A 72089-nucleotide genomic window follows, 5' to 3' on the forward strand; every position below is an offset into this window, starting at 1 on the left:
TCCTTAATAACTAAGGATGGGTCAAATGCAGAGAAGAATTTACCCACAGGGATTAATAGCGGTTCACCAGCATTGGGAACAAACACTCAAATTCTTTCATTTGTGCTGACCTGTGTGCTGGAACCAGTCTGGATGGCCAATCAACCAGTCCCCAAGATCCTCCATGTGGACTGTAGGTCTTGCCGGTCTCAGGGCCCAACAGTTGTGGAGTTTGTTCAAGCCTTGAATGAACAATGGGATGGATATGCATCTGGACATCTTCCACTGGATCCAGCGGCTTGACACAGCCATACATACGGAGTCTCACTGCAAGAAACCTGCGTTCAAGTCTCCTCTAGCTGGTACAGTGCTGGTCTACAACCACTCAGACCTGGAGCTGCTCATCAAAGCCTGCAGAACCAAGGACCAACACTGAAGTCTGTCTCAGAGGAGGATGTTGTCTACTGCTACATTCCGGCTCATCCACAAGGCCAGAGAGGAGATGAGGTCCCGCTGGGCTGGACGAGAGCAGAGTGAGCCTCCTCAAAACACCTGGTACAAAAAAAACTCATAAGAAAAGGTTATTACATCCATAAGGATAGTGTAGCATACAGTGTGAACATAACACTGTGTGTGTATATTTACAGAAGCTTTTTAAAAAGCTGTACAGAACTCACTGGGGAAACGCCCTCTACTGCCACACAAAGAGGGAGGCTGTTGACGCTGCTGTGGTGCAGAGGCTAAAGACGGCTAAGCGCTACGCACCAGCTCAACACAACAGGCTGATAAACACGCTGCCTTCCTTGTAACAGACACTCCTCACAGGACTCCGATTGGTCAATCAGCCTCCACCACTACCTGTGCTACTCACTAAAATTACACAGAAAAAGTGGGGAAAGGAAATATTTCTGCATTATCTGGAGAAATTTCAGTCTGGTGTTTTTGTAAATTAAAATATATATAGAAAAAATTGAATGCGTTCTGAGAAGAACTACTGGTCTTAAAAAGTTGCCCAAAAGAGCTGCAAGTATGTTTGGTTGATTGTAAATATATTTAAAAAATTCTTTTAAATTCATAATTATGTTTGTTAATACCATTTTAATTGTCTTAACTGTAGTGCTAGTGTCAGAAATATATATTTTTAAACATAGTCAAAGAATGAGCGTTATCTGTAAATACATATTTAAACAGGCATTTTAGATTTAAGTTGTAATGAGTTAGTATTTTTTTTTTAAGTTAGTGCATTGTTTAAAGTTGATTGCTGTGCAGGAGCGCAGTGAGTCCCTAGCATTGGTAACTCATTCCTCTCCACTGAACAGATCTGGTCTCTGTGGATCCTGTTGTGGGGCTCAGAGGAGACCCCCCCACCCTGTTGCTCCTTCCAACCTGCCTCACCCGGAGAGTCAGGCCGCCGCCGCTTTGACCTTTCCCCGTGTGGCTCCGGCTCCTTCGTCCGAATGGGCACAGAGGCGATTCTTCTTTGTGGCTGCGTCCTGGCCGGCCACCTGCAGCCATCCGGATCACAGCCACGGGGGGGATCTGCATGCGCTTCCTTGCCAGCAAGTTTCTGGAGGTCCATATGGTGTCTTTGATGGCGGCTATGATGAGCAAGTGATGGGTTTTCACCTTTGCTTGCCTCATGCAGAACCAGCTGTGCTGTTAAGGACCTCCCTTACCGGCAAGTACGGGAATTATAAGGAGCCGGCCGTTGCCCACTGGTCTACGGCGGCGCTGCACTCCCAGAGAAGATGCTTCATCAACTCAGGCGTACCACAACCCGGTCGGAGCCAGTTGAGTGCCGATTTTACCCCAGGAGTGCATTACGGTCCTGACTGGGAGGATCTCGTGAGCCACCATCCATGACAGGTCCTGGGTCTGTTAGGAGGCGCTGAATGGTTCACATTATGCCAAACAGTTTGCAGAATGTGAGTCTGCACATTGGACTCACTGGTTCCTGCTCCTAATCAATCAGAGCCTTGTTAGTTAAGACTCCTGCTAAAAGTCAAAATGTCTAGATAAAAGAGAAAGCAGGTGGGCGGCTAAAAGACACAGGAATAAGTGTGATGAGTCTCCAATTCTTCACTGCTCCCACTCTCTGTAGTAGTTAGAAAACCAGCAGGCAACACTCTAGTATTATGAACACATTTAAGAGATCAAAAACAAGAATCTGGGTTTTTGGTGAGTCGAATGTGGGTTGTGTTGCCTTGTTTGTTTGTGTTGCGTTTCATGTTTGGGCCCAAAGATCAGTGCTTGGTCCAGACTAAGAAAAAAACTTTTGAAATATCAAAACATTCCTGAATTCAGGATTGTGTTTTTTTTGCTTTATTAGAAGCATACTTTTCTCTTTCTTGACTTTTCTGATTCTCTTTTCTTTGTGGAGATTTTTCTGAGACCAGTAGTCTTCTCTTCATTTTGTTCCTTTGCTGTTTACTATGCTTTGCGAATTTGCAAGAGATTTCCTGTATTACAGTATCAGATACATCACTGGCCACAGTATTTATCATTGAAGAAGAAATGTTTGATTCATTAAGAGGAGCATCATGTGATGGAGGAAACTGATTTCACTTGAGGGTTCTGGTTCATGTTGTCGATCAGGGAAGATGACCTCTTGTTCTCTCACAGATGATATGGACGTGATGTCACTGGACACTCCTGTCAAAATGTTATCGGAGGGATCACTGAGAACATGGTTTATCACTTGAGCAGTCAACTCTGGTTCGCTGTGAGGAGCATCATGTGATGGCAATGAAGTGATGAGGGCCTCTGGTTGTTCCAAAAAAAATTGCATCCAAACGCAGATAGGCTTCAGCTTCACGTGTCTTTGCATTTACTTTGTAGGTTATGTTCATCTACTCAAGCGAAAAATTCGCGGTGCGTCTGGTGTGAACATGACATCATGACGCTAACCCTAAGCTAGCACTAGCATAGCGGCTAACGCTGACCAAGTTAGTTAATTTACCCCACTTGGCTAAAGTCAGCATAGTTACCTAGCTATCTAACTACTTACCTAGCCAGCCAACATAGCCTAACTAAGCCATTTTAACTTGTGTTAATATATAAGACTTATACGTTAACCTAAGAATAGTAACATTACATATTTGACTTTTATTCAGTATACATTCTGTATGAGTTACAAACCTATTTCAATGGATTTTTCCAACGCTAAAACTGTATTTATACCATTTAAATTATTAGCCGTTAACTTATGAGCTCGATGCTACTTACCAAAACAGACTTCAGGACGAACGAGTGCAGCTGCGCAGCAGCGTTGGGTTCAGTCTAATGAGGCGTTCAGGGGCACTCGGAACAACAGGTGTGGAACGCAAAAGAAAATCATGAATGTCTTCTTAGATAGTGCACGGAAAGTGCCACATCAACCACAAAGCTTAATTCAGAGTCAGCCACATTAATTAATTTGTAATAAAAACCACACATATCCTTTAATAATATTAACAGCAATATTTCAGCGTACTATGGAGAACATCTGCGCACTCACTGAGCGATTCTCATCTCACCGCTTTGAACATTTCCCTCCAATGAAAATACGTCACTGACCGGTTGCCACATACAAGACTTCATGATCATGATTGGTTGTTTGAGTTGTCATCTAGCTTTCCCCGTAGAATGTTCTAGAACACAGCAGATGGGAAAAGGCTATTTTTTATGAATATATATTGAAATAAAAAATAAAATAGTTTGCTTGCTTATTTTTTACACACTGTGAATGCATTGAATTATATATCTGAGTCTGACAGTAGGGCGGATCCACCCCGGAGTCGACTGCTATCTGGGTTTCAAATCACTGTCATTATTGAACATTTCCCTCCAATGAAAATACGTCACAGACCGGTTGTTATGAAAATACGTTGCTGACCGGTTGCTATGTCCAAGCCGGGGCGGCCACATACAGGACTTCATGATCGGTTGTTGAACATTTCCCTCCAATGAAAATACGTCACCGACCGGTTACTATGTCCAAGGCCAAGATGAAAAGTCTTTAGTGAGAAATCAGAAGATCAGACTTAAAGTCTTCTGTCGCGCCTGGAAAAATTTGAAGAGAGGCAAGTGCTGTTCTCTGAAATGTGATAATAATTTGAATAATATTAAGAATACTTGACATGAATTATGTTCAGGTTTATATATATATATATATATATATATATATATATATATATATATATATATATATATATATATATATATATATATATATATATATATATATATATATATATCTTTTAAATTACGAAAACCATGAAAATGCTAAATGTTTTAAAATATTGCAAGCAAGATATCTTAGTCAGCAAACGTTATTTCCAAGTAGCGGTCATCGCTCTCTTCTTTTAGGTAAACTGAAAGCACTCTTTAAGGAAGTACTATAGTTTATAATAAGAATATGCTAAATAAGCTAGCCATTGTGAAATATAAAAGAAAAATACAGAATTTATTTTTGAAAACTGGCCTATTCTTTGCCTTATTCTTTAATTAACTTTTTATTTATTCTTTTATTTCAGAATGGCATTACACGCTCTGCTCTGGACCAAGCCTGGACCTGTATATGTTTCTCTCTACAGGAGGTCAACTCGGATGACGTTGTCGGAGCACTCGGCGTGATGGATGTGGAGGGCGAGCCGGGCATCCTTAACATGCTCCTTGACAACGGACGTACAGTCCTTGTCAAGGAGGGATTATGGAAGGAAGTGGAGGGTCAGCTGATTGACCCTCCACTGAAAATTAAAATCAAATTCGAGGGAAACATAGTTTCAATGATTGAAATTATATAAATTAAAAAAGTTAGTTGTTCAAAGTTCAACATTTTCAATTTAAAGTTTAATGTATTCACTATAATCTGTTTCTTTGTATTGTTATGTGTTCACATTGTTTATACTTTTCCATTAAATTTAATATTCAAGTAAGATTCAACCTTTGTAATGGTTTGCATTCTTTCACGTAAACTTACATTTTGATTTGAAATGCTGTGACTTGTTTTCTGTAGAGGTTTATTATGGGTCTGAGTCAAGGCAGTTCTACAGAGCATGTTGGAGAACCAAACGGAGAGTGGGAGATCTGTGAGGTCTGTGCCCACAACAGTGACAGCCTACAACATGCTTTGGGGGACCCTGCTCTCCTCTAAGCCTTTTTTTCTTAATTTAGTTTAATCTAAGGCCCTGTCTCCAAATAGCGGCCACAGGGCGCTGGTCAAAAGCTGTTGTATGACAACAATATCTTGACAACATATCACCACTCTAACCACCGATGTATGTAGACTAGCATCACCCATTGCTTTGTATCATCTATTTGGAATATATTATATTATTTTACATAGTGTCAGCGCTATGAGTCCAATCCAAGAAATGAGAGAGGGAAAAAGTCAGACAGAAGAAAGAAAAAAAGGGGGAGAAACCAGGGCACCGGGTGAAGGGTAGACGAGTGATGTGGTTGTTATGTTTGTGGAGTAAATTTGACCTGAGCAAAGCTGAAGCTGTTTCTCTTGCGTGGCGTTGCTATAGTGATAACTTCAAAGGCTAGACAGTTGCCAGGCTTTACATTGAGTTAAAGCTAAAGGGAACACCTATCTACCTATCCCTACATTTTGATCCATACTTGGTGTAAAAAGAGTGAGAATTGTGGCCGTAGTGACGATATACAAATCTTTTTTGTTTAAGATTCTGAATCCTCTCTCCCCTCTAAGCGATGACGTCACAGCTCTAAGCGTCCTTACACACACACATTGAAAACTCTCAAACGAGCTGAAAAACACAACTAAAACGGGGACAGTTAAATAAGTATAAAAGCTATCAAAAAAAGCTAAATTATAAAGTTATAGCTAACGGTTTTGTCAACATTTAAAAAGTTGAAAATGTTTAAGCGGATTTGAAGTTTTTCTCCATAGGACCCCATGCATTTTTTATTCCATACAAAAATTAATTATTTGAAGATATAAGATAAAAAAATATATGAAAATAGTAACAGTAATAGTTGAAGGTTCTGTCAACATTTTAAAATGTAAATGGTGTCTTTAGCTGTATGTAAGTATGAAGATCTTATAACGTTTTTAAAGTTTAAGACTCCATTGTGATCCCATTTAAAATAAAAACTATAAAAAGATTTATAATATGAATATATATAGTAAGATTCCCGAAGGAGCTGAATATTTTAATATTCGAACGGTTTCTATAGCATGTTGACTGATGGTGCTGAACACATGGATATTACCAGAAAATACTGACTATAAGAGGTCTGATCACCTACAGGAATTTAATATGGAGGAAAGTTATGTGTAATAAGGTTGACAAAGATTATTTACACTTTACTTGAAAAATATTGGTTACATTTCCCATCATGCAATGCTGTATTTCCATATCAAAAGCCAACCTAAAATCACCCCCTGTATCTGTTTAGCAAGTTCAGATGAGACCAATCTAAATTAAACTGCTGTTAAGAGTAGTTTGATCCACATTTCAAATTCAGGGGAAAGAATAAAATTACGTGTTCTCTGCTTCTCTCACATTACAACTGCTTCCTGTTTACTTCTGGTTCGCTACTGACATCTACTGGTCTGGAGTATGAACAACGCTGGTTGTAAAATATTTGAGCTTCGTTGTAAGTATTTCACAGTACGAAGACAATTTATATAACGTTACATCTTTAAAAAGAATTAAACATAATAATTGTTTTTCTTCTGACATCTCAGCAGAAAGCAGAGAGTATAATTACTTTTGGGGAATAAGGAAGCCTAATATTCAGACATTTTAAAACAGTGCATGCAGCACATTTCCATTACAATCTCTCACTTAACAGTTAACGTGTACTAGTTTGATTCACTTCACTGTGACGTGCATTTAACATGTCTCCACTTTGCACATAAGTTTTACTTTAAGCTTCGCGCATTTCTTCCATGTCCACCTTCTGTATTTAACGAGAGCACGTGCTTCAGATTTAACTGCTTGAGGCGCACCGCTCAGTACTGCAATACCGGGTCGATGCGTGGAGAGGACTAATCAGATATTATTTATTTATGGTTTTAATGCAACGTAACTGCATTTAAAGCGGCCCTACACAGTTCCGGTTCTCTGTATACATGCTTGGTTAAGATGCAGTCGGCCCCCAAATGCTGACCTCGAAACTCAGTTAACCTAGCGTTAGCTAGCAGGGAACGGCTTCATTTAGCTAGCCTACTTAACAGAAATGTAAAAGAGCCCAAACACATTTCAACACGCGGTAATACATATTATAAACTCACCCTGTCGATAAAACGCACTAGCATTAATTCCTAATTTGCACACGCTTTCATTCAGACGTCACCTGTTCGGGGAAAAGCTACCCAGAGACACACACCTGAAGGTGAAGCTCAAATCAGGGCCGGGACGCCATTAAACACCACAAAAAAAACACTGACACTGTTTGCACGAGACGCATCTGGCATGAGAAAAAGAGATATTAATTTGTATATGAACTTACCGCAGGCCGTTCTGGGGTCAAAACGGACATTTATACGGATACAACTTGTCTCAAGACGTCGGGTGTTCGTCGTGCTTCTTCTTCTTATTTGATTTTTACGGCGGTTGGCACCCCTATATTTGGTGCATTACCGCCACCTTCTGCTCCGGAGTATGGATCAGACAGGCTTCTCTTTACCCCAGAAACAAAACCACCCCAATATATGTTGCTAATGATTGGCAACAGCATATGAGTGGGAGCTTTCTCAATGAGGACATAAGAGTAATATATTTCCTTTTAAAGTCTGATTCAGTTTCAATTCAATTCAGTTTATAATTGTATAGCCTAATATCACAAATTACATATTTGCCTCAGAGGGCTTTACAATCTGTACACATACGACATCCCTGTCCCAGGACCTCACATCGAATCAGGAAAAACTCCCCAAAAATAACCTTTCACAGGGAAAAAAGGGAAGAAACCTTCAGGAGAGCAACAGAGGAGGATCCCTCTCCCCGGATAGACAGGAGCAATATATGTCATGTGTACAGAATGAACAGCATTTACAAAGTTACATAAACACATTACATGAATATGACAATGTATGAATGGAACTCTAATTCATGAAACAGAAGGAGGTAGAGAGGAGGGGGCGGGGCATCAGCAGGGCCAACACGAGACCGGCTCACCAGGCATCAGACACCTCCAGGTCCAATGGACCCTATGAGACGTGAAGTCACAACGACTCTGGGGAGGAAGCAGAGTTAATAAGGTGCAATGGAGAGATGTAAATTCATCCATAAGGAGAGAGAAGAGGAGATAGGTGCTCAGTGTATCCTAAAACATCCCCCAGCAGCCTATAAGCCTATAGCAGCATATCAAGGGGCTGGACCAGGGAAAACCTGATTCAGCCCTAACTATAAGCACTATCAAACAGGAAAGTCTTAAGTCTATTCTTGAATGAGGTGACTGTGTCTGCCTCCCAGACTGAAAGTGGAAGCTGGTTCCATAAAAGAGGAGCTTGATAACTGAAGGCTCTTGCTCCCATCCTACTTTTTAGGACTCTAGGAACCACAAGTAGCCCCGCATTTAGTGAGCGCAGCTCTCTAGTGGGGAAATATGGTACTACAAGCTCCTTAAGATATGATGGTACATCACCAATCAAGGCTTTGTAGGTGAGGAGAAGAATTTTAAATGTGATTCTTGATTTTACAGGGAGCCAGTGCAGAGCAGCTAATACAGGAGTAATCTGATCTCTTTTCTTAGTTGTTGTGAGTACACGAGCTGCAGCATTCTGGATCAACTGGAGGGATTTAAGAGACTTATTAGAGCAGCCTGATAATAAGGAGTTGCAGTAATCTAGTCTGGAAGTAACAAACGCGTGAACCAGCTTTTCTGTATCTTTTTGAGACAAGATGTGTCTGATTTTTGAAATGTTACATAGATGAAAAAGTGCAATCCTTGAGATTTGCTTAACGCGGGAGTTAAAGGACAAGTCTCGGTCAAAGATAACTAAAGATTCTTTACAGTGGTGTTGGATGCCAGGGCAATGCCATCTACAGAAACCACATCACCAGATAATTGATCTCTGAGGTGTTCAGGGCCCAGTAAAATAACTTCAGTTTTGTCTCAGTTTAACATCAGGAAGTTGCAGGTCATCCATGTTTTTATGTCTTTAAGACATTCTTGAATTTTAGCGAGCTGGTTGGTCTCCTCTGGTTTGATCGATAGATATAATTGAGTATCGTCTGCATAGCAATGAAAGTATAGATATACATTCTGAATATGTACCTGGTGGCTGGTACAGTATAACAAATAGGATTGGCTGTAATGTTTTCCAGGTTGGATGTGAAAGACTAAGAACAAGGCTTTCAAATGAGTTGTAGTTTAATTTAGGTTTAGGATTCAATAATAGGCTTGAGTCAAAGATGGCTGCTACTCCACCTCCTCGGCCAGTGCCTCGAGGAATGTGAGTATTAATATGACTTGGAGGAGTTGATTCATTTAGGCTGACATATTCTTCATGGCTCAGCCAGGTTTCAGTAGGACACAATAAATCAATGTGATTGTCTGATATTAAATCATTTACTAATACAGCTTTAGATGACAGAGATCTAATATTTAGGAGTCCACATTTAATTCTCTTCTTTTGTTGCACTGTGGCAGTAGTGATGTTAACCTTTATGAGGTTATTTTGTATGACTCCTCTTCTGGTTACTTTTGATTTAATTAATTTAAGTGGCCGTGGGACAGACACAGTCTCTATAGAGTTAAGGTTAAGGGAGGGTAACTGCTCGAATGGAAGTGCAGAGAAGGGTGGAAGACTACAACTCTGCTTCTGCTTCCTGATCTGAACTCTGGGTCATGGATTAAGTCTGTTAATCAACTTCGCCATGTTTACAGAAATGAGACGCGCTCCATCCCAAGTGGGATGAATGCCGTCTCGACTCATCAGATCAGGCTTTCCCCAGAAAGTCTGCCAGTTATCTATGTAGCCCACATTGTTTGCTGGGCACCGCCTGGACAACCAGCGGTTGAATGACGACATGCGGCTATACATGTCATCATTGATCAGATTGGGGAGAGGGCCAGAGAAAACTACGGTGTCCGATATAGTCTTGGCATAAGTACACACCGATTCCACATTAATTTTAGTGACCTCCGACCGCTGCAGTCGGGAGTCATTACCGCCGGCGTGTATTATAATCTTACTGTAACTACGCTCATCTTTAGCCAGCAGTTTTAAACAAGATTCAATGTCGCCCGCTCTGGCCCCCGGCATGCATATGACTTTGGTCCCTGGCTTCCCTATATATGGCGCTCGAGTCGAGGGCGGGGCTTAAAAGAATACACATGTGTGATTGGCCGAGAAGGATCACGTGAGATGACTTACAATGCGTGTAATTGGTCGGTGTGTTTCCTGGACCGGAGAACGAGAGCCGGAAAGGCGAGAAAAGCTGCGCCGGGGAAAGAGAAGCGATCCATGAAGATGTGATCACTCAATTATCGGTCGAGGGTCCAGAGACAACGGCGTCTGGGTCCGGACCCGGATCGCGGTCCGCCTATTAGTGACCACTGGTGTAGGGGGTTCCCTCTCCAACAAGCCTGGCAGAACAACACGTCTCTGCCTCCCCAGGTCTACACCCTCTCTGCGCGCAGCAGTAGAGGGCGGAGACCTGTGGAAAGCAGAGGCACCATGCGCGACCAGTATCTTTCTCCTCCGAGAGCCGCCACCTTATCGTGGTGGGGGAGTTTGCGTGGCTGACTAGATAGACCTGAGTCCAGACTCAGAGCGGTTGAAACAAACCAAAAACCTCCAATCGTATATATATGTGTGTGCGCGCGCCAGTAGTGCAAAGTCCACAGTGACTGTAGACAGTTAAGCGTTTTGATTGGTCAGTTCGACTGCGGACTCCCAATCAGATCGCAGGAACTGACTAGACAACCAATCACAGGTCCAACTGCAAGGACATTAATATTAAGTAGGAAGATATCTGAATTTTGATTTGAGAACTCCTGTTGTGACCTTACAGTATTTCTACAATAAACAAGTGTGTAATATCAGGATAAAAGTTAAATCAAATCTCAACTGCTTTACATGCATGCCATGATATTTTCACACGTATCATACTGTATCTACAAGCCTCACAAACAACTATACAACCCATCATATCACTGTGTATGAGGTGGCACCATTGTCATATCTTGCAAAAACATATGTTCAGCTTTGAAAGCTTTATAAGCTATTCCAGCTTAAAGCTGTTTTTTAAATGCCTACATGGTCATGCCCCTCCCTGCTTAATGAATGTGTTACAAGACACCAGCAGAGTGAACACACAAGCCTCAGGAAACGGGAACTGTCGTATTGCTATGCGCAAGACCTCGTTTGGACAATCAGTTTTCTCTGTTCAAGCAGCAAAAGCATGAAACTGTCTACCAACAGAATTGAAAATGGAACACAAATGTTTTTAATAGAGGTATTACATCATGGTTAAAAGAGAAACACCATTGTTCTCACACCCATGTAAACACACTTGTACTTTGTGTATGTATTTTCTTATTTTGTCTTTAAAAAAAGAAAAGCCTCCTGTGGACAGGTGTGTTAAATTAGCGTTTTGCTATAAGCACTTAACACAGTGCATCTAGTTATTGTTCTAATGCCACTGTGATGTCCATATCAAATAAAGTCAAGCCAACTATATGTAAGAAAACAAAAGTCTGTTTTGTATGTTGACATCTTGTTCCAGCCTTTCAAGTTTAAGTAGTTCGTTTCCTTTATCTACTCTGAAAGTGAAAAAAAAATTGAAACTGTAAAAAAAAAAAGATTGAAAGTTGAAAATATAAAATCTGCTACTGAAAAATGAAAATATTGATTTTATTCGAAAAAAAACATAACAATCTAAATTATATTGAAACCAACAAAACTCTTCATACACTTATTTTTATTTCGAATACATAGTTGAATTGTTCAATGTTCAAGACCAGAAGTTACATTTTCAGGTTCAAATCTTTTTTCAAAAGAACAAAACTATTGGCCTGGATTTGGCTCCATACGGAAGAATCTTCCAGAAGAACATGCTATCTACATTTGATCTATATCAGGAATATCTCCAAACCTGGACAATGACAATCAAACCTCTGCTTGCCGTTGACTGTACAATTTATAGCCCAAAACAGTCCTGTCGACATTATTATTCTAACGTTAACTTCTGTTGTGTGGTTGTTTTTCATGGCCATGTAGTTCCATAAAGTTTTAATGTTACAGCAAACAATGATACTTTTGTTTTAATATCACAATGCCCTCGTGCCTGAAAGAGAGGAGTTGAGGCGATGATAGCAGAACGTTAAAGGTGAACTAACCTGTTTAAAGGGGACACATCATGCTCATTTACAGGTTCATAATTAAGGTCTGAACAGCGACAGCGAAGGCCTGTTTGCAACTGTCATGTTTATTATTATTCCTATTCTGCAAATTAATGGCCTTTTTGTGGGATTTGTCATATCCCAAAATTCCCCAAGTTTGACATATCAGGACTGGTGAAACTTTTTATATTTTAGGGTTCTCGTATTTGGGTATAAAGAAATGGCTCTAGAGTTGTTTTTAAGTTTGAAAGACCACACCCGTTTATGACCGATTGACTTGTCCAGTTCCGTCTGCTCTACAAAAAAGTAAACGGGTGTTCTGAATTGCATCCCCGTTTCCCTTTGCGTCTTTTCCTTGCGTCTTAGTCCCTCCCACCAGGGATGCATGGAGAGACGCAAGGAAACCATGCGAGGAGAGAGGAAACAAGGAAATATGTTTTAAAAGAAATGAGACGGCCTTTCCTCAAAAGCGTCGTCGGTTTCTGATCACGGCCGCTGATCACATCTGGATCAGCTCTCGGCTTTAACAGCTGGAGAGATTCATGACGGAGCTCACTGTTGCATACTCTCGGTGCAAAGACAATTATCCTCCATGAAGGTTCAGTTTTTGTCAAAACTGTTTTAGGAACAACACAAATAACAGTTTGAAGCAAAAGCTGAGTATTGGAAGATTCATAAAGGCAGAATTTATAAACAAAGTAGTTTTAGTTGTAACAGACAACAAGCAGTCAGAGTACATTATGACCTGGAATAAATTGTAAGCAGGGAGACTTAAAACAACAGAAAATAGTCCAATTATTTTATTGTTGGATTATTATATATAGAATTACCAGCAAACATGCTATCTATGTTAGCGAGATATAGAATACATAGAACATTTTGACCATATCACCCTGTGTTATAGTTTCAAAAGGAAGATACCTTTAATATCAGATTTTTATCAGCTGTTAGAATTATAATAAAAGTGTATAGTACAAACACACCATTGAGAATATGAAGTTTGCTTTATCCTGCTTTGTAGCAATCCCTCACTCCCTTCTGCACTCCACAGCGTTTCTTTCCTTTGCAGGGTTTGTCCTTACAGGCCACCATCCCACCGCGACACACACAGAAGCGCTGGCAGGCGTTGTCGGCGTAGAACATCTGACCCGACACAACGTACCGGCCGTTGATGTTGCAGCCGCATTCAGCCTGTGGCACGCAGCGATCCTGGAAGGTCAAAGTTCAGTCACTGTTTGCGTTGCCCATTTGAATGTAACTGCTGGGCAGCCAATATTGCCAGGTTTAGGTATTGGCAAATATGACGTTAAAGTCCATTCTCCCCATTTCTCCAATTTCATTTTGACCGCTATGGAATATCATAAGCCGGATTTTAAACTCAAGTTTAGTCACCAAATCTTTGTTGAATTTATAGATTTTCTACAGTAATGTCCCACACCATAACATATTTACACCATCTCCCTAGGCCTTTAATGTCTGGTACAGAAGTGGTTTAGGTTTTCTTCCTATCATTCGCATCTGTGCCAGGACCACAGTTTGCCGAAGTCTCATTATTTTAGGTCAACAGTTTTGCCTCTAATTTATTTCATGCCATCCCAACTGTCCCCAAAAGACTTGGCATATTTAGTTCTCGATGTTAACCTTATTGTAAGGGTGTAATATCCAAAACACAGCTGTCTAGGGAATGGATATTAGGAGAAACTATTCCTTATTCCTTATACCTCTTTTTTTCATAGTTCAAAATAGTACATTGCTTACATTACTCCAATGATAAATTAAACAATAAAAGACATTATCGCCATATATTCTCATGACTGTTGACAGATGCACTAGGGGATAAACAACACATGTAATTGTGATAGTGTCTATGAGAGCTATACTTTTTAGTTTTTGTTAATTTTTGTTGTTTTCAGCCAAGGTTATTAATATTTAGTTAATTTCAATTTTTCTTGGTATATACATGTGTATACATACTGTAGACATTACTTTTATTTTCATACCGTAGATAATTTGCACACTGTATGATAATGAAATTGGAACGATATGACCGCGGTATTAAAGATGGTGGTCATATCGTTCCAACCCTGTTCAAATGAGAACAGAGTAGGAGAAATAACAACAAAGTAATGTTATCAAAGAAAAACAAAAACAAGGGTTAACTTAAGTTAAAAAAAAGGAACAAGTCCAAGGCACTCTTTTGGCTCTTCTGCACTTTTATAAAGTGCTTAATAATAATTATGGTTCAAGGTCTAGAAACCTTTGAACAGAAAGTTCAGGGTGGTGATCTAAATTATTATAGCAGAGAGAAATGTTTTTATGTACCTAATGCAGGCCACAGCTTATCGAGGACTATATGAGGAAAATCATTTCAGTCCTCTTTAAAGGCGTGCTGCTCCTTGTTGCTCGGATGCATGTTGTCTGCTGGAAATGGTTATATATACACATATATATATATATATGATATATCTATAAATATACATATCTTTTTAATATATATATTCTTATACTGTATATATATTTCTTATATATATTCTTATACTGTATATATATCTTATATTTTATATATATATATATATATATTGTAATTTATACATATAAATATATATAATATATATATTCATATATAATTATCTTATATATATATATAAAGATATAATATCTTATATATACTGTATATATCTTTATAAGATATATATCTTTATAAGATATATATATCTTATACATATACAGTATATATTCATATATATATACATCTTATATGTATATATCTTATATATATATCTTATATATTTTATATATATATAAATATATATATACATATCTTATATATCTTATATATATATCTTATATATAAATATCTTATATATTTTTTATATATATATATATATATCTTATATATATACAGAGCCATCTGGTGGTTATGGTTTGCACCCCTGAAGAAAGCTGCTTGTGGTGCCACGAGCTGGTTGTTACTTAGCTCTCATCTGAACGTTGTCTGTGTGTAGCATTTCATAAATGAAACAGCCATCTGATTCAAGGCTTTTCAACGTTTGTGTGCCAGAAGAGAACCTTGTCCCTTCCTTCTTTGATGAAAGTCATGTATATATATATATATATGACTGTATATGAAGAAGGTCGGGCCCGTGTGTAGGATTACCTCACTCAGAAGGTAACCGGGGTTACACACGCAGCCCTCGCCTGGCGGGCTCTCACACTTGGCGGGTGGAGATGGAGAGGTGCAGCTGATCGGACAGCCAGGAGCCGTGACACTGTACACACTGTTGGTGGCACACTGCATCCCTGAGACACACACACACACACACACACAGAATAGCACTCAGATCACGCACGCACAAATACAAGAACAACTGTGCACGGCCACGTCCCAGAGTGCTTACAGCAGAGGCTCCTCGTCCGCCATGACTTCACGCGGCCTCCGTTCCTCTGACACTCCTCCACGTAGCCACTGATGATGTCGCAGGCTGCTCGCTGCTCGCCTTCGCTAAGCACCATGTCGTAGATGCAGTCATCGCGATACTGCTTGGAATCTACTCGCTGTAAGCAGTCCGACATGGGTCCGTCCTTTGCTGTTATGACATCGCAGACTGACGCGTAGGCGGGTGGTTTAAAGTTGGGGGGGAGCGGCTGAGCGCAGTCTTTACCTGGCGGCACAAATCAATCGAGAGACGGCTCACATCACATGCCACTCAAACTGCTGACATCATCTGCCATTGATGAAGTCTGTACGCAGTCAAAGGGATGGTGAGCACCTGAATGATAACTAATAATAACAATGCTTAAATAAATGCTTTTTTAACCGTATAACTGAATCCATTCATTGTGTAAATGGAAGTGCAGATTATAGTGCCCTTTGTTTGTAAAGCATCTCCAATTAGAGATTGACATTGTGACTTATTTAGATATGAGACTGACGTGTAAAATGTGCATATATTTTTATAGAAAGGTGCATGTCTGAAAGTATGACGGCGTTTTAGGGCCATTATAGTTTGTTTGTTTTTGAATTGTTGGGGAAGGGGGTTAATATTCGGTGAAAATAGAACAACAATTACAAGACTAAAGTCATAAAATTAACAAGAAAGATAACATGCGCATTCTCTGAGCTTAATGTGGCAAAACTATAAAGAAATTATAAATTTATGAGAAAAAAACTTCAGTCTGAATTACATGCCTCTGAGCGAGGAGGACCTGAAAGATACATATACTTATTTCTTTCATTAACATAAATAAATACTAACTCTCTACAACTCCCATCTTTGACTCCACCAAGGGTTTCTTTTTTATTTTAGCACCAAGTGTTTTTCTCATAGATCTATGACTTCGCCACTTTAATCCCAGAGAATATCCCATTTCTTTTCTGGTACATTTACGACTTTAATATTGGACATTGTGACATGTTTCTCAGAATATTCCCACCTCTCCCGGCTCCATAATAATATTTTTTGTTTAGCTACCGTGGCCCTTATACGCACTACTGTAAAGATGCAGAGCATACTGGTGTCGATAAATAACACTGCGTCAGCTGCTTACAGTCATGGGAGCAGCCGTCCACGTCCGCCACCCATTGGCTCACTCCAAAGTCATTGGCGCTAGAGGCCGACTTCCCATTGGGCAACGCCAGGTCATCAGCGGGGTCGCCATTGAACTTCCCACAGAGACCGCAGGTTGCGTTGTGATAACTAGACGCCAGCTCCACCCGCACTGAACTCGCAAAGTCAAAGGAGACCTTTAACAATGTGAATAATAGAGTAAAGTTATATCAGAGATTAGCAGGTATCATTAGGAGCACCACTACGCATCACTGGACCAACAGCAGTGAACTGGAGATGCTGTTAAGGAGTTAAACACGGTTCATGTGTATTATACATTCTTAATGCTTGTTTAAAAACTAAAAACTTTCCCTTTAAGCACATAAATGAGCAATTTGAAAATATTTTAGAACTTAGATATTTGACACCATGTAAACACATTAATTGATAAGTCCTCATCATCTATACATTTGGAAATAATCACCTTATTGGCTTTGCTTTTTCACCTTCCTATTATTAAAACGCCTTGTAACGGGATTAGTTGAAACCGATTAAGCCTGCATCCCTGTAGTGAATGCAAAAACATTGCAAAGAATACATATTGTTTATTGTATTTTATATTTAATTCCATTAATCTTTTCTTCCTGGAAAACCAAATGTTTTTTTATAAATTAGTACCAACTAATTTCAACCAATAATATCATGACGTCCATCAATCAACCGACCAAGGAGGTGTGTGTGGAGCCACAGTCCTCTGGAGGTGCACTCTAAGCCTTTTAAACCGTCCAATCAAATGCAAAGGATGTGATCTAGTCCCCTCTTGTGACTGCACACCACCCAATGGTGTTTACTGGCTCATGTGTCACAAGACAGAAGCTAAAGACGTCTCTGACATCCGTTTCACTGGGAATAAGAGAACGTGGCCACGATCCAAAATGTGTTCGTAACTAAATTGCTCTTAACACCAGTGTGTTGACCTCCTGAGGTACTCGCTGTACTTGTAACATGCTTTGATGGCCCTAATCGCATTAAAGTTAAGACAAAGGTTGACTAAAATGTTTGATAGATACTTTATCAATGACGGCGGATGCTTTGGTGTTTATACCTTCAGAAAGTCGGTCTCAAGGACAGCCAGTCTGTTTCTCCGATGTACCTGGACCGATGAATTGGAGAAGGGTAGGGAGTTTTCAACCCCATTAACCTGCATAAAATACACACACACACACACACACACACAAAATACTGATCAGACTTGAACGTTCTTTTTTTTCCATGTGGGCACACAGACACAAAGTTAAAACCAATCGCAAGAGTAACGGCATGCAAAGGTTTGCTCCGCATTTTGTGTGAGCACAGCAATTCACATTCTTCACTCATTTAAACACTATGTATATTTATTATAATATCATTGTGCTCAGCTTCTTCTGCTGCCTTTTAATATAGTAAACAAAATAATTGTAGAGCTACAAGCCTTCACAATAAAAGTCTCCATGAGAAAATCCGATCTCGACTGAGCTGTCCACATTTGATTTCCACAGCACCCCTCAGAGTGTGTGAGTGTGTGTGTGTGTTTGTTTGTTCCTCACCAGTACACGGCCTGGGAAGTCCACTGACAGTGTGTACGTGTTGTCATATACATTAACAGTCACCACTTTAGCATAAGACACTCTCTTGTTGCCGCGGTTGTTATTCTCCAGGTTGACCTGCACCAGAAGAGGAGTGAAGAGGACATGTCGTAGGCAGGAGGGGGAATGGTAAAGGAATAGATGATTTAGTTAGGATATATGACACAAATCTTTCTTCTTTTGACATAGATGTACAGGTACAAGACAGAAGTATTCAGATCTTTTACTAAAGTCAAAGCAGAAACATCACCTGAAACATAAAAGGGAAAGGCCTGTATTTAAAATATCACTTAAAAGTACAAAAGTATCATCATCCAAATGTATTTAAAATATGCACGTTATTGAAGAAGTGTGGTGGACAGCTTCAAGGTGCCCCGTTTGGTGCTCAGCTCACCTCAAAGTGCGTGAGGCCCGTGGCGTCTCCACACACACCGGCCAGCCGGTAGATGCAGTTGCCCTGGAAGTCGAACCTGCGTCCATCGAAGGTCTTGAAGTGCGGATCTCCGTGTGCGATGCACGTCTCAAAGCTGACTAGGTAGCAGCCCTGGACCCCGTTCACGACGCCACACCTCTCTCCATTTCGACAGCCGGCCCGCTCGCATTTCACCTTTTGGGTCGCTGCGTCACACACACACTTCTCCTCACACAGCGAGTTGGTCCAGAAGGTCACACCCGGCAGGTAGTAACGGTCGTCGTGGTTACAGCCGCAGCCCTTCTCCCTGATGACACACCTGACAAAAAAGGAGCAACGGTGGAAACAAAAGGACGTCAGTCTGAGTTAATTATCGAAGACATTAGTCACAACTTGTACTCACTCCTTTCCATTGTGCACATATCCCGGGTCACAGAAACAGCCTTCCACACAGAGCTCAGTGCAAATCTTCGGCTGAGGACCACAGGTGGCGGGACACGCTGTGCCGCACATCTTGTATTGGCTGTGGGCTGGACACGCGGCAGCTGAAAGCACAACAACAACAACAACAACAACAGCGTTTAGGAGACGGGCGGACTGGGAGAGACGAGGGGTGGTGCCCACACGGTGACCTCTGGAGCCCGAAGCACATTTAAAACAACCATTTGAAAATGATTCTATCCCAGTTTTTTGCAGATTTATTTATGCCACGCATTAATCCAGAATTATATGAATTTCTAAATAACTTAAACCAATGGAAAACTTGGAAAGATTGCTCATGAAATAATACAAAATGAATTAAAGAAATCCGCATTTTGGATCCACTTGGGTATCAGTCATATTGGTATTCAGACCAGAGCAGCTATACAATTAGACTAATATATTGATATCTTTTTTGCATTGAGTGCCTTTACATCTGTCTGTAGTATTTCAGTCTACATAAATGCACTTTTATAGAACTCACAGCAGTTGCCCAGGTGTCTCCATGGCAACACAGATGCTCCAGCTTCCTGGCACTTTGCCAGGTAGCTGCTCAGGGCCTCGCACAGTACTTCCTGCCGTCCTTCATTGATGCAGGCGTCATACAAACAGCCCGACAGAACCTCTGCTAAGGGCACGCTACCATGGCAACCAGAGAAAGGCCCCTTCTTGTCGCTCAGGATCCCACAGTACTCTGGACCAGTGTACCTGAGGAGGAGGGGTTTATAGTCAGCTCACTACATGATAATTAGTACATTTACTCAAGTTCTGTACTTAAGTACACTTTTAAGGTACATGTACTTGAGTAAATGTACTACGTTCCATTTGAAAGCTAAACTTCCACTTCACTACATCCATTATCATTTTTCATGGACCACTGTCAGGATATAGTGACATTTTTTTACAAACTTTTTTTATAAAGTTACAAACCAGCTTTAATGTATCACTTATTATAATACAAGAATATCATATGTATATAATTCTGAAAAGGACCATTCTGTACAATGACTAACTTTTGTTACTAAAAGTATATTTTAATGCTAATACTTGCAGGAAGGGACAGGCGCTAAAACTGAGAGTTTTACTGGTATATTCAGTCAGAGAGAATGAGAAAAAAAGGTGTTTCTTGAACATTAAAGCGTGTAAACATGCTCTACTACGGTAGTTTTCAAACGGGGGTCCGTGAGATAAAAAAAATAATCCTTTCAAAATTGTTATTTTAAGAAATATTCATGAACTGAATTTGATATATTCTATTTTAAATCAGACACTGACAAAATTACACATATTAAGTCCCAATAAAACTGAATGTTGCGTAACATTACTTGATGCGGTCCTCCGCCGTGCACTGAGGACACGCCTCCTCACAGTAGTGGTAACAGAATGGGTCGTCGTCTTCGATGCTCCATGTGCCGGCCCACTGCGTCACATTAACAGCTGGGTGGCCGCTGGCTGTTGTCAGATCGTCCCCCTTGTCGCCGTTGTAGTTTCCGCAGAGCCCGGCGACGTTACCATAGTAACTGCTGCTGATGGATATCATGAGAAGGGTGGACCAATCAAAAGTAACCTCGATGCCGATATCACTCTGGAGTATGCCTCTGATTCCAGATTCTGTTATGGAGATGCTGCCTTCATCAAGAATGACAGGAAGCGTCCTCTTTATACCATCCACCTAGAGAGAGAGGGGGGGGGGGGGGGGTTAATGAAATCAAATGTTTATTGTTTGATGATGGTTTAGCGCTGCTGCCACTTGCTAATAATATAAGTCAAAAAAAATAAAGTATTTCATTAATAGAAATATCATCAACAGCAATTTTTGGAATTGGTTGTGAAAGAACTAAAAGAAAGGGGCATTTTACACCTCAAAAAGCGGGCTTAAAATAAATTTACGGCATGTTATTAAACCAATCGCACTATATGGTAGTGAAATATGGTATCCTATTAGACAACGTACATTCTTTAATTAGGGAAAATATGCTTCGAGCTGAAGCAGTCTGTTGGAGAACGTGCTCCGCTGTCACAACTGCAATTAGATTTTATAATAAATCACCTCTGGACAGATCCTCCTTCAATTGAACAACATCAATAACCCTTGCACCGCTTTCACTTTATATACACTTAAATACACATCTGCATCTATCTATCTATCTAGCTATCCATATATCTATCTATCTAACTTCATATATCTATTTATCTATCTCTATCTATCTAACTATTCATATATCTATCTATCTATCTAACTATTCATATATCTATCTATCTATCGATCGATCTATCTATCTATCCATATATCTATATATCTATCTATCTATCCATATATCTATCTATCTATCTATCTATCTATTTATCTATCTATCTATCCATATGTCTATCTATCTATCTATCCATATATCTATCTATCTATCCATATATCTATCTATCTATCTATGTATCTATCTATCTATCCATCTATCTATCTATCCATATATCTATCTATATATATATATATATATCTATCTATCCATATATCCACCTATCTATCCATATATCCATCTATCTATCTATCCATATATCTATCTATCTATCCATATATATATATATCCATATATCTATCTATCCATATATCCATCTATCTATCTATCTATCTATCCATATATCTATCTATCTATCTATCCATATGTCTATCTATCTATCTATCTATCTATCTATCTACCTACCTATCTATCTATCTATCCATATGTCTATCTATCTATCTATCTATCTATCTATCTATCTATCCATATATATATCTATCTATCAATCTATCTATCTATCTATCTATCTATCTATCAATCTATCTATCTATCTATCCATATGTCTATCTATCTATCTATCTATCTATCTATCCATATATCTATATATCTATCTATCTATCTATCTATCTATCTATCCATATATCTATCTATCTATCTATCATCTATCTATCCATATATCTATCTATCTATCTATCTATCTATCTATCTATCTATCCATATATCTATCTATCTATCTATCCATATATCTATCTATCTATCTATCCATATATCTATCTATCTATCTATCCATATATCTATCTATCTATCTATCTATCTATCTATCTATATATCCATATATCTATCTATCTATCTATCTATCTATCTATCTATCTATCCATATATCTCTATCTATCTATCCATATATCTATCTATCTATCTATCTATCTATATATCTATCTATACATATATCTATCTATCTATCTATCTATCCATATATCTATCTATCTATCTATCTATCCATATATCTATCTATCTATCTATCTATCTATCTATCTATCTATCTATATATCCATATATCTATCTATCTATCTATCTATCTATCCATATATCTATCTATCTATCTATCTATCTATCTATCCATATATCTATCTATCTATCTATCTATCTATCCATATATCTATCTATCCATATATCTATCTATCTATCCATATATCTATCTATCTATCTATCTATCCATCTATCCATCTATCCATCTATCTATCTATCTTAAAAAACACTTCTCGTAATTGTGTGATTGAAAAAGATTGAACCAGATAACCAGCGTAACTAAGACTTGTGCATGAAAGGTTGTCGGTGTTCCTGTGTATTGAAGTCAGACCCACCAATATGACGCCTCTGTCTTTGTTTGGGAGGGTGATGAGGTGGCCCAGCATCTCCACCGTGGCTGAACGCACAAAGGAGCCTTCAGATTTCCCACGGAGCTCATTCTTGGTGATCACAGTTACCTCTGGCAGGGTGGGGTCAAGACCTTAGGAAGACCGAAAAATTAACGCTAGCAAGACAGAGTGTCAACTTTATAACAACTGGTTTATGTCACATGCGGTCTTGTAGTTTAGAGTTGTCGGCTGGTTGATTGGACATTTTCATCACATAGCACTACATCAGCATCCCTTCCATCTAGAGGTAAAGAAACTGCTACCTTAACAGATGAACAGGTGCTTGTGCAATTCCTGTTTCCAGCGAATGCATCATATAAATCTCTTCCATAACAAATAACGATCACTGCAGCAATGCTAAATGTTCATTTTGTCGTTCATGTAATTTGAATGCTGTGAAATTACGCATTGCTGGTGCACTGGGCTGCAGGTAGGGGTGTGGCTTTATGCTTGTATTGGCGATAACCGAGACATTTAAAGCTATAAGAGGTACTTTCCTTTTGTGTTGATTTTGGCAGTCCCTGTGGAGAAAAGGGGAAGTGGCTCAGAGCACCAGGGTCCCTTTAGAAAACCTCTCATTTCTCGGTGGATCCATGAGGGGATGTCAATGTCCAAGGTAAAGAGAATGTTTGTGATTTGTAGCAAAACATTTGAAAAAACCTGGTCTGTGGTTGTTTGTAATGAGGCCTTTTGATTTCCTTTAAATGAATAAGTTGCAAATGATATATATATATATATATATATATATATATATATATATATATTGTAATGATACTGTATATACTGAGGACCTGCAATATGATGTATTGAGATGTGTCTGGCAGCACCATCCTTCGCAAGATGCGCTGCACTACTTTGGACATAGAGTTGAATTTTATTGTTTCGTATCTCCATGTTGAGGTAAGAGCGAACCTGTGGTGTTGAGGAGGACGTAGGTGCAGGTTCCCTGAAAGGAGTAGCTCAAGTGGTCGAACGTATTGTAGTGCGGGTCGCCGAAGGTCCAGCATAAGGCCTTGGAGTTAGGAACACACACTCCATGGCCTTCTGACACCTCACAGTGCTCCTTCACCCTGCACTTAACCTCAGCACACGGGTCTGGAACAAACACAGTATCAGCATTGGTACATTATTATTTAGAGTTATTTAGAAAATGTATAATTCAAGTTGAGAGATATATTAGTTATACATTTGAACATACAAAACCAAACAAGTCTAAAAAAAAGAAAAGGTACTTTTTCTCTCTCTCTCTCTCTCTTTCTCTTTCTCTCTCTCTCAAATCAAAAGGTTTGCAGTTATCCCAATTTAAATGACTCATCAAATCTCACCCCTCTGTTTTGGTGCGAGTGTGGAGAGTGTTGGAGATCTCAGCCGTAAAGATGCTGGCCTTCTCTCCAGTGTAAATGTCATTACTCGGCTTGTGGTGTTCAAATAGTATTACAAGCCGAGTAATGTAACTACTGAGGTCAGACATCTCTACTGCCGATAGCTCAAACACCCGGCAACTCGCACTAAAACCATCTACATCGATAAATAGAGGACAAAAATATATTTTAGGCTGAGCTGTCACTTTAACAACAGGCCAAAAACACTGGTTGAGAGTTTGAACTGTGTTGCACCCGTCTCCACAGCCAGTGACGCCACACGGCACTGAGCACCCTAGAAGGCCTTTTGTTTGCCTGACATTGTTAGTCTTGCACTTGACTGGTGATTTCAGTATTATTAATAATTCCCCAAACCAACGTAAGAGTGTGTGGCTCTTCGGTTGAGTGCTAAAACCTTTACCTCATTTGTTTCGTGTTTAAATCGGACATATTTTCCGTAACCGTTAAATTAAATCCTTTTTAACTCCACGAGCCACCTTCAAAATAAAAGCATCTCCTCTCAAAACTGGAAACGAGACACATTTTGCTCAAGGCTGTCAAAAACATGCAACAAAAAAAAAAAACATAATTGATTTACAAACAGTTTCCAAAGCCAAAACACAAATTGGGTTACTTACAGAATCACTCGAATGCAAAAATGCACACGTTTGACAAGCCATATAACATTAAAGCTAAGGTTGATAATCTTGAGAAACCAGCGAGAGGATGCCAGATTATTTTAATCTTCCAACCAAAAATCCCAGCTCAGTGTCGCCAACTCTTTTCTAACGAAAGTAGCAGCAGCACTCCATCCAAAAGATTACAGTCACTCAGCAAGTATTTGACCTGTGGGGTAGCAGCCAACGGCTCCATCCCTGTTGCGACATTCCTCATCCGTGTTGCAGCTTGTGGAGCTGCAGCTGAAGTTTCCAGACTGGCAGACACAGCGCTCCGAACAGTCGCCCAGTAATATAGATTTCCCCATCTGAAAGAAGTCACTTACGCATTAGATAGAATGAATGGCGACCAGTATGCTTAACATAGAAGGTCTTGTCAAGATAAACCTTCATATCAATTACGTGTCATATAACCCGGGATCGTTGAATCTTGTTTTTCTAGTGCTATTTGCTTTCAGAACGCAGAACCTACCCAGTTTCCCACCTCACCACATGCCACTGGCACCCCATAATGGTTAGCTTTAAGAATTTCAGGGATAGCCTTTCAATAATTCATGATATTATATAGAAAATTACTTTTTAAATATTTAATTCAATCGCCCAAATATTAGACCCGCACCCAGGTATGTTGTGCCACTGAATTCCGGAGCGCCTTTGGCCAGGACCAACAACAGACTGGTAAGTTACCATATTGTGCTTAATACGCATTACAATGAAGAAGCTGACGTGGACGATAGTGATTACCCCGTAATATTGTCCATGCACCACGCAGCCACATTTCTCTATGGGAACACAGCGGACTCCATCAGACAGGAGGCCGTCGTCACACTGGCAGCCCTCCTGACACACGGGGCAGGGCTCCGACTTCTGCAGAGAGGAGCAGGTGGAGCAGGAGGAGGAGGAGCACAGCTCATAGTGACTTCCTGCTGGACATCTCACAGCTGCAAGACAAAAAGAGCAAGGCCCGGAGGCTCAGTATTGAGGAGGTTTGTTTGGATTTCTGTTGCCTGAAATTCATGAATTGTTCCAGTTTTTAATAATCCACAGGTTGAAGGTTTTTATTTGGCACATTTAAATTATGTTGTGCGTATTAGATTAGCAAAAGATGAACAAAAGATCTCCTGTCCATCATAATATACAACATGGGAGAATAAACACATCCAAACAATACGATAAGCCACATTTAGCAACAGCGAGCATCAGCCAATCGGATGAGACTTACGACAGAAGCTGTCGCTCCTCCATTTGCTTATCTTGGTGCCAGCAAGTTGACAGGCGGTGACATAATTCTGGATGTGACGACACATGATGTCGGCGCCCCTTTTGCCTGTGGACATCTCCCTGTAAATCAAACCTTCATCTAATTACAGCAAACACCAGAAACGGTCATATTACAGAAACCCCTGGTTGGTGAAGGCATTCTGGTTCTGGATCTTATTTTTGCAGTTTTGTCTCCCATTTCTATTATAATAATAACCCTAACCGCAAAAGTTCTCGCAGGGGTTAAGAAACAAACGCCGTCATAGGATCAGACAGCAAATAGCTTATCCAGATTAACTAAACCACTGATTACAGGTAAAACATGTACATCAGTGCTCCTGAAATCTTGTTAAAAATCCCACATCCTTATAGGAAAACAGTGTGGTACATTAGGTTAAGTTTTTAAGTGGAAGCTATGGAATTCAGTATTCAATAATTCTCGGTGGCCTGGCCAGCTGATTGGCCCAGAGTGTCCGGCCGGTGTTAAGACTGCAATATGAAATGTGCAAATATAAGCAAAAACAATACATGGATGCTACAGTCAGATTACTGTTGCTGCATTGAAAAGGGGCTTAGAGACCGGGACTATAAGACAAGGACATCCTACTTCACAATCAAGCTGGAAAAACAGTTGAGGCCTTCACACATCAGTGGCGTGGCAAATACACGAAAATGCTAAATACAAATGCAAATACTTTGCATTAACACTATTCATAATAGTGATTGGTTGATGCCTTTATTTGTGGTGGGAAAGCTCTGGAAAATCCCCCTCGCCTTGGAAAAAAAGGTCCGCTTTTTTTACACCTAATATTCATGGTCTGTCGGAATATATTTAAGAAAAAAAAAAAAATATGTTGAAGTTTGAATTAATCTCATAAAAAAACAAAAAACGCTTCCGTTGTGTAATGCAACACTTCGACATTAGAGATAATTCCTTGCCTGACACAAGCGTCGTAGTCGGCAGTTGGGGACACTGTTGAGTGGCAACCTGCGAATGGGCCCCCCTGGGCTCTGATGATGTCACAGGCCGTTTTAGCCTTATGGCCCATCTGTTCATCCGGCACGGGGCAAGCGCCGGCACCGGCGCCGCAGCTCGTGTCACACACAGTGTCGTCCTCCGTCACGACCCAAGCTGCCGCTGCGGATGCCTGGTTGTCAGACGGCTCTCCGGTGTAGTTGCCGCAGAGGCCGCGTGGCGAGTGGCGATAGGTTGAAGGGATTTGTAGGAACACTCCCGCAACACTGTCGTAGATCAGCTTCAGACCAAAGTCGGTTTCAATGATGATGTGGAGGCCATTTTGATGTGCTCGCACTTGTCCGTCAGGCAGTGACACAGGAAGGGAGACTCTGACGTCATCGACCTGAGACATAGAGGGGTACAACGTATTTCATCACATGAGCTCTGTCTCACCTGAGAAGACGCTGCACATTATGAAGGTGTGTCTGCTCCTGAAGTCTGCTGCCTGGAGCCTCACAGAAATCAAACGTAACCTATTGAGATGTTCAGCGAACGCAGTGTGGTTGACGGTTTCATAACTAGTTCCTTGAAGTAATTTGTATATAAATATTTGATAAAGCCAGCAGAGAAGTGTAACACAGTTCACCCATTAAGAGTTCAAAGGGCTGGTGATTTGAAATCCTTAGAAAAGATCTACATTTAAACCAAATGGACAATAATATCAAGACGTAGCTGTTTTTCCACAAGACCAGAAAACAATGTTCACAAAGTTACCAGATGTGTTTGACATGGCCAACACAACATGTCAGTCGTACCTTGATTTCCCAAACAACCCCGATCTCCATGGTGATTTCCACGTCGTAAACCTTGAGCTCCACACTGCGAGAGACTGTGCCACCCTTACTGGTTTGCTGCTGCACGTGCACAGAGAAGGCTTCCCTCCCTCCTTCCTCCTCCACTTCTGCCAACACGAACAAACAGTTTCCCCACAGAGGAAATGCCTAGAGGATGAAACGGAAGATGTTCAATGTTATGTGAGAACTTGCAGAGTAATTGTTGAAGCTACGAGAGTGGTAAGAGTGAATCGGAGCGGTGACGTTTTGGGGCTGAAACCTCTCTGTGAATCTCTGTGAAGCCGAGGGCAGTTGCACATTCAGTGGATCTGTAGGCTCATCATCACGACAAGCGACACCTGTGTAGCGTTGTTGCTGGTAGCAGATTTAATAAATAATAATTAATTAATATCAAGATATGTAACGATCGTTATTAGTTCATCAAAAAAAAAAAAAAAGACTTAAAGAACATGGAGCCATCAGGCTCATGGTGGTTCATGCTGAGCAAACAGCCCAACAATCTCCTCTCATTGCTCACTGTGTGATCATATGCTACAGTACTGACACCAGATTCATTCATTTTGTTGGGCTTTCGCTTATTCTTTCTTGTTACATCTAAAAGCTGGCAGAGAGGCACATATCCAACAGAATCGGTCTAAAGGCCTCAATCGGAATCCAAGATGGCCGCTTGATGGCAGCCTCGATTTTTTCGCTCGTGTTTTCGCGTTTTTATTTTTGCTCTTGTGTTTTTCACTTCTTTTTGCCTGTTTGTTTAGGTTGCTAGCTCTGTGGTCACAAACACAAGAGTAGCACCTTGAATATATTTAAACACTAACCTCAGAAGAGTAATTAGCCCGCTAGCCCGAAGACTTCCGGGTTTAGTCCAATTGTTGTTTTTGTCCTGCAACTGGAACGGCTGGTCTTCTCACCCCTGGCTGCCACGTCGCTAGCCATCACGAGCCCACCTGTCTACTCTGCCGGGATCTTTCCGTTCCGGTGCGGTGAGCAGACCTGGGTTGGTCTCCGCTAGCCACCACTGCACCAGGTGGACCTCCATTCTCTGGGCAGAATCGTCAGGCTAACGGGCTGGTAGCCCCTCTAGGCTACCACTCTCTCCTCATCGGACTGCTGGCGTCTTCCTGCTGGTATGCTGTGGATCATCTCGCTGATTCTCCTGGGCTGCACATCGCTTCTCATCTCGGGGACGGCGGGCTCTCGGTCACAGGCTGGCGCTAGCTTAATGCTACTACTCCGCCACCGGACCATGCCGCCGCTGTACTCCGCGTCGGAGCTTCGCGGCTTTGATAACCATGTGCGCCCGGACTGTATGGACATTCTGAAACAACATGGAATACTTCGCCAAGGCCATCCTTCACACAGAGGCTCTGGCCGCATGTTCACCTACAACTTCACGTCCCAAAACTCCATCCCATCCCTGTGGTCCTGTCGCAATCGTACTTCCTCGTTACGTCATCACAACAAACCACACGTGAATTGGTCCAATGTCCGTCCTCTTCCTCAGTCCTCACAGCCTATCACAACGCAACGTCACCTGAAACTGGCCTTGCTCAACACCCGCTCACTCAATAACAAAAGCCTCCTTCTGAATGAATTCATAATTGATAGTAATCTTGATTTTCTCTGCCTCACTGAAACATGGCATAAACCCCTGGACTATTTCTCCCTCAACCAGACCACCCCCACAGGATTCACATACACAGATACACCTCGTCCAGAGGGGCGGGGAGGTGGTGTTGCTGCTGTCCACCGGGAGGACATTAAAACAACCACCATTCCCATTCCTGCCATTCATTCTTTTGAACATATTGCCCTCAAACTCTCTGGTCCGACTCCTCTGGTAATTGCTGTTATTTACCGCCCCCCCCAAGCCAAACCCCTCCTTCCTCTCTGACTTCTCTGATTTTCTGACCCAGCTCTGTGCAATTTCACCTGCCGTTCTCCTCCTTGGTGATTTTAACATCCATATTGATGACACGGAATGTAAACCTGCCATAGAATTCCTAGAACTGCTACAATGCTTCAACTTCACACAACATATCAACTTCCCCACTCACAGCCGAGGTCATATCCTGGATTTGGTCTGCTCCACTGGTCTCACAATACTTCAGCTCTCCAGCCTCAACCTCAATATCTCCGACCACCTGGCTATCACCATGGACATCGGCATCCCTATCCCCATCCCAAGAACCAAGCGCAACATATCTTTCAGAAATCTCAAAACTATTTCCCCGACAACTCTTTCAGCCTCTCTTGCCAGTACCATGTCGGCCTCCCCTTTCCCACTGTCTGATAATCCCTCCGATCTCGTAAATTACTACAATAACACACTCTCCTCCTGTCTTGATCAGCTGGCTCCTATTAAAACCCAAACGGTCTCATTCACTCACTCAGCTCCTTGGTATACTCCTGATCTCCACCACATGAAATCCCGTAAGCGCCAGCTTGAAAGACTCTGCAGGAAAACTGGTTTAACAGTCCATCTCCAAGCCCACTCTGACTACCTTCAACAATACAATGACGCTCTCATCTCAGCCCGGACCACCTACTACTCACACCTCATACACGCTGGCTCCTCCAACCCAAAGGCTCTCTTCTCAACAATAAACAAGCTTCTCAAACCCAGGGACAACACCTCCAAATCCTTTACAGTCGACAAGTGCAACTCTTTCCTTTCATTTTTCAATACAAAAATTGATATAATTTACAGCAACCTGAAGACCTCACCCGCACTTTCCATTTCTCCACCCCCTCTCCCCATATTCACCCCTCAGCCCCTTTCTCAGTTCACCCCTGTGTCCCCTTTGGAGCTCTCTTCATTCACAACAGGAATGAGAAGCTCCACCTGTATTCTGGATCCCATACCATCTACTCTCACCAAGGAATGTCTCCCAGCCATTGCTCCACTCATCATAGCAATAATCAACTCCTCCCTCAACTCCGGCTCAGTCCCCGACACACTTAAACTGGCTGCTGTCACCCCCATCCTCAAGAAACCTGGACTCGACCCTGGGACCATGAGCAATTTCCGGCCCATCTCAAATCTTCCCTTCCTGTCAAAAATACTGGAACGTGTCGTCGCTGCACAACTCAAAACCCACCTCATTTCCAACGATCTGTTCGAGCCATTTCAATCTGGTTTCCGCTCACAGCACAGCACCGAAACAGCCCTTCTCAAAGTCACCAATGACCTCCTCCTCTCCTCAGACTCTGGCCACCTCAACATTCTCCTTCTTCTGGATCTCACTGCAGCCTTCGACACCATCAACCACAACATCCTTCTCTCCCGCCTCGAATCGTCCCTCAACATCACCGGAACTGCTCTCTCCTGGCTCAAATCATATCTAACAAACAGACAACAATTTATCAACAACTGCACCTCCTCCACTGCTCCTCTGTCTCAGGGCGTCCCCCAGGGTTCGGTGCTTGGTCCTCTTCTGTTCATCCTCTACCTGCTCCCTCTTGGAAACATCATACGTCATCACGGTCTCCTCTTCCACTGCTACGCTGATGATGTCCAGCTCTACATCTCCACAAAAGCCATTACCACTACTACTCACTCCACTCTGACCAACTGCCTCACTGACATTAAATCATGGATGCAAACCAACTTTCTCAAACTCAACTGTGATAAATCGGATATGATCATCATCGGCCCCAAATCTCTCACCAAAACCAGTCACAACTTCTGCCTCAACCATTGACAACTCCACTCTGTCTCCCTCCCCTCACATCCGCAACCTCGGAGTCATGTTTGACAGCAACCTCTCATTTGAACATCACATCAAACAAATCACCAGAACCTCCTTCTTCCACCTAAAAAACATTGCCCGTCTCCGCCCATCACTTTCCTCATCTGCTGCTGAAACTTTAATCCACGCCTTCATCACCTCCAGAATTGACTATTGCAATAGTATTCTTTATGGCACATCTTCCAAAATCCTAAACAAACTCCAATACATCCAGAACTCTGCTGCTCGCCTGCTCACCCACTCCCGTTCCCGTGATCACATCACCCCTGTTCTCCAGAGCCTTCACTGGCTCCCCGTCCCACAACGGATCCAATACAAAATCCTTCTCCTCACTCACAAAGCCCTCCATAATCAGGCCCCCTCCTACCTCACCAACCTGCTCCACCACCACACTCCATCCCGTCGCGCCGCTACTCTGATGCCAATCTCCTGTCCATCCCACATAGGACCAAGCACCGGACGTGGGGTGACAGAGCCTTCTCCATATCTGCCCCCTCCCTCTGGAACTCTCTTCCCAAACTCATCCGAGACTGCACTGATCTTTCGTTATTCAAATCGCAAATCAAAACCCACCTGTTCAGAACTGCTTTTAATGTGTGATTGTTTGTTTTTTTGTTTTCTTATCAGGGTCCGAGCGACTCAAAGTCCCTATTTATTTGTTTTATTTGTTTTACCTGTATTTTAGATATTCTTATTTATTTATTTTTAGCTTTTAGGATGTTTTAATTATGTGAAGTGTCTTTGAGTATTATGAAAAGCGCTATATAAATTAAATGCATTATTATTATTATCCATCCATCCATTTCCATCCCAACCAGTCGGGTCGCGGTGGCAGCAGAGACCCAGCAGGCCGACCCAGGCTTCTCTCACCAGCAACATTTTCCAGCTCATTCTGGGGGATCCCGAGGCGTTCCCAGGCCAGCTGGGAGATATACCTCCAACGTGCCTCCTGCCGATGCCCCCCCTCCTCTCTTCCTCCTTCTGTTTCATGGATTGTGGAGGTCTGGATCTTGGTCCATGCCTACTACTAATTATTCATACATTTCTGTCATATTCATTGAATGTGTTGTAACTCTGTAACTTTGTTCATCTGTCCACATGACATCGATTGCTTCTGTCCATCCGGGGAGAGGGATCCTCCTCTGTTTCTTCACTTTTTTCCCTGTGAAAGGTTTTTTTTCTATTATTTGGGAGTTTTTCCTGATCCGATGTGAGGTCAAAGGTCAGGGATGTCATATGTGCACAGATTGTAAAGCCCTCTGAGGGGAGTTTGTAATTTGTGATTTTGGGCTATACAAAATAAACTGAATTGAATTGAATTGAACGTGTTCTGGGTCTTCCCCCTAACCCTAACCCTTCTCAGCTGCCTCTTCACCAAGGCGGTCCGGTGCAGCGCCTGTTTTACTGCTGCAGGTCCATCTCCCGCTCCATCTTACCCTCACTCGTGACCAAGACCCCGAGATACTTGAACTACTTCGCTTTCGGTAGGCACTCCGTCCCCACCTGGAGGGAGCAATCCACCGGTTTCCTGCAGAGCACCATGGCCTCAGATTTGGAGGTGCTAACTCTCATAATAATCATCCTAATAGTTAAATTATGATTTATAAAGCCATAAATTAGTATAAAAGAATGATGGTACTCAGCTTACGGCACAAGACACCATTAGTTTAACCAACAGAATTTAACATAAGATTCAATTTAGGACAGCACCCAATTTTGGAAAAATAGGGAAAACGTTTACTTAATTAAATCTTAATCTCATAAAAGATGCATATATGAAAATCCTACCCAATGATTAATATAAAAGAATAGGCCTATTTATTTGTAATGAGTCATAATATGAGTTATAACAAATTTAAATTGACCAAAATAGAAACTAATTTACTGAGAGATGTGGATTATATCACAAGCAGTCATAGAATAGGGAAAGGTCAATTGTATTGGTTAAATTTGTGTTATTGACATTTCAGTTTGATCAGTTTTCTGTGGATGTTCTTCAGCAGCCTTGCAAGTCCTGGCTCACAATGGTGGGGGATATGTATGAATTGCAGTGCATTACTATTTTACGTACAAACAGGGAATGTGAGCACCCTAAATATTGATATATGGCTGCAATAAGCTTATATGAGCAGATATATTCAGATGTGTTATTAATAACATTTTCTATATGTGTTTTTAAAATGATGTGGTACACATTTCTTGTAAAAAAAAACAAAGGAAGTGTCAAAGACAAAACCATAGCTCATTACTGTTAGATTTGGACATATTTATAAACATGACTGACCAACTGTGAGAATGGAGGACCGACATTAAACGTGTACTTACGTTGTTTGTCATTAAATAGATAGTAATGATAAAAGTATAACATGTTTTATCTATAAAATCATCTATTTCATCAATAAAATATTTTTTTTAGAGATTAAATAAATTAGACACATTGTGTAAGTTTGTTCACCTGTCCGTCAAAAGACCTGATGATCCTGACCCCGCTCACGGAGCAGGAACCAATGCTGCTGGGAGAACAGGAGGCCACGCCCCCTTTCACAACACACATCTCATTGGTCGAACAGCGGAATTTCCCATCACACTGTATGTGTCCACCTTCTGAACACACACAACGGGTGTCACATGACCCTTCTGGGTAGAACACCTGAGAATAGAGGAGACATATCATCAGCAATAGTAGTAGCGGTGGCACAAGAAGTAACAACGTCAGTAACAGAAGCCGTCGAGGCGGCACGTGACACCTGCAGGTCGTACCTGTCCGGTTTGATAATACTGTCCTCCCTCCTGACACCCACACTCTGCTAGAGGTACACACTTGTCGTTACTCAGCAGGAAGCCGTCGTCGCACACGCAGCCTTCTGTGCAGTGCGCGTTCTCGTCACAGCCTGCTGGGGATGTCGGGCCGCTGCAGGTCAGCGGGCAGGGGGGCCCACACAGCTCGTAGTGACTGTTGGCGCCGCACAATGGAGCTGGCAGAGAGATGCTCAGTCAGGATGACAGTGATGTGATCATCATGCACCTCACAGACATTACCGACACGCTTGGGACCATTGGGGACGTCTGGCGTCACCACTCAGTCAAACAAGAACATCTCCTTCTGTTTCATGGATTGGAGGTCCATTCATACATTGTCATATTCATTGAATGTGTGTAACTCTGTAATGCTGTTCATTCAGTACACATGACATCTATTGCTTCTGTCCATCCGGGGAGAGGGATCCTCATCTGTTGCTCTCCTGAAGGTTTCTTCCCTTTTTTCCCTGTGAAAGGTTATTTTTGGGGAGTTTTTCCTGATCTGATGTGAGGTCAAAGGTCAAGGATGTCGTATGTGTACAGATTGTAAAGCCCTCTGAGGATAATTTGTAATTTGTGATATTAGGCGATGCGAAATCAACTGATAGTCTGAATTCCGATAAAGTTTCTCTTGGGTGGATGGCTGGGTGGATGGGCAGTGTAATTCTCAAGTGTGTGTGTGTGTGTGTGTGTGTGTGTGTGTGTGTATATGTGTCTTACGACAAAATTCTTTGGTTCTCCAAATCCCCACTTTCGCTGCCGCCCCTTGACAAGAGGTGCTGAAAGCTGATAGGCTGTTGCATAGGGCGGAGACGTGGCCTCGATACACGCACAAATCGAAGACACAGTCTGTGAGGAAGGAGGTGTGGTCCAGTATGCTGTGACACTGTCTGTACGGGCAGAGATGGAGAAGGCCACAGTCTGTATAGACACCATTTAATAAACAACCCTGGGTTTGTCTTCTACTGGACATGGATCACATCTGACCTCACTAGTTTGTCCTTAAAGCCCAACCCAACAGCATGGGGTACCAACCCAACAGCATGCAGTACCTACCCAACAGCATGCGGTACCAACCCAACAGTTGGTACCAACCCAACAGCATGCGGTACCTACCCAATAGCATGCGGTACCTACCCAACAGCATGGGGTACCAACCCAACAGCATGCGGTACCAACCCAACAGCATGCGGTACCAACCCAACAGTTGGTACCAACCCAACAGCATGCAGTACCAACCCAACAGCATGGGGTACCAACCCAACAGCTGGTACCAACCCAACAGCATGGGGTACCAACCCAACAGCATGCGGTACCAACCCAACAGTTGGTACCAACCCAACAGCATGCAGTACCAACCCAACAGCATGCGGTACCAACCCAACAGCATGGGGTACCAACCCAACAGCATGCAGTACCTACCCAACAGCATGCGGTACCAACCCAACAGCATGGGGTACCAACCCAACAGCATGCGGTACCAACCCAACAGCATGGGGTACCAACCCAACAGCATGCGGTACCTACCCAACAGCATGGGGTACCAACCCAACAGTTGGTACCAACCCAACAGCATGCGGTACCAAACCAACAGCTGGTACCAACCCAACAGCATGCAGTACCTACCCAACAACTTGCGGTACCAACCCAACAGCATGCGGTACCTACCCAACAGCATGCAGTACCTACCCAACAGCATGCGGTACCAACCCAACAGCTGGTACCAACCCAACAGCATGCGGTACCTACCCAACAGCATGCAGTACCAACCCAACAGCTAGTACCAACCCAACAGCATGCGGTACCAACCCAACAGCTGGTACCCACCCAACAGCATGCGGTACCAACCCAACAGCATGCGGTACCAAATCAACAGCTGGTACCAACCCAACAGCATGCAGTACCTACCCAACAGCATGCGGTACCAACCCAACAGCATGGGGTACCAACCCAACAGCATGCGGTACCAACCCAACAGCATGGGGTACCAACCCAACAGCATGCGGTACCTACCCAACAGCATGGGGTACCAACCCAACAGTTGGTACCCACCCAACAGCATGCGGTACCAACCCAACAGCATGCGGTACCAAACCAACAGCTGGTACCAACCCAACAGCATGCAGTACCTACCCAACAGCTTGCGGTACCAACCCAACAGCATGCGGTACCTACCCAACAGCATGCAGTACCTACCCAACAGCATGCGGTACCAACCCAACAGCTGGTACCAACCCAACAGCATGCGGTACCTACCCAACAGCATGCAGTACCAACCCAACAGCTAGTACCAACCCAACAGCATGCGGTACCAACCCAACAGCTGGTACCAACCCAACAGCATGCGGTACCTACCCGAACGGGCCCAGCTTGTCAGCGATGAGGCCACAGTAGCGCTGCTGATGGTAACGTGTTATCAGCGCAGGCTCACACTCCGGACATTTACCACCAGGACAGTCACTAGTGCAGCCAGGCTCTCCTCCTGCCTGCATGGGTTCAAAGACATGCACACGTGTTATTAAGCTTTAATATTTGATATTTAAAGGATAGGCTCCCATTTTCCAACTCTGTCTTGAAACAATGCCTATACAGGCCGGATGTGTTTTTAGGATGAATATTCTGAGATGTCTTTCTTCTTTAATTAATTGTTAAAAGCTATTAGTAAGAGGCGGTTAGATTAATTCAGATTGACTTTGCTGTCCTTCCCAGCTACACTATTGGATCTGCTGTATTGAGCTGGAGGAGGAGCCGCTGTTGTGTGGCACCAACTATGCCCGCAACTGTTTTCACTTGTGTAATATCACAAACATCCCCTATCTCACCTTCCAGCTGTCTCCAAAGGCATTCACGTGTTTCGCCTGGGTGCCATCAGGTTTCACTAAGTCATCGCCAGGGTTTCCATTGTAATTTCCACACAAGCCTGATAAAGAGAAACGAGCCACAACCAGAGCAGTCACAGTTACAGCACTGAGAATAGGTAAGAGTTAATAGCTTATAGGTATATTTTAATTTTTTATAGCGGCCTATGGTGCATGGATGGAATACGCATGTAAATGCCTTCAGTATTTAGTATGTTGACCGTTGTTGACCTGCTCCTCTTAAAGCAGATTAATCATGCAGCATAGGCTTCCATGGTGACCTACCATGGGAAAAAAGACTGACCTTGCTTCTTGATACAAATAAACGTATTTGAGTTAACCAAACAACCCCCCAACTTACCGCCTGTAGCAGAAGAGTATGAACTGGGCAAAGTCAAGGTGACGTAGCTGTCCCAGTTGAACCTGAGCGTCAAACCAAAATCTGTCTTAACGTAGCCAGAGTAGCCACAGCGGTACAAGGAGAGCTTGCCGTCTTTTGTGGAGTAAGGCAGGTTCACTGGCTGACTGTTCACCTGAGGACGGAGCACGGACACATTTACAAAACCATGTATCATGTATGTATAATTATATGTATAAAAGATATAAGCTATGTACCGGCTTGTGTTTGTGTGCATAGGTGAATAAGAGCATTTTGTTGTTTTTAAACGTATTTCACTTAAGCAAATTTTTACAGCCCGAAAATTACGAGTTATTGATTGAGAACATGAAAAATGTCATGTCTGAAATTACACACAAACGAGCTGTTTCCTACGCTAAAACAGTATGTGAGATATTTTTTGTTTGTCCAAAGTTTTAGCATAGAAATGGTGTGGGGATACTACATCCATTAAAATATTACAGAACGCCAACACTGGAAACTACACATATTCCAAAATGCAATGCGATAATGAAGAAAACGTTTGCAACAGACAATGGCGGTTGAGTGTTAGCATACGATTTCCCTTTGCTATTTTAAATGAGTTCAGACCTCACAAATCATGGTTTGTTTACATAAGGTTGCCACGGGTTACCATGGTCACAGCTGTCCCCATAGTCGTGGTCTAGGCTGTAAATAGGCTGTAAGAAGCTCGTGAGGAGGACTAGGGGTAAATTCTATAGACCAATCTTACCAGCATTCTCCCCACACTGACGCGACTCATGCTGACCGTGATGTTACCAAATACAGTAAGAGAGACAGATTTGGTGTAGGCAACAGCCTTGTTGCGGCCTCTGTTCTCATTTTGGACCAGCACTTGGAATGGCTCCAGGTCCTGGGATTTGACCGTGGTGAGTTCAGAAAGGGTGTAGGTGCAAGTGCCCTGGAAATCAAACCGCTGTCCGTCAAAGCTTTGGTAGTGGGGGTCTCCAGAGCCCCGGCATGTCGCGTAGGATATTGGGTAGCAGCCTCTGACCCCACCCTTCAAGGCACAGTGCTCAGTCTTCCTACAGGTGACTGGATTGCACTTTAGCAGAATGAGATCAGAACAGAATATCAGGTCACAGAGAAAAAAGACATAAACAAAAACAGCACACAGTAACTGTGATGGCACAGAGGTCTTAAGTAACGGACACACACACAGACACACAAACACACACACACCAACCTTGGCTTTCCCTTTAATGCATTTACACTTGGTGGTGCAGGTGTTATCACCCCAGAACGTGATGTCTGATGGGTAATATCTGCCCTGATACTGACATCCACAGCTTTGCAGAGGAACACATCTGAAAGACACACACACGCACAAACCATTTCTAAATGACCATTACATACACATGAAACCTTGCCTGTGTTCTTGTCTTTTACGGTTTAGTGTTGCTTATTAGCACACTAATTAGCACACATATCAGGCAGGTTATTCTTGTGAGTAGACTAACAAGCTATGTTTTATTGTAACAGTCCTTTTACAGTTTTTAAACGCGATGTGAATAGAAAAAACAACAAAAAAACGCATCACAACTACTTGGTTCGGTAACTTCACGGCTTGACATAAAATAAATAAATACGTACATTACATTATTTAGATTCAGTCCTGTGTCGTAAGATATTAATTTGTGATGTGTATAAAACAAACATAATCGGCAATTGACAAAGAAATGAATTGATAAAGAAATGTAGATGTTATGTGAGTGTAATTTTTCGGATATAACAAACTCCTAATGAAGCCTCAGAATCACGATCTTAGAACATCACGTTGGTGGTTATGAGCGGTAACCTGCTGCTGGATGGTTTGTTTGTTTGTGCATGACGTTAGTCGTAGTAGCATCAAAGCTACGTATGTTACCTGTCTCCACTTAGCACCAGTCCTTTATCACACTGGCACCCCTCCACACAGAGAGCTTTACACACCAAGTCTGGGAACATGCAGGAGGCAGGGCAGGCGGAACCACACGCCTCATAATGGCTCCCTTTGGGACAAGAAAGGACTGGGGGGGGGGTAGAGATCTTTGTTCTTATCTGTGAGAACCATACACTGTGCAAACTAATAAGACAACACCTGACAATCATTAAATAATGTCAATATTTTTATATTAGTTTAACAGATTTACTAATTTACAGAATACTTTAATTATTCAACAGATGAACCGTTCTTTTTAATCCGTGTGCCATATTAACATTTAGGTTGACAATTACGTTTATTTATGACACCACATCAAAATGTTAATCTTCATCCATTCTTTCATCCATATAGGCCAATTTTTTTTTTTTAATCGCTGTGAATATGGTAATTTAAATCTCACTTATTGCTATAGTGTGCAATTGCTATCCTAGGTTTGCCTAGGTGACTGGTCAAGGGACAACAAACACAGCTTATATTAAATCAGCACCACCTTTGCAGTCACCCACTCTTTTTTGCTGTAGCTTTCTACAGCCACACTCCGCCACAACTTCACTGCATGGTTCATGATAAGTCATAGCACCTCAAAGGAATAATATTTCCTTGCCGGCTTACAGCATTTGGTAACCATTCTCCACTGGGGGTTGATTTTCACATCCTCGAACATGCAGGCATCAGCGTAACTCTTCAGGTTATTACAGAGAATCTGTTTAGCACCTGGACGAACACACAGTCACATTATTATCACGTGAACTCTTGAAAAACATAGAACGGCATTGGCTTCAATCAAATTAAATTTTTATACGTCCTATATTTTTGTGTGCATTCTGCCTTGAAAACATCTTCAAATATTTGCTCACCTTTATTGACACAGACATCGTAGACACAGTTCTCCAGGTACGAAAAGGGGTCGACCTTTTTGTGGCAGGCTGAAAATGGCCCATCTGACTTTGTCAGAATGCCACACAGGTTGGGACGGCTGAAGTGGGCCTGCTGCTCCTTCGAACAATGGGCACAGTGACCAGCACAGTTATCGTGACAGAACAGATCGGACGTATCGGTCTTCCACTTCTGGATCATGTTCAGCACAGCAGAGATACTGGAGCCTGCAAGACAACAGAAAGCAACGTGCTGAAAAACTGAGTGAGCAATCACCTTAAACACAAACCTATTTTTTAGGCCTCCGCTCGAAAAATGCATACCTATACTAAAAAGGGTAATATCTCTACAACCACAAGGGCTAGTTTAATAAATAAAGGGAACACTTGTGAGATTTCTCCAGATGTGTAGATATCAGCATATATATGTTACTGGTTAAGAGTAAATGAAGATGGCACACAGCAAAAATGAAAAGGTTTCAGGTTCGCTTAATAAAAGAAGCACTTTGAAGATGATTAACTCTTTGGAATGATGCAGCTGCAGGTTTACATCTCTTGCATATTATAGCACAATATGTGACCAGCCTCTCTGCAAAGTTTGACTTTGATAAAAGTGAAGCAGAAGAAATTAGAGAGGTTTTAAAACAGACAGTTCAGGTGTTTTGGAAATATGTGTGCCATTTTAATGCCATTTTTGTATGTACCAGACTATATATTTCACTTGTATATCACTAATGGTGTTCAATACATCCAAATACAGCAGTAACATACGAGATGCCAAACCAAAATAATGCTCTGGGCCCTGAAATCGCCATGTCCTTGAACTTTAAGTTTTTTCAGTTTATTAAAGCTAATTGTAACATTAAAATTGCCTTATTCAGTGTTCTGTTGTACTTAGCCCCTGTCTTTGCACCGTAGTTGCAAAAAAACCAAGAAGGCAGTGGCCAAAAACCAAGATGGTGCGGCCAGAAACAAAGATGGTGACGTCCAAAAATCAAGAGGACGACAGATTCAGTCAAATAACGTCCCAGTGACTACTTCCCCTTTTTATCTACAGTCTATCCTGACAGCCAGAGTCTCTTGATGCAGTTCCCTCCATCACTACCTCCATGCTACCTGCTCACCAATTCTACACTTTTCGGATGAAAGTGTACTTTCTACCTCTATTGGATATTGGCAATTTCATTTTGCCCACTTTGGACAATTTGTTTCACTCAACCATCTCTCCTCCTACAGTATTATCCCTTTATGTCCCTGTCCTCACCTTTTGGTTCAGGCAGGTCGTCGCTCCTGTCTCCGTTGTAGTTTCCACAGAGGCCTCCGAGGTGTTGATAGTAGGAAGATGGTACTACAATGTACAGCCTCATGTTCCAGTCATACTTCACATTCAGGCCAAAGTCAGTGGTGAGTACAGCGTAGATTCCACTCTGCGTTACAGAGACCTTGCCCCCCAACAAACTGACAGGCAAGTACTGAAGTTCACCTCCATTCACCTAAAGGTCAGAACAATGATTCAAACATACGCACAATGTTGAAAAGAGTAAATAAGGCAGACATAGCTCGGGCCGATATCTTCAAAACTAGGATACTCGCATTAAAACTGTCAAGATTGATAAATATCACTACAAGTAAGAAGAACAATGTGTATTTTTCAGGGGTGAACTGTCTCTTTAAATGTGAAACAATTAAAACATTGTGTAGCAAGTGAAATATACACTAGTCCTGAAGAGGGCTGGACTTTGTGTGTTTAAAATTGCAATTAGAAATAATTATTCAAACAAAAGCATTGTGTTTTAATTCATCTTTTAAATTTCTCGAGCCAGATGTTCACAAGAGCTGATGGAAGTATTTTGCTGGACACACATTCAATAATCTGATTGAGCAAAACTCTTACTAACTACTTAATTAACCTTACATGTGAAAAATCTATAAAAAAATCTACATATGAATATGTAGTTCAGTCTGTTACTCTCATGAATTTGCCTTAATATTTAAACATTGACTATTACATTCACTGCTTGTTACAGTAGATGACAGCAGATCCGTTACCTGTACTTGTCCTCTTTGACTGTCGATGATAATTGTTTGATCGTGAACACTGACAGTTACGGTCCTCACGTATGAAACGCGAGTGTTACCGCGGTGGTTGTTCGTGGTCGTCACGGTGAAAGGCGGAAGGTCAGGCGACGTCTTTGTAACTGTTGTCATAATATAAGTGCAGGTTCCCTGAAAGAAAAGATAAATGTGCTTGGCCAACTGAATCAAAGGTCTAATTATGAACATTTTCGGCACCTCGTTTCACAAAGACACCGGGACATTTTTGTAAAGACGACTTAAAAAAAAAAAAAGGCAATTTGCAATGTGCAGTAAAAAGCAAATTTGAAGGTTTCTTTGAATGTCACACAGTTTGATGTACAATGTAAGTTTTGAGGCATGTCAGATCAAGCAATGGATTGCTATGCCATGACATTAAAGTCTGGCCCTGGAATTGTGCCAATGCAATGCTAATCCATTCAGATGCTCCAGAAATTCTTAACAAATGCCGTGTGATTACAATGCCGGCTCCTCGTTAGGCTCCACAGTTGCCTCGGTGTGTGTGATGTGCTTTTATACACTGTGAAATGGAAAGTAGGGTTGAAGCAATTGAACTCATTTAGCTTGTTAGCTAGCTTGCTAATTCCTCCATGCTTTTGTGCTACACCGGTTACAGAAAAGGAACTCTTTGGTGGCCAGCAGCAGGGACCCCTCTACACGTTGATTTTGGCGTAGGCTATTGTATGGTTCATAATTTTATGCCGTACTATAACTGGTTGGTTTCTAGGTGTGATGTGTGCTTTAGCAGCATTCCCATCTACCAGCCTATAAATCAGCTCACTATGCAACTCCTAAGTGACACTTAAGCAGCCTAATTCAGGTGTGTTTTTGTTTGCTAGTTAAGGAGCTTCTACAGCAGAGTTACAAAGAGGATTGCACATTTTATGAGGATACTCCACGTTGAAGTTCAACCCATGAGAGTTGGTCTGTCTGTCCCTGTCGGCCTCAACAGAATGTAACAGGTAAGAATAGAGATATACTCAATAGTGATTAGTTGGTGATGATTGGTCAAGTTGTCCTAAACCTACCTGGAAGTTAAAGCGTCGGCCATCAAATGTCACATAGTGGGGGTCACCGACTGCACGGCAGGTTGCCGTAGAAACGTGGACGCATTCTCCCTTAACACAAAGTTCCTTTACACGACATTTCACCAGTTCACAGGAATCCGTGGGTGGTTCGGTGGGGGGGGCACCTACAGGAAATACAAACACCTCATATAGAAATACATGCAACACCAAAGCCGATACGTGTTATTATCATTATTAAATGTATTTCACTTCCAGCCATAAATATACGGTAGATTAGTGTATTATGTAAAAAAATGTATTCGATTTTTTAGTTTATGTTTTAGTATTCTTTAAATTCAGAATTCTGACTTTATAAACTTAAGTCAAATACATTTTTTTTTATGTTGCCCTAATCTTCTATTGTATGTGCGTGTGTGTCTGTAAAGGAATCTGTGTACCTTCAGAACAAACTCCAGCAATGCCATATGCATGGCGATGTTTCCCACCGTAAGCGTAGACCGCCATACGGGCGTCCCCTTCCACGGTCACATGACTCTGCTTTTCCCCCACTACTATATTGGACCACACCCACTGCTTATTTGACAGGAGGGTGTTCCACTTAGGTGAGAGGCAGTGTCCCTTAGTCACACACACCTTCACACTGCCAGCCCCCTCCGTTTCTGACAGAATAGCAATAGTGCTGACAAGTCCACCCACTGTCTCCACCGCCCAATCGGTGGCAAGCTTGGAGGTAGGGGTCATCGTTATTAGAAAAGGGTCATGTGGCTTGTTGTTGCTGAGAAGCAACACCATAATTTTCTTGTTGCTCTTGACAAGCAGTGGCTGCTTTGACATCATTTTAGTTAAGGTGACGTCCCCAGCTGTCTTAAGCATCCTGTTGGTGAAGATATGTTTACTTAAGTCAAAACATTGATAGTGTCATTCATAACACATTGATATCACTCTTCTTATATAGCCAGTACAAGATGGAACATATTAAATAACGGACCCTTTTGCGAAGCCACATCCTGCACTGCTGTCAAGCTGTCAGAGCTTGATATATATAAATTGCAACACTTAATTAAGCTCTGTAATGCTATGTTATGATTGGCCAGTCTGCATTCGAGGGCCAGCACTGAGGGAAGGGTAATTTGTTTGACAAATATTAAAGGTCCACTTACTGGAAAATGTGCTGTGACCTTAACCAGTGGATAGAGTTTGCTCAGTTGTCATGGAGTTGACCCAACTATGACATTTTGATCCTGTTGGTCAAATATGCGCTCACCAAACCACAGAACATTTTAAGATGAAGTGATTAATTGAACCATCTTCATGACAACTGAGAGACTACCTCCACCCATGAAAAGACAATAACAAGAAAAGATGCAGTCATTTTTTAAAGCCAACCAAACCCCCCAAAAAGGATTCTGACGACAAAGAAATGATTGAATGATAGCATGATACACAGACCAAACAAACAAAACACAAGCTGAAAAACGTAACTATTTTGGAAACACAGGGACAGTAATCTTCTCCCAGATTACTTGTCTGCTTGACATATCACATATTTGTTTCCAATCATAGTCAACAGAAGTCTGCACTGGCAGGAGGTTGCCGTGGAAAAGATGTTTGGGTCAACACAGGACTCGTGTGAAACAAAAAGTCAATGTTAACTTATTTGAATTTACATCCATAATTTATTTTAAGCCAAATCATATTTTACTAAACCTACTCTAGTATTTATGTTGATGAAACCAAGTTGCTTCCTTCTGAAATTCAAAAGATTAACTACGTGTGTTAAAGTTAAAACCGTGTTTGTAATCAGGATTTTCCCTGAGAATTGATAATGCAGCAATTTTTTAGGAGACTGGATTGGATGGAAAAGTCCACAGAAAGACAGACCATAATATTCTTTGCAGGAGCTTTAACAGTATATTGCAATAATAAACATTCCACTCAACTGTTGACTTGACTGTAGGCCCCTGTGCAGTGTCACATCGGTGTTGTCTTCAACCGCTACAATTACTGCCCAGTTCGTGGCCTTAGAGCTGCCGGTCCTGGGTACCATGTATTCTTGACCCAGCCTTGCCACAGCGGGAAGCTGTTCATACACGTGTTCACACCTACCACCCAGCGACAGACACTGATGGCCTGCCAAGACAGCTACGGGATGCTGAGACTGAATCTGTGTGCCTGTCAAAGTGTTTTGACTTCGTACAAGGTAGGATGCGTAGGGGGCCAGGATAATGGTCACCGCCTTCCCACGCGACCACCTCTCCCTGCCTCTTAGCACCACATCGGCATCAGGTATGATGGTGATCCGGTTCTGTTTATTGCCATTAACAATAGCAAATAGACTGTCCATGCTTTTCCCCTCTGATAAGGGTGTGAACACAAAGTAGTCAGAACCCAGCTCTTTGGTTGGGGAAACCACCGCGCCATCTCCCGTGGCGAAGCGACGGTTGAAGGAGACCACCGAGATGTCAGCACTTGATGAGATTCGGACCGCAGAGTTGGCAGTGACCAATGGCTTCTTCAGCTCGGATTCCCACGGCAGAGAAACCTGGAGGGTTTCACCTGCAGAGAGTTTCAGCTGCTTGTTGAATTTCACTGAAGACACCTGCAGATCAATTTGTCTGGAATGGTTAAACATTCATGAGCCACATTAAAAATGACTGGATCTTGTCTTTCTTTTGGACTGTTGTCCTTCCTTAAAATAACCTGATTCTAACCTGTATGTTAACATTGGCTTCAGAGCCCTGAGCAGTCAGGACCACATAGAGAAGGTGATCTCTGTTAGAACGACCCTGGTAGTTAGGAAGAAATGTCGTGATGAACTCCTTTCCTGTAGAACAACTATGACATACTGGAGAAGAGAAAAGAGATTTTGGATACGTAAAATAAAGCATGACTAAAGAGCGAGACTTAATATTGCTGGCCTCCCTATGGTAATACCTGTCAAGAGTGCAGCACAGACAGCCAAACACACCGTAAGAGGCTTTATTTCCATCGCTGAGAGAGAAAGAGAAACATACACAATGGTGAAAATTCATTTTAAACCAATATAGATAATATTACAGAATGATGACTCACGGTGCAGGAAAACAGAGGACACAAGAGACAAGGACTTCAAAATAAAACAGGAAACAAGACACAAAAACCCAGACTGTGACAAGAGGAATCAGATGTCAAAGCTACCATGGAGCCCACACTGTCACTAATTGCACTCCCTGAAGACATTTCATTTGGAGAGAGAAGCGGACAGGAGGATCTACAATATGCATTTGAAAGATATATGCAGGTTGTCAAACTGATTCAGCAGTGAAAACAGGTCAAACACATAAAGATAGAAGCTAAAGCCCACAGATCACAGTCTAAAAGTGAGCCACCACATCACCGAGCAATCGAGACTGAAGACAATAAAATTAAGGAACAACACTGTTCCTGTAAAACTGGGTAGGTCTGTATTTACTGTTACAATTATTAACAAGCAAAGGCAATATGTGTATGCATTCTGTATACCTTAAGTAGCTAGCGTATTGTTGAAGTACTAACGCTAGTTAATGATGATGGCTGGTTAGAACGAAGGGTCAATTAGAGGAATACCACATTTACATTTTGACAAGACTGTACATTTGCATTATGGTAAATCAGAAATGTAGCTCAAATACTACCTAAAGTAGCATCAGTGCACCAATGGTTTACTGCCAACTCACAGTAATAATGTGAACAAAAACATGCACTAAGATTACCTGATGGAGTCTAGTTTAAAGTGTCTATGAATCTGTAATAAAGTGTGAGATGTCACTACAAGCAATTATTTAAAACACTGCACCTGCATGTGACTGCAGCCTTAACATTACATTATATTAATGTCAGGTATTGGTAAAGTAAGGCTCTGCAGTTAAAATGTGTCTTGAAGGAATGATTGAAAGTTATATTATTTTATCTTGAATACAACTGTAGCTCTCATTGGCTTACAGGCTACTGCAAATAAATACATGCCAGGTCCAGAATACTGCAAATAGATCATGAAACATCGTCCAAAGAAAACAATTATAAAGAATGCTCACAGTTACATTTTCGGACACGCGTATCTACTGCAAAAATTAAATTAAAAAAATTATCTCTTTCTTTTTTTAGATAAACTCCATGTAGTAGATATAATGATGAACTGCATTTCATCACTCACAATCACATTTCTGGGCACTCTTTTATATTTTATATACTATAAACATTTACTTCATAAACCTAAAGATTCTCACTAAATGATCCTATGTCATTCTTTAATCCCCGCTTAAAATATCCCAACCACCACTATTATCACCAGAGGCGTTCATACTGTACCTGCAGCAGACACTGTTCCCATGGAGGCAGGATGAAGGGACATTTATAGCAGTGGGAGTTTGGGTCAGAGACAATCAAAGCACATTAAAAATGAGTGCATTTGTGTTTGTTGTTTGGGATGGTTACTGGAATCATTTCGGGCTTGGGAGTGGCCGTGATTTGTTTGATCACGGCATATAAATGAACAAACCCCATGTCTTCATAATGCCACGTTGTCACGCTAGTCCCACGGTCACATCGCTCCTCCTCGTTGACTCGCAGTTCTTGTTTTACGAAGATGACGTAGAGTTTGATGCATTCAATTTTTGTAAAGCTTATCTTAAAGACAATAAAAGTCAAAATAATTGCTTCATTATTATTCTGCGTTATATATGATATGGTAACAAGATGCAAAAATGTCCGTACTTGGCCACTAACACAGGAATTTACCTTTTTGTATTTCTTATGTCTGTTATTGCACGGCTACGACCTCTCTGCCTTTGGACCAGGCCTTTATTCCGTTTAAGGGAACGTGTTGTCACATATTGTAATGTAGGTGACTCACCAGAGATAAAATGTATCACATGAAACGACTCAAGTCTTTTAGGAAGGATGATGTCTTTAGTTGATATTTTGTCATGTCCATGAAACTGTGAAGTTAATCAGTTTTGTGTTGTGTGTCTGTGTTGTCTTGTGATTGCCCTTGACTAAGGGCTGGGATTCTCCTTTGTATCTCTTTTCTCCTTTGCCCCAGTTTAGATAAGGGCAGTGTGTGCGTTGGGACCGGACGCTCCCTTCTGAGTTCGGCCTTGGGCTCTCGTAACTCGGCGCGAACTTACGTGACCTTAACGCTAGGGTCAATGCTGTGTGTGTTGTTTAGGCTGAAGCAAGCTAGTGTGCAGATTTACCTTAATGCTGTATTCAAATGCTCTATAAATGTGTTGTCTAGGCTGAAGCAAGCTGATGTGCAGATTTACCTTAATGCTGTATTAAAATGCTCTATATCTCACTGGGATTGTCAAAGCTGACGGTAGCCATTCATTGTTCGGTCGTGACAGAACGAACTGGCCCGTATGAACCCAGCCGACTCGGAGCACCTGATGGCAGCCATTCAAGTCCTTTGTTCGGTCGTGACAGAACGAACTGGCCCGTATGAACCCAGCCGACTTGGACCACCTGACGGCAGCCATTCAAGTCCTTTATCGGTCGTGACAGAACGAACTAGCCCGTATGAACCCAGCCGACTTGGACCACCTGACGGCAGCCATTCAAGTCCTTTATCGGTCGTGACAGAACGAACTAGCCCGTATGAACCCAGCCGACTTGGACCACCTGACGGCAGCCATTCAAGTCCTTTGGTCGGTCGTGACAGAACGAACTGGCCCGTATGAACCCAGCCGACTCGGAGCACCTGATGGCAGCCATTCAAGTCCTTTGTTCGGTCGTGACAGAACGAACTGGCCCGTATGAACCCAGCCGACTTGGACCACCTGACGGCAGCCATTCAAGTCCTTTATCGGTCGTGACAGAACGAACTAGCCCGTATGAACCCAGCCGACTTGGACCACCTGACGGCAGCCATTCAAGTCCTTTATCGGTCGTGACAGAACGAACTAGCCCGTATGAACCCAGCCGACTTGGACCACCTGACGGCAGCCATTCAAGTCCTTTGGTCGGTCGTGACAGAACGAACTGGCCCGTATGAACCCAGCCGACTCGGACCACCTGATGGCAGCCATTCAAGTCCTTTGTTCGGTCGTGACAGAACGAACTGGCCCGTATGAACCCAGCCGACTTGGACCACCTGACGGCAGCCATTCAAGTCCTTTGGTCGGTCGTGACAGAACAAACTGGCCCGTATGAACCCAGCCGACTCTGGCTGCCGTCAGGTGGTCAGAGTCGGCTGGGTTCATACGGGCCAGTTCGTTCCGTCACGACGGAACAAAGGACTTGATTGGCTGCCGTCAGGTGGTCAATCAAGTCCTTTGTTCGGTCATGACATGTTTTTGCTTGATATAATCGCCATGCATGACATGAGTTGACTGCTTGTAAAACTAATATGTACTAAAGGTGGAGTTGGGTAAGGCCACATATTGTGTACTCTAGCTAATCCACTTATGTTGAATGTGTAATAGTACAGTTTCAGTATTTTCCTTCACTCCAGCTGCACAAAAGAAGGTGTCGTCGCTGGGATTGTCAAAGCACACGACACCTAGCCAAACACATCCTGAAGTTTACTTACTGACTTCAAGCAAGTCAGGTTGAACTGTCAGGCGTCGGGACCATACTAACAGATGTTTTTTTTGATAGGCAATGGGGTCAATGTACGATAGAGAGCTCTTCATAAGCATACACTTCATATCTGCATCAAATTAAGATAACATTTTTGATAAATAGGATATCGCAACCCACAAAGAGTACAGTCAGACAACTAACTGATGTCATTTTGCACACAAACCCATCGCTGCTGTTAAAACAGGAACACCTCAGCAAATAGCATTCATCAAAGACAAACTTTAGTAAGTTAATTTTGACAAAATAATAAAATAATAGGGCGTGCTTTATTAAGACAACAGTAATAAGGAAGACAAATAGTTGTCTCCTCCGAGGTGTTTCACAGCAGCACGTGTGGGAGTCTTCGGTGGTGGCTGAGTATAAACATTTCCGTGTGATAATGTGTTTTCTTTCAATACCTGTGTGCACATCTACTCGTAGATACTATAGACCGCGGACTCGTTCACACATGCATCAAAATCCCTACTCTCTTATTTATCCCACCCGCTCCACACAGACAGTATGTTTCTGTGTATAGCTAACAGCTAAATAATATTGATGAGAATAGTTGCAGATTAAATAAAGTGCATATATATTAATATAGTGTTTGTGTGAGACCACAGTTATGAGCAGGCGCCGGTGTTGCTGTCACGATCAGAGGGTCACAAGAGGGTCACAAGAGGGTCTCTAGTTCAGAGGTTGATTTGTTTTTGCTTTGAGAAATGAAACAGATAAGGATGATGAATTGAAATTGTAAACCGACTGACAAGATCCAAGTTGGACAGCGAGATGATTTCACATGTCGCAGCCGTCCGAACACAAACTAACCCCGAAGGGCTTTGACCTCAATGTGAAGAACCTCCCGGGGGGGACATAACTTGCGAAGCAGCAAATCTTCAATCAGCTACAGAAAAATGATGTCTGTGTTTCATAATGAGTGCGTGCACAATGTCATCACATTGTGCACATAAGCTACAGCTTGTTGTTCATGTTTAGGAAATGCGCGACAACTTCCAAATAAGCTATATGTCATGAATGCATGTTAACGTTGTGTGAATAAAAGCGCTGTCTGTCTCCTCTGGTGCTGTGATGTTTGTGTAGTTTCATAACGAGACTTCCTTCAAGCAAAAGCAGGTGCCAACTCATTTCGGCTGTACTTCCTCCCGCAGCTCAAAGCGGTGGTGGGCGCAGCTGTATGCAGCCCACCTTAGGAAGAACTGCCACTTCTGAACCCATCACTGCCACACTCAATGTCATCTGCCATTTAAATACTGACGGTACTGTGTTGAGAAAGTGAGAGAAAGGAAGCAGCGGCTTAGAAAGGCCCAAAATAAAAACATTCCTGTTTCAACTTTCAGTATTGACTCTCAGTCTGTCTGTCATACTAAGGACACATGTGGCACATCATTGCAGCTCACAAGGGGGGAGGGGGGGTAGAAAGTAGCCATGATAGCAGAAGTCATGCTGTCAAAAATTCTTGTAAACCACACCCCCCCTACACACTCCCTCACAGGAAGCCCTATGTGTGCTGAAACCCTCAGTACAGCAGAGACACGGAGATGGAGAAACACAGATAGACAACACGGTGAGAAATCAACACAGGAAATCACTTCTGACAAGAGAAGAAGAAGACAGTAGAAACTGGAAACCAAAGCGAGAGAAAAGAGAGGGCGGGACGGGGCAAGTGAAGAGTGTTACAGGGGGAGGAGGAGGAGGGAGGGAGGGAGGGTGGGGTGGCATGTGTTGTCGGCTGACGCTTCACCCTCCCGCTTTCTGATGCAACGCGGCCTCAAGCTTGGAGACAGAGGTGAGATGTTGATTGTCGATTCCTTTAAAAAGATTGAGTTTGAGCTTTTGTGTGAGAGCCTGTAACAGCTGGATGCCTTCAGAGTGGAGTCATGCCTCATAAGGGATCTCGCATTTTTCTCCAACATGAGGAATGTGTTATGTCGAGGGTGTGAGTGTGCGTCTGTAGGCCGGCGTCCCGGTGTTCCTCGAGCTGTCCGTGTATGTGAGGATGGGGATCAGGACTTGTTTTGTTTGTTGGCACGGCACACGTGGAGGGACCCGGGTGCTGGCCACCAACACTTTGGATGCTGATACACGAGGCGAGATATCGTGTCTGAGAGGAAATAGCGATAAGGCGCCAAAAACCCACAGAGGGATGAATCACTGCATGAAATAGTGATTTTTACACTGGGGAGATCTGATGAGTCTTAGAGGAAGGGGTGTCGAACATCAGCGAGGCCCAAAGACGTATGATGATGTCGCATTAAGATGATGTGGAGTTCCTGCACGTCACATAAGGGCCTTGAGAGCTCATCAATGCGCACGCCACGTTACGCCACTGGAAACAAAAAAAAACAGAGATAACACAATGAAGATCGTATGGACAGCCACTGAGAGAAGCATACGGTACGTGCAAACAGATAAATGAAAAAGAAGAATCACACTCAAACAGTTACACAGAGGTCAAAGGTCAGTGAGGCGAAAATAATAACTGGGTAGCTGAGGGTCCACTGGGAGATATTTCTCAGCGCTGTGAATGAGGGTAAAGGGGAGTCAGAGAATAGAGGCCAAAGTTATGTGGAAGAGTTTGTGTCTCTTCAGTTCCTCTGCTCGTTAACATCTTCCCCAGGAAGTAGAATTGTGAGGGCATTTTATTTGACTGTTTCCTGAGAAAAATAACAGTTCGTGTCACAGGCTCTGAAGCAACACGAAGAAAACACAGACAACTACTGAGGCATGAAAATATAAACTGTCACAGTAAGTTAGACTGGCAGCGAGTGTACAGAGGACCGGAGTAGATGCCCTGTGGAGTTGGCCGCTGGGCAGACTGGACAGGTGAGGTGAATGAGCCGTAAGCAGGAGGGAGCCGGGAGAGTGGCAGGTGAGCAGGCACACTTTAGTATTCTGAATACTGCTGCTAACATTTCTGTACTTTTAGTGAGGAAGATTTTTAATGCAGGACATTTATGTGTATTTTTACATTGATGTGTGCACATCTACTCGTACATACTATAGACTGCGGACTCGGTCACACATGCATCAAAATCCCTCCTCTCTTATTTATCCCACCCGCTCCACACAGACCCAGCGCCTCGTCACAGGGGGCTTCTGGAACTGCCAGTCAGCTAACCGCAAGGCAGACTTCATCTCTGGCTTCGCTATCAAGCAATCGCTGGACTTTCTGGCTCTCACTGAGACTTGGATCACACCAGAAAACACATCAACCCCTGCTGCTCTCTCCTCGGCCTTCTCCTTCAGCCACACACCCAGACCCTCTGGTCAGGGTGGGGGCACAGGTCTACTCATCTCACCCAAATGGAGTTTTGGTCTCTACCCGCTTCCATTTACCCCACTGTCTTTTGAATTGCATGCAGTGACGGTTACTCATCCGGTTCAACTAACCATTGTCGTTCTCTACCGTCCACCTGGCTCCTTGGGAGACTTCTTGGAAGAACTAGACGTCCTCCTATCAAACTTCCCAGAAAACGGCCCCCCGCTCATCCTTCTGGGTGACTTCAACATCCAGACAGAAGTCATCAGACCTGCTACTCTTACTGTCTTCCTTTGCTCTCTCTCTCAGTCCTTCCCCTCCTACTCACAAAGCTGGCAACCACCTTGACTATATGTTCACCAGAAACTGCTCTACATCTAACCTCACTGTAACTCCACTTCATGTCTCTGACCACTTCTTCATCTCTTACTCTCTCCCACTCTTTGGAACTGACAACCCTCCCACAACGGACTCTTCACCTGTCCGTCGCAACATCCGCACCCTCCCTCCCTCTCTCCCTCCCTCCCTCCCTCTCTCCCTCTCTCCCTCTCTCCCTCTCTCCCTCTCACCCTCTCTCCCTCTCTCCCTCTCTCCCTCTCACCCTCTCACCCTCTCTCCCTCTCTCCCTCTCTCCCTCTCACCCTCCTCTCTGGCCTTGTCTGTTCTGTCAGCCCTCCCTTCAACTGACTCCTTCTCACTCATGGAGCTTAACTTTGCCACTGACACTCTCCTCTTTACGCTATCTTCCTCTCTTGATTCTCTCTGTCCTCTTATGACTCTAAAGGTCCTCAAGTCCTCTTCGGCTCCGTGGTTGTCCGAACCAGTGCGCGCCAAGAGAGCCTCTATGCGAGCATCGGAGCTGCAGCCAAAAGTCTGTTCTACAAGTCTCGAATCCTCTTTGTTTAACCCCAAAAAGTTCTTCTCTATTTTTTCCAACCCCCTTGAAGCCCCTCCCTCCACCCTTCTACCAAGCCACTTTGTTGACTACTTCACAAAAAAGATAGACAACATACGCTCCTCATTTACTAATCCATCTTCTATAACTACACCTCCAATAACTTCATCTTCTACCCCCTCGCTTTTCTCTTTTACCCCCTGTCTCCCAATCAAGTTCTTACCTTGGTAACCTCTGCCCACCCAACCACCTGCCCCCTTGACCCCATCCCGTCTCACATTCTCCAGTCTATTGCTCTTGACCTTCTTCCCTTTCTCACCCATCTTATAAACACCTCCCTCTCAACTGGCTGCTTCCCTAACTCTCTGAAGGAGGCGAGAGTCAACCCTCTCCTGAAGAAACCCACTCTCGACCCGTCTGAAGTCAACAACTACAGACCTGTCTCTCTCCTTCCTTTTCTTTCCAAAACTCTAGAGCGAGTTATCTTTAACCAAGTCTCCTCCTATCTCCACAGCAACAACCTTCTTGACCCTCACCAGTCTGGATTCAAGGCAGGCCACTCAACAGAGACTGCCCTCCTTGCTGTCTCTGAGCAGCTTCACACTGCTAGAGCAGCCTCTCTCTCCTCTGTCCTTATCCTTCTAGACCTTTCCGCTGCCTTTGACACAGTGAACCATCAGATCCTCATGTCCTCCCTCCAGGACCTGGGTATCTCAGGCACCGCGCTCTCACTCTTCTCTCATCCTACCTCACCGACCGCACTTACCGGGTAACCTGGAGAGGATCTGTGTCTGAGCCTTGTCCTCTGACTACTGGGGTCCCTCAGGGCTCAGTCCTTGGTCCTCTTCTCTTCTCTCTGTACACCAACTCTCTCGGTTCTGTCATTCACTCGCATGGCTTCACCTACCACAGCTACGCTGACGACACCCAATTGAACCTCTTGTTTCCCCAATCTGAAACACAGGTAGCAGCATGAATCTCTGCCTGTCTGACTGACATCTCTCAGTGGATGTCCGCACACCACCTGAAAATTAACCCGGACAAGACTGAACTTCTCCTCCTTCCAGGAAAAGGCTCTCCCACCAACGACCTGACTATTACCTTGAACAACTCAGTGTTGGCCCCGACTCCGACTGCCAGGAACCTCGGTGTGACACAGTCAACTCTCCCTGAAGCTCCTGTAGGTACATGCTGTACAACATCAGGAGAATACGACCTCTTCTCACTCAGAAGGCGGCACAGGTTCTGGTCCAGGCTCTGGTCATCTCACGGCTAGACTACTGTAACTCCCTCCTGGCAGGTCTACCTGCTAATACCATTCGACCGCTACAGCTCATCCAGAATGCAGCTGCTCGACTGGTCTTCAACCTCCCGAAATTTACCCACACTACTCCGCTCCTCCGCGACCTTCACTGGTTACAGGTGGCCGCCCGCATCCGCTTCAAAACATTGGTACTTGCGTACCGTGCTGCCAACAGATCGGGTCCGGTCTACATCCAGGACATGGTCAAACCGTACACCCCAGCTCGTTCACTTTGCTCGGCTTCTGACAATCGGCTTGTAGCTCCGTCACTACGAGCTAAACACTCAACAATGTCACAACTGTTTGCTGTCCTGGCTCCTCATTGGTGGAACGAGCTCCCCATTGACATCAGGACAGCAGAAAGTCTCTACATCTTCCGTCGCAAACTAAAAACACATATTTTTCGACTATACCTTGAATCGGGAAGGTAGCGCCGTAGTAGCACTTTGGTAGCACTTAAATGTCTCTTACTGATAGCACTTTGTAGTTTAACTTTATTGAAGAAATTGTTCTTGCTTGATTCTTGTTGTTCTGAGTTTGGTCTCATGGTTTAATGCACTTATTGTAAGTGGCTTTGGATAAAAGCGTCAGCTAAATGAAATGTAATGTAATGTGTTTTAATAGCGCTAGCTAACTGTTAGCTAAGTTAATGCTATCTCCGAGCGAGCGTGTCTTAATAAAATGTTTTGTTTTTATGCTACGTTTTTAACATTAATATTAGTTCAGACTGGCTTAAAGTCGCCATAACACATATGCTGCCCTCAGTATATGTGCCGTGATACACCTTGGCAGTTAGACAAACTCCTTCCTGACATCGCGACTCTGAAGACAGTTGTCCATTGTCCACAGGTTTATTGACGTAAGAAAGAGTCAAACTAAAACACACAAAGGGCATAATGAATACAAACAAAATGCTTTCTTTTCAACCTTACACATACACGCAATGTAAATATACAGATTCTTCAATGAAATAACTTGCTTTATTTTTAACCGCTACTTTTATGTATTTACTACTGATTTACACATATTTTCTCAATGCCCAGCATCTGCAAAACATCTGTCTGAGACCCCGTTTACACGATGGGAAAACGCATATATTTTCATGCGTTTTGGCCTTTCATTTACACAAAAACTGAGGTTTTATCACGGAAAACTATCATTTCTAAAAATCCGGCCAAAGTGGAGATTTCTGAAAACTCAGTTTTGTGAGGTCAAACGGAGTTTTAGGTTGTCAAACGTCACAGTATGCGACTAAAAATGCTTCAAGTCATGTGAGCGTCCTATGTTTACAGTTAGTTTACTTAGATCATGGATGGTGTCAAGGTAGTGCTCATTTGTGCGTTAATGCAAACCCTTTTGGCCTGTTTGTATTTACAAACACAACTGATTTTTTACATCGAGGAGCAGAGGCGAAGAACTGCACGGAGGTCAGCAGTCCTTCTTCAGCTTTCTATACTTCCAAGACGTAGGTACATTGCCTGCCAACAAAAAGGAAGTTGATCGTGTTTTTCGTAGTTGTTGTTGGTTTTGAGAATTCTGATTGGTTTGCATGTCTTTATCCTTCTCGTTACACTGCCGACTACAGGTTTGGCATAGTTATGATGGCGCCCGAGGGCGTATTTATGCGGGTTCATATAAACAGAAACTTTTTTGAAAACGACCTTGTGTGTACGAAGTTACTTTTGAAAACGGAGGGGCAGAAATATTTGTTTCTGTAAATACCCGGCTATGTGTAAATGTGGCCTGAGTAGCCATCAACATAAAAGCCTCCAGGTGCTGTTGAGAGAGTGAGCTCCTGAGCCTGTTCTTGATATATTTTAAGATGTTTTATTTTGAAAAGGAAATATGTGCCCACACATGTTTTATTTAAAAAAATGACCGGATACATCCGTATGTGCGTCTGAGCCTCTTAGTGTTGACACATGTCAAGAGGCTACATGATACTCTAAGGTCCACAGGAAGACGTTGGTTTTACACAGTAGTGAAGGTACTTCGCTAACAATGGCTAACCTGAATTGCTAACTAGTGATTAAGGACTTCGGGTATTAGAGTAAATTTAACGTGTTCTGTGAAGCATAGAATGTAGTCCAGGCCGGCGATGTCAGAGGGAGGGCCGGTGGCCCACCTCCGTCGGGAACTCAAATAACTAGTGAACGACTGCATTGCTGCAGTTTCTTCTGTTACTGTGAGAGGCTGAAGACGGAAATGTGCGGTTTGCGCTGCTCTCCACTACAATGTGTTGTCATTCAGGGAGTTTTGAAGCCTAATTACATTACTTTGATCAACCTCATGAGTTCGTTGCAAGATATTTAAGAAATTATATACTTTTATAAACATCGCCTAAATCCCAACTTGTCCTGTCGGGATTTACATGTATCGTGTTTCTACTTCCTATTGGACGACAGCGTACCACGTGTCCGGAAATAAACAAGAAGACGAATCTGCGAAAACATGTTTATTGTAAATATCTCAAGCAAAACAGCTCCAGTTGTTTTACCTGTTACTTTTAACCATACTCATGACACTAACCTTCTCAACCCTAAATGATAGAAGTGTGAAGTCACGGTTTAGAGCTCAGACTGTTTTATCCTTTCTCAATTCCTTTAAGTCAGATGTGTTTTTAATACAGGAATGTGGCTTGCCTTTTTTAAACCACTATAGGGAGTGGAAGAAACTATGGCCACAAACCTTGATATGGAGTGGATCAAATGAAAATAAAAATGATGGCGTGGCCATTTTATTTTAAAATCCCCTTATCCAGGTGAAGGGCAGCACTGGTGAGAGATGGCCGGGCAATTGTTGGTTAAAAGGAGGACCCAGACTTTCTTTAGACAGGCAGGGAAGAAGGAAAAAGATAGGGACAACAGACGCATGTTGGGCCTGCAGAAGCGACTACAGAGATATTTTAAAGTAAACCAACAGGGCATGGATTTTAATGAAGAAATTAAAGAAATCAAAGCAGAGATGTTGTTGTTAGCAGAAAAGAAAAGCAAGGGTATCATCTTAAGAAGCAAGGAAAGGGATATAGAAGAAGGGGAGAAGTGCACTAGGTACTTCTTCAAGAGAATTTTAAACAAAGGGGGAGGCCTCTTGAGACTGAAAAAAGAAAATGGAGACATGGCAGACACAACTGCAGACATAATGTCAACTATAGAAGATTTTTATTCAGACCTCTATAAGAACAAACCCGTAGAAAGAGAGACCATACACAACGTTTTAAAGTTCACTGGAAAAAACATAGAAGACAGTGCATTTTTAACACAAGATTTTACCCCACTTGAGTTAAATAGCTGTATGAAAAGCTTTAAAACAGGTAGGTCTCCAGGAGAGGATGGGCTTCCTTGGGAATTTTATTTTACCTTTTGGGATATTTTAAACCCTGACTTGCTCACTGTTTTTATGGACCTTGAAAAACTTGACCGACTCCCGGACAGCTTTAGAGTAGGGATAGTCACTCTAATACACAAAGACAAAGACAAAACGGACCTAAAAAACTGGAGACCGATCACCCTTTTAAACTGTGACTGTAAACTTTTTAGCAAACCTTTAGCATTGTGTATATCTGTGTTTTCAAAAGAGTTGATCCACCCAGATCAGGCCTGTGCCGTACCGGGGAGGAAGATCACGGACAGCCTCGTACTGATCCGAGACACCATCTGTTATGCGAGAGACAGAAACATCCGGCTAGTAGTCCTAAATTTAGACTTTGAGAAAGCCTTTGATCGGGTCTCGCACCAGTACCTCTTTGAGGTGCTGCAAAAGGTGGGTTTCCCAGAAAGGATGATAGCTTGGGTGGGATTGCTGTATCGGGGCATCACCAGCAAATTCCTTGCTAATGGGCATCTGACAAAAGCAGTCCAAATAAACGGCGGTGTTCGTCAGGGTTGTCCGTTATCTGCCCTCTACGTTATAGCTATCGAACCTCTGGCACAGGCCTTGAGGAGGGACCAACTCATTAACGGGATAAGAATACCAGGGAGCGGAGGACTCGAATCCAAGTGCATATTATATATGGACGACATTAATATTTTATGTACTGATCTTTTATCTGTGAACAGGACACTAGACTTCACCGACTGGTATGGACGGGCCTCTAGGTCAAAACTCAATAGAAACAAGACCCAAGCCCAATTTTATGGACCATGGAAGGCGACTGAAATTACAGAACTCCCCCTGACTTTGACCCAGACTGACCAGAGAATACTTGGGGTAAAATTCGATGGGGAAGGGTGAGGGAAAACAAATTGGCCAGACGTGGTAGGGAGAGTTAGGCACAGACTAGGGTACTGGGCACTTAGAGGACTGACACTAGAAGGGAAGGTTTTAATCATCAAAGCCGTGATTTTACCCTTGCTTTTACTCATCAGTTCTGTTTTTATCCCACCGAAAAAAGTGCTTTTAGAGTTGGAACGCGCCATCTTTTATTTCCTGTGGGGGTCCAAGTGGGAACGCCTAAGAAGAAGCGAAATGAAAAAAACCAGGAAAAAAGAAGGAAAAGGAGTGCCGGACCTGCTTCTTTTCCTAGGAAGCAGATACACTGCACTACACATCACAGCTGCAACAGCCCCATTCAGAAACCAAAAGACTGCAGCCATGACACGGTTCTGGATGGGGTCTTACCTCTGAACACTAAAACTTGTGACAGATCTACGAAAACCTGTATCTTTTGACCTGCCACCAGCCTATGCCTTTATTCAGACCTTTTTAAAGAAATTTAAACTTGAGCAGGAGGAATTAGTAACATTGACTAACCACCGCTGTCTTATTTCTGTTGTGCAGGAGAGGTAAAAAGTGAGTCCAGTGCGTGGGCTTGCCTTTGGAGAGCCATCAATAGTATGGCGCAACGTGAACCATCCGGCTCTTCCAGACCGACTCCGGGACCTGTCATGGATGGTGGCTCACGAGATCCTCCCAATCAGGTCCATGATGCACTCCCGGGGCATGTTGGCGCACTCTACCTGCCCCCGACCAGGTTGTGGTGCCCCTGAGTCGGTGAGGCATCTGCTCTGGGAGTGCAGTGCTGCTGTAGACCAGTGGGCAACGTCCGGCTCCTTAAAATTCCCGTACTTGCCAGCAAGGGAGGTCCTGACAGCACAGCTGGTCCTGTATGGGGTGAGCCAGAACACTCAAATTCCAGCTCAAGACTTTGCTAAACAGCAGTTCACCCTGGTCGCCATTACAGACACAATATGGACCTCCAGAAACATGCTGGTAAGAAGGCACATGCAAATCCCCCCGTGGCTGTGATCCGAATGGCCGCAGCAACAGTCCAACTAGCCGGAGCTGCAGGCGACAGGCCAAGGACGCATCAGCAAAGAAAAATCGCCTCTGTGCCCATTCGGACGAAGGAGCCGGAGCCACACATACAGAGGTCAAAGCAGCAGCGGCCTGACTCTCCGGGAGAGGCAGGTGGGAAGGAGCATCGGGTGGGGGTCTCCTTTGAGCACCAGGACGGGATCCCGAGAGACCAACTCGGTTTGGAGGAGCAGAATGAGTTGCCCGTGTAGGGACTCACCCTGCTCCTGCTCAACAGAAACAAATTTGAAATGTGTTTTTTATGTATGTATTTTAGGCGAAATCTTTTCCTAAAATGACTGGTTTTAATTGGTAAAAGTACATATGTATATGGTTTTATAGATTATTGTATATTTATTATGTATTGATTGTATCATGTAAAAATAACTGAAATGAGTATCAATAAATCTTTTCGAAAGAAAAAATCTGTTCTTATCAGTTTAATATCTGATACGTCCCCTACCCGGGGACCATATATTAAATTGATTTTTGGAATAGGGAGATGGAATAGGGGCTTGCTCCGTCCACTCCACGCATCGACCTGGTATTGCAGTACCTCCAGGAACGGTGCACCCCCTAAATGTGTTTAAAAATATATCTATAAACTACCACGAGCTCCCTCAGTTATAATGGATCGTTGTACAGAGTTACAATGTAATGTTCACATGATATAACTAGTATGTTATGTACGTTGATGGAGCGTTGAACCGGTGAGTGAGACAAAGGTTTAATAAATTACTGAGTTCACAGTTCTCTCCACATTTGTGGAAAAATGTAAAACATAATTTTTGTACTCATATTCATTCAATCTGTTGATAGGCTTCACAGTACTGCTCTTTTCCTCAATAGAATTGCTCATAGTATGGGATGCACTTTAGTTAAGTAATCTAGAATGTATCATCATTATTATTTAGCTGTTAGCTATACACAGAAACATACAGTATATATTCAACCAGTTGTCAATTCATCAAGTCGTCCTCTCTAAACCTAAAGCAGTCTAATACAACAGACCTGCAATAAATCCTTCCTTCATGAAGGTAATCATGTTCAGTCTGTTGATCTGTATTCTTTATATTTGCTAAACAACCAGCGTTGTTCATACTCCAGACCAGTAGATGGCAGTAGCGAACCAGAAGTAAACTAAGAAACAGGAAGCAGTTGTAATGTGAGAGAAGCAGAAACACGTGATTGTATTCTTCCCTCTGAATTTAAAATGTGGATCAAACTACTTTTGACAGCAGTTTGATTTAGATTGGTCTCATCTGAACTTTCTGTTGAGCTGTTACTATTTAGTTGGAGATAAATAGATACAGGGGGTGACTTTAGGTTGGCTTTTGATATGGAAATACAGCAATGCATGATGGGAAATGTAACCACTATTTTTCAAGTAAAGTGTAAATAATCTTTGTCAACCTTATTACACATAACTTTCCTCCATATTACATTCCTGTAGGTGATCAGACCTCTTATAGTCAGTATTCTCTGGTAATATCTATATGTTCAGCACCATCAGTCAACATGGTATGTCTGTGAAAGAGTCCCCGGCCTCGGATGTGTACAACTCATACTTACCTGGCAGGGGAGACACCATGATCAAGAAGGTGGTTCACCCAGGGCGAGGCTTGGCCATTGCACTCCGGCTGAGCTGACCTCTGCGAATTCCTCAAATGTGGGAATCTCGACTGCATAATTTGTGGTAGTGGGGGACTGCGTTCGCGCTCTCCCCTGATGAAGTGTCAACAATAATTTAATATCCACATCCAATTGCAATAGATGTTACTGGAGAAAAGCATCACCTCTAAACAATCCTCTATTTTCACAAAGTGTAATATATTCCTGTTAAAGTTATTATTTAGTTTTTAACAGACCATCATCGGTCCCCTCCTCATCGTTCAGCACCGACGTGAACCACAGACTAAATAAACAGTTCAACGTTAACCAGCACTGGACTACTGGTCTAAGACTGATTTGCTGCTTGGTCCCCTCTGTGGCTCGGGAACCCTGGGACGGGTTGCTAGTCTTGCCCATACATGCAGACTCTTGGTAGTTGAGCACTTCTTAAGAAATTAACCCCAAACATAGTTTTGTATAATATTCTACATTAAAAGGTTTGAAGTCTATTAATTGTGTATCTCACTGACCTTCTAGAGCCTGGTTTGCAGTAACCAGTTCAGCATCATCACCTGATGATGACCTGGTGCTCGCCTGCCGTCGCTTCAGTTTGTAAGTTCGCACCAAAAGCCAACAAACACATTTAGCAGAGGTTCTTAAAATATTTGTAATTTGAACACTTTTAATATAAGATGCTATTCTGCTCATGTTTCATAACAAATGATTCATCAACACTCACTTGCTCCTTCTCCTTGATAAACTTCCTGAACCTCTTCATCTGCACTCTTGTGATGTGGGTCACTGAACTGCTCAACCCTGATTGAAGCTCCTCAGATGAAGATGAAGAGAACTCTTACCTCCTAAAAGGTAAATGTGGATCCTTTGTGGTGGTGGGAATTAAATCAGTGTTCTCTGCTTCTCTCACATTACAACTGCTTCCTTTTTCTTTGTTTACTTCTGGTGCGCTACTGACATCTACTGGTCTGGAGAATGAACAACGCTACCAGTAGTGCAAAGTCCACAGTGAAGTCCACAGTGACTGTAGACAGTTAAGCGTTTTGATTGGTCAGTTCGACTATGGACTCCCAATCAGATCGCAGGAACTGACTGTAGACAACCAATCACAAGTCCAACTGCAAGTACATGAATATTAAGAAGGATGATATCTGCATTTAGAGTTGATAATCTACCTCCTGTTGTGACCTTACAGTATTTCTGGTGAGACTGAATTAATGTATTCTTTATAATTATTTATAACAATCACGGTTTATATTGCCCAATTGTCTTTTGATTGTTTGGAAAAATCAGACATGTGTTAACGTTGGCATCGCTCAATAAAATATCTTATAAAGTATATATTTATTCGTTATACTCACTAATGAGCAATTACTGTCAATATCCATTTCTCATCTTATGTTAACCCTTAAATATTGTTCAAATCCAAACACTTGGTGGTGTGGACCCGGTCAGGTGATGGAAGTTTTCAGCTCGTTAACGGTTGACATCTCTCAGCAAAACCTCTGACATTATAGATCTTATTTGTTTTAACGTTAACCGCTAATGAAAATGATTTGTCAAAATCCATTGTTTTTTGTGTTAACCCTGAACATACTGTTGGAGTCCTGATGCTTGACTCGGTAACGGTTATCTGGTGTTTATATTACCCGTCTATATTATCCAAGACTAGAGAATTTAAGAGCTACAATGACTTCTGTCAGCGTGTTTTTTTGTCTCAATGTTATCTGGAAGGCAGCACTGCTTCCCAGGCCGTGAATATGACGGAGTATACAGAATATGGAATAAAAGGAGTTCCATATTTCTGAAGTCTTACTGGTGAGATGGCATGACCACTTGAATGTTTTGCCATGATCAAAAACATAAAACATACCGAAAAGCTGAAAGGTTCATAACATATGGGTGGAATCAGTCATTCTTGTCGGTTATTAGATATGATATACGAGTTATAACAGTATAATAACTCTCCCCCAGAGATCTCTATTCTGAGGAGCTGTAATCAGGGTTTAACAGTTGTCATCCTGCCCCTCCTCTTCCTCCTTTGGAGAATATCAATGGCCTATTGTACTCTGACCTTCATTGTTATATTAGTAATTCATTATTATAACATAACAATACCTAATATAATAATAATACTATTTTGTTGTTGTGGTGTTACTTGACAAGTGTATTTTAGTTGCACTTGAAAATGGCGACCCGCATAATACGCATCGTCAACTCAGATGCCCCTGGGAATCGTCAACAGGCTGTCATCATAGCGACCAAAGAGGCCTGTGAGTACAGGAGAACAGAAGGGTCTTCCCCAAACCCCCACAGGAGCTGCTCCACCAGGCCTCGGCCTCGGCCCACGCTGAGAAGCTCCTTCGAGCAGAGGGTGTCTCCTCTCCATCGCGTCAGCTGTGTCTGGGAACACTGGTGGATCCATTCGGCCAGTATGGAAATGCACCATTCCACTGGCTTGTGGCGAACGATGTGGTACATGAAGTAGTACGCATGTTATATTATCAATATTATATTAATACCATTATCGTCATGCATTGTAAGTACAATTTATATGGCATGCTTAAAATAAATTACCTGTATATCTGTTTCCACAAAACTATCATCAGTGTTTTATTATTAAACTTCACACATTATCTCAAGTGCAGTGATATTAATGATACAAGTACTAAGTTGATGTTTATGATTCCAGCATGCTAGACGAGCACAGACTGGAGGGACCAAACCCACAGAGAAAGGGAAAGGTGGGGAACCAGTGGGTGGAGGACTACCTCACAGAGTACACAGAGAGCTTCAATTCTCCAGTCTCCTTGGGGCCAACATCAACAGGTGTATCTACGGCCAGAGAGGGTTTGAGCATCACACCTTTCAGGAGATGTGGGAGCTCTACAGCCAGTACCTCACCCAGAAGGACAGGCCAGAGCAGTGCTGAGCAGAGGTTAGCAGAGTAAATTAAAATGGTTCAAATTACCAATAATTTGCAATTATATAATAATCAGTTATACAGTAGAGAAAGGAAATGAACTACTTAAACTTGAAAGGCTGGAACAAGATGTCAACATGCAAAACAGACTTTTGTTTTCTTACATATAGTTGGCTTGACTTTATTTGATATGGACATCACAGTGGCATTAGAACAATAACTAGATGCACTGTGTTCGCTTGGAGCGAAACGCTAATGTAACACACCTGTCCACAGGAGGCTTTTCTTTTTCTTTTTTTTAAAGAGAAATTAAGAAAATACAACAGAGACGTGCAGGACCAGTGTTGTTCTGCCAGGCTTGTTGGAGAGGAAACCCTCCATCTGACCGCGTTGGGGAGAGGCAGCCCCCTCTCCTACGAGCCTGGTGGAAGTCACTTCTATTTATAACTCTGGATCTGTGCTCCGTGATGTCACAGTGACGTCATGGGGAGGGGCGAATTTTCAGATTAAAATAATAATACATATATATTACTTGTATTGCTGTTATGTTTTTACCTTGCTTCTATGTAGAGCACTTTGTAAACCCTGTTTTTAAAGGTGCTATATAAATAAATGTATTATTATTATAATTATTATTATTATTATTATTATTATTATTATTATTATAAGGAAGACAAATGGTTTTAGTCTCTTCAGAGTTATTTCACAGCAGCACGTCTTTTAATAGCGCTAGCTAACTGTTAGCTAAATTAATGCTATCTCCGAGCCAGCGTGTAAATACAATGTCTTGTTTCTATGCTACGTTTTTAACATTAACATTAGTTCAGACTGGCTTAAAGTCGCCATAACACAGAGCTAATATTCAGCTATTTAAGACTTAATTCAGGACTGTAAATGTCACGTAATAATACAGCACTCAGGGCACTTTACATGGTAAAAAATAAACGATAGAAGCAACAACTATAAACAAGAGAGATGACACAGTAAGAAACACAACAACAAAGAGAGTTAACAAACATCACAGATTAAAAGCAGATTTAAATAAATGAGTTCTAAGTGCCGTTTTGAAAGTGGCGAGTGACGGAGAGTGTCTGAGTTCCTGGGGGAGAGTTCCTGGGGGAGGGGGCAGCAATGGAGGACGACGCTTGGACAGAGAAGGGGGAGATGAGGAGGTTGGTGTCGGCAGATCTGACGTTGCGGGTGGGAGTGTGTTGGTGCAGGAGGTCAGAAAGGTATGAAGACCGCACTAGGAAGCAAACAGCACACATTTGAGCCGCATCTTCTTCATTGTGGCCTCCTGAATGTTTATATTATGCTTTGGATGAGTTACGTCTTCGGGAACTCAAATAACTAGTGAACGACTGCATTGCTGCGGTTTCTTCTGTTACTGTGAGAGGCTGAAGACGGAAATGTGCGGTTTGCGCTGCTCTCCACTACCATGTGTTGTCATTCAGGGAGTTTTGAAGCCTAATTACATTACTTTGATCAACCTCATGAGTTCGTTGCAAGATATTTAAGAAATTATATACTTGTATAAACATCGCGTAAATCCCAACTTGTCCTGTCGGGATTTACATGTATCGTGTTTCTACTTCCTATTGGACGACAGCGTACCACGTGTCCGGAAATAAACAAGAAGACGAATCTGGGAAAACACGTTTAATGTAAATATCTCAAACAAAACAGCTCCAGTGGTAAATTTCTACTATTGTAGAGTGTTCATGTTTCATATGGCGACCCAAAAAGTAGTCGTTAGTTTCCCGACCCATCAGCGAGATTGACTGTACGGAGAATGCCTTCCTCATCTGCGGCTGTGTCACGTTATCGCTTCTCGGCCTTTTGGCTAAGATCAAGTGTAGTATCTGTTCTTATCAGTTTAATATCTGATACGTCCCCTACCCGGGGACCATATATTAAATTGATTTTTGGAATAGGGAGATGGAATAGGGGCTTGCTCCGTCCACTCCACGCATCGACCTGGTATTGCAGTACCTCCAGGAACGGTGCACCCCCTAAATGTGTTTAAAGATATATCTATAAACTGCCACGAGCTCCCTCAGTTATAATGTAAACATGATATAACTGGTATGTTATGTACGTTGATGTTAAAAGCATTGAACCGGTGAGTGAGACAAAGGTTTTGTTTAATAAATTACTGAGTTCAAAGTTCTCTCCACATTTGAGGAAAATGTAAAACCTTAATTATTCACTCACATTGACTCAATCTGTTGTTAGATTTCATAGAACAACTCATTTCACTAAAGTGAAGATTCTAGCAGTATTCTTTTGTGTGGTCTCACACAACCACTATATTAATATATATGCACTTTATTTAATCTGAAACTATTCTCATCATTATTATTTATCTGTTAGCTATACACAGAAACATACAGTATATATTCAACCAGTTGTCAATTCATCAAGTCGTCCTCTCTAAACCTAAAGCAGTCTAATACAACAGACCTGCAATAAATCCTTCCTTCATGAAGGTAATCATGTTCAGTCTGTTGAACTGTATTCTTTATATTTGCTAAACAACCAGCGTTGTTCATACTCCAGACCAGTAGATGGCAGTAGCGAACCAGAAGTAAACTAAGAAACAGGAAGCAGTTGTAATGTGAGAGAAGCAGAAACACGTGATTGTATTCTTCCCTCTGAATTTAAAATGTGGATCAAACTACGTTTAACAGCAGTTTGATTTAGATTGGTCTCATCTGAACTTTCTGTTGAGCTGTTACTATTTAGTTGGAGATAAATAGATACAGGGGGTTATTTTAGGTTGGCTTTTGATATGGAAATACAGCAATGCATGATGGGAAATGTAACCACTATTTTTCAAATAAAGTGTAAATGATCTTTGTCAACCTTATTACACATAACTTTCCTCCATATTACATTCCTGTAGGTGATCAGACCTCTTATAGTCAGTATTTTCTAGTAATATCTATATGTTCAGCACCATCAGTCAACATGGTATGTCTGTGAAAGAGTCCCCGGCCTCGGATGTGTACAACTCATACTTACCTGGCAGGGGAGACACCATGATCAAGAAGGTGGTTCACCCAGGGCGAGGCTTGGCCATTGCACTCCGGCTGAGCTGACCTCTGCGAATTCCTCAAATGTGGGAATCTCGACTGCATAATTTGTGGTAGTGGGGGACTGCGTTCGCGCTCTCCCCTGATGAAGTGTGAAACAATAAATGAATAATTCTTACTTTGAAGCAGAAGATTTGCTTTAGGAATTATAATAACAAAACATTGCTGGTCCTTCCACACAGCCCATACTGGGAGCTTTACCTACCTACTCCATCAGTTCCTCCAACTCCCACAACCTCTGCTGCGCATGATCTGAGCCCGCCATCCTGGGAGAGATCCACACAGTACAAGTGCAAAGGTGTGGAACAGCCCTCAGTAGTGGGTGAATAATTTCCCAGTTTGTTCATGCTGTGGCCAACCGACCCAGGGACATAAAAAGTACAAAAGAAAGACTTTCTGCCCTGTAAAGTTGATGTCCACATCAAAAGGTCTGGACAGCACTGTGTACGACAGCTACGAACACTTCACTTCTGTTGTGGACAAGCTGGAGCAATAATTGTCATTTAGATTGTCATGAAGAAATTCAACCTGCCAAAGACAATGATGGTACACTTTTACACGGCCATCATTGAGTCCATCCTCTGCTCCTCCATCACTGTCTGGCACGCTGCAGCCACTGCCAAGGACAAGGCCAGACTGCAGCGCACCATTCGCTCTGCAGAGAGGGTGATTGGCTGCAAACTGCCGTCCCTCCTGGACCTGTTCGCCTCAAGGTCCCTGAAGCGGGCAAGAAAGATTGCAGCCAACCGCTCTCACCCTGGACACGAGCTGTTGGAGTCCCTTCCATCTGGCAGGAGGCTGTGGTCCACCAAGTCCAAGATGCACGCCACTCAAACAGCTTCTTCCCGTCAGCAGTCAGGCTCATTAACGAAGCCCGGACCCCCCACTGACTGTCTCTTTCATCCCCGGGTCTATTTAACACCCCTGGACTATTTATTTACTACCCCTGGACTATTTATTTACTACCCCTGGACTATTTATTTACTACCCCTGGACTCTTTCATCCCTTGGACTATTTCCCACCGGTCACTCCTCTGCACATACCAGCACACATGTCACTTTAACGTAAACTGTAACATTACATACACTTTAGAATTGCCCTTTTTTATACATTTTACTGTCTTCTGCACTTTGTTGATTGTTTATTTATTGATTGTCTACTGTTGTTGCTTGTTGTTGTTTGTTATGTTTAACGTCCTATGTTGCACCACCCACCATGCTAAGTTCCTTGTAGGTGTAAGCCTACTTGGCTAATAAAAGGTTCTGATTCTGATTCTGAAGCACACATTTAGATTGCCATGCACACACACTTGTGCATATTGTAAATATTTTAGATTGTCATTCATATACTCTATTGTAAATAGTTTAGTTACGCACAAATGTGCATATTGTAAATAATTTACATTGTCATCCAATCTAAATTAAAAGTGTTTTTCTGACTGTTCTCCATTTCATGCCCTTTATTTAATAAAGTGATAAGTAATACAGTAACATTGAGTTGAGGATGGTCAGATAATGAATATTGATTAGGGGTGTATTTGTTGTATTATCAAGAATAGGGACATGGATGTATAGAGTACCAGATTACGCATTTAGGAGCATATGCTTATATTACAATATCATCAGATAATTTTGCAAAAAAAAAACATTAAACAGCCTCAGAAATATAAAACTACTTCCCAGAATTTGAAAAGAAAAAAAGTGACAAGTATAATTTGAATTTTAAATAAGGTGTTTTTAATGGCAGAAAAAAACAGTACAGTCCCCTGAATAAATGATCTAATTTATTAACACAAATATACTTGAGATTGTGTATTTATACCACAATTCTATTATAGCTTCAACAGGTAACCCATTAAAGAGCTAATCACAATAAGAAATAACCAATTCCACACATATGGAATGAATACAGATGATGTCAACAGTCTCTTTGAATGGGGGCGAGGCGTATTCTAGACTCCTCCAGTGGACTTCTTCAAATTTCCTAATTGTGGTGAATCTTGTGCATATTTTCCAGTGCCGGGGGACCCTGTTTACACTCTCTCCTGTAAACACAAACAAAGAAAGTCTCAAAGATCTACAGGTATGAAGGGACCTGTCTAGTCAATAGTAGAACACGATTAACAGTTCCTCTGGCCAGTGTGCTCAGTAATTAGGATGTTCATTTGTGAACCTATATTCTGATTTCTTTAATAAAAACAACATTCTACTCATACCACAGTTTGGCCAGTTGGAAGAGCCATTATCCACATAAAGCGTTTAGGTTCTTCCGCTGGAGATTGAAAACCTGAAGCCACCATAACAAAATCCTCAGAAAAGGCAGAATTTGCCCTTCAGGGAGCGACACTGACACTCTTTTGACTGTAGACTTTAAGCCAATGACGCTCCGATTAATTGCACAACGGTGTGACGGACACCCCATATGTGTGTGTGAGTGCCAGTAGTGCAAAGTCCACAGTGACTGTAGACAGTTAAGCGTTTAGATTGGTCAGTTCGACTGCGGACTCCCAATCAGATCGCAGGAACTGACTGTAGACAACCAATCACAAGTCCAACTGCAAGGACGTTAATATTAAGTAGGAAGATATCTGAATTTTGATTTGAGAACTCCTGTTGTGACCTTACAGTATTTCTACAATAAACAAGTGTGTAATATCAGGATAAAAGTTAAATCAAATCTCAACTGCTTTACATGCATGTGTAAGATTCGTGTTCAAAGCTCCGGGTCCCGTGGCCGCAGGAAATTCAGGATTCGAGTTAAAGTTTAACAATATTTAATGGCAAAGATAATACTCATGTAGCGTTCACGATCGTGGGGCCAGAAAGGAGGAACTCTCCACAGACGGAGTGCAGCTCCCAGGGAGCCACAGACCGGGGCTGTCTCGAGTCTCCAGACCAGTAGAACCATGTCCCCAGAACAAATGCTCGGTCGTTAGTATGGTCATGCAAATGAATTCACACCTAAAGGTTAGTTCCATTGGTCAGTTCAAAGGATGCCGCCATTCTGTTCGCTACGCCAATTAGTAAACAGGCGAGGTCAAAGCTCACTTTTCCGGTCAAGGACAAGAAGTTCCCCTTCACAATAAAACCCTATTATCCTGCATTCCGAATAAAAGCAACACATTAGGTTTCAATCGGCATCCATTTTAACTATTGTCTAAACAATAAAACATTCATTCATTCTCATGCATCATACAGTTAATC

At 42.4% G+C, this 72089-nt stretch overlaps 2 protein-coding genes, 3 non-coding genes and 1 pseudogene across 5 annotated transcripts; 5 read left to right on the forward strand and 1 right to left on the reverse strand.

Annotated features, from left to right (window-relative positions):
• Positions 1-13229: 13229 nt before the first annotated feature.
• On the reverse strand, positions 13230-48291 carry LOC117728105 (IgGFc-binding protein-like). Its single transcript, XM_034528829.1, has 36 exons — positions 48216-48291; positions 46824-46880; positions 46601-46734; positions 45830-46488; positions 44327-44763; positions 43890-44053; positions 42817-42993; positions 42032-42260; positions 40750-40995; positions 40505-40606; positions 39836-39977; positions 39155-39275; positions 38681-39013; positions 37912-38083; positions 37515-37612; positions 37048-37178; positions 35413-35582; positions 34654-34868; positions 34349-34543; positions 28106-28291; positions 27272-27693; positions 26295-26413; positions 25817-26013; positions 25242-25380; positions 23947-24129; positions 22981-23126; positions 20672-21018; positions 19831-20054; positions 19270-19411; positions 18849-19185; positions 18416-18532; positions 17935-18030; positions 16831-17026; positions 15681-15944; positions 15440-15582; positions 13230-13491 (listed from the first exon to the last, which is right to left on the reverse strand). The coding sequence occupies exons 1-36, from the start codon at positions 48256-48258 to the stop codon at positions 13288-13290; spliced, it is 7287 nt and encodes a 2428-aa protein (XP_034384720.1). The 5' UTR covers positions 48259-48291; the 3' UTR covers positions 13230-13287.
• A 1604-nt stretch (positions 48292-49895) lies between these two features.
• LOC117727936 lies at positions 49896-56359 on the forward strand (the record flags this gene model as incomplete). Its single annotated transcript, XM_034528486.1, is given in 9 exon segments — positions 49896-50024; positions 51982-52053; positions 52444-52479; positions 53566-54011; positions 54013-54248; positions 54381-54856; positions 54859-55380; positions 55383-55815; positions 55818-56359. Coding segments are annotated over 9 exon segments (2892 nt in total), but the record flags the coding sequence as incomplete, so codon positions are not given.
• A 5286-nt stretch (positions 56360-61645) lies between these two features.
• On the forward strand, positions 61646-61819 carry LOC117728374 (annotated as a pseudogene).
• Positions 61820-62805: 986 nt separating this feature from the next.
• Positions 62806-62969, forward strand: LOC117728382. Its single transcript, XR_004609149.1, has one exon. It is a non-coding gene; the product is annotated as a U1 spliceosomal RNA (small nuclear RNA).
• Positions 62970-67613: 4644 nt separating this feature from the next.
• Positions 67614-67804, forward strand: LOC117728364. The gene has a single exon (XR_004609134.1). It is a non-coding gene; the product is annotated as a U2 spliceosomal RNA (small nuclear RNA).
• A 1002-nt stretch (positions 67805-68806) lies between these two features.
• On the forward strand, positions 68807-68970 carry LOC117728384. Its single transcript, XR_004609150.1, has one exon. It is a non-coding gene; the product is annotated as a U1 spliceosomal RNA (small nuclear RNA).
• Positions 68971-72089: the final 3119 nt, after the last annotated feature.

Source organism: Cyclopterus lumpus, chromosome 25 (assembly GCF_009769545.1).
Source record: "Cyclopterus lumpus isolate fCycLum1 chromosome 25, fCycLum1.pri, whole genome shotgun sequence".
In the NCBI taxonomy this organism is placed as follows: domain Eukaryota; kingdom Metazoa; phylum Chordata; class Actinopteri; order Perciformes; family Cyclopteridae; genus Cyclopterus; species Cyclopterus lumpus.

Bases quoted from the DNA above. Each gene is read 5' to 3' on its own strand.
- LOC117728105 (XM_034528829.1), bottom strand. From the start codon at position 48,258: ATGTCCCTTCATCCTGCCTCCATGGGAACAGTGTCTGCTGCAG. The intron at 25,381-25,816 runs GTAATCACTATC...GACTTCTTTCAG, and splicing joins TGCATGGACAATATTACGGG to ATGGGGAAATCTATATTACT. The intron at 13,492-15,439 runs GTAATCCTACAC...TTGACCTTCCAG, and splicing joins CCGGTTACCTTCTGAGTGAG to GATCGCTGCGTGCCACAGGC.